The sequence below is a fragment of the Somniosus microcephalus genome, unplaced genomic scaffold (assembly GCF_052327205.1).
Source record: "Somniosus microcephalus isolate GS21.2 unplaced genomic scaffold, FLI_Smic_1.0 unresolved_chr2, whole genome shotgun sequence".
Lineage (NCBI taxonomy): Eukaryota > Metazoa > Chordata > Chondrichthyes > Squaliformes > Somniosidae > Somniosus > Somniosus microcephalus.
Genome location: NW_028225180.1, coordinates 73,023,139 through 73,095,227, shown reverse-complemented (window position 1 = coordinate 73,095,227; position 72,089 = coordinate 73,023,139).

Here is a 72,089-nt window from a genome sequence, read left to right as displayed (position 1 = left end):
CCACACTCTGTCAAATGTTGCCTTGATGTCAAGGGCAGTCACTCTCACCTCACCTCTGGAATTCAGTTCCTTTGTCCATGTTTGGACCAAGGCTGTAATGAGGTCGGGAGTCGAGTGGTCTTGGCGGAACCCAAACTAGGCATCAATGAGCTGGTTATTGGTAAGTGCCGCTTGATAGCACTGTCGATGACACCTTCCATCACTTTGCTGATGATTGAGAGTAGACTGATGGGGCGGTAATCGGCCGGATTGGATTTGTCCTGCTTTTTGTGGACAGGACATACCTGGGCAATTTTCCACATTGTCGGATAGATGCCAGTGTTGTAGCTGCACTGGAACAGCTTGGCTAGATGCGCAGCTAGTTCTGGAGCACAAGTCTTCAGCACGATAGCCGGGATGTTGTCGGGGCCCATAGCCTTTGCTGTATCCAGTGCGCTCAGCCGTTTCTTGATATCACATAGAGTGAATCGAATGACTTCTTTGATGGTGGCAACCTCGGGAGTAGGTCGATATGAATCATCCACTTGGCACTTCTGGCTGAAGATGGTTGCAAACGCTTCAGCTTTGTCTTTTGCACTCACGTGCTGGGCTCCACCATCATTGAGGATGGGGATATTCATGGAGCCTCCTCCTCCCGTTAGTTGTTTAATGGTCCACCACCATTCACGACTGCAGAGCTTTGATCTGATCCGTTGATTGTGGGATCACTTAGCTCTGTCTATAGCATGCTGCTTCCGCTGTTTAGCATGCATGTAGTCCTGTGTTGCAGCTTCCCCAGGTTGGCACCTCATTTTTAGGTACGCCTGGTGCTGCTCCCGGCATGCTCTTAATACACTCCTTATTGAACCAGGGTTGATCCCCTGGCTTGGTGGTAATGGTAGAGTGAAGGATATGCCGGGCCATGAGGTTACAGATTGTGGTGGAATACAATTCTGCTGCTGCTGATGGCCCACAGCGCCTCATGGATGCCCAGTTTTGAGCTGCTAGATCTGTTCTGAATCTATCCCATTTCGCACGGTGGTAGTGCCACACTACACAATGGAGGGTGTCCTCAGTGTGAAGACGGGACTTTGTCTCCACAATGACTGTGCGGTGGTCACTGCTACCAATGCTGTCATGGACAGATGCATCTGCGACAGGTAGATTGGTGAGGAGAAGGTCAAGTAGGTTTTTCCCTCCTGTCACAGGCCCAGACTGGCAGTTATGTCCTTCAGGTCTCGGCGAGCTCGGTCAGTAGTGGTGCTACTGAGCCACTCTTGGTGATGGACATTGAAGTCCCCCACCCAGAGTACATTCTGTGCCCTTGCTACTCTCAGTGCTTCTCAACATGGAGGAGTACTGATTCATCAGCTGAGGGAGGGCGGCATTCAGCAGGAGGTTTCCTTGCCCATGCTTGACCTGAAGCCATGAGACTTCATGGGGTCCGGAGTCAATGTTGAGGACTCTCAGGGCCACTCCTTCCCGACTGTGTACCACTGTGCCACCACCCCTGGTGGGTCTGCCCTGCCGGTGGGACAGGACATACCCAGGGTGTTATGTTCATTAATAACTAGACATTCTTATTATGAACACTGCTAGCTTTTGCTAGACCTTTTATTGAGCACATGTGGACTAGGTACTGCATCTGTGGAGGCTTCCATCTTGACTGCTGCCTTGTGGGTAGCCTAGTGCCTCATGGGCAATGTAGTCTTAATATCATACAGCTGGGTAGTGTAGTCTTATACATACAGCTATATACAGCTCTACGGCTCCACCTAGTGTCCACTATAGAATGACATGTTATTGACCGTTACACAGGGGTGGTGATAGAGGAGTTTGGGATATTGGCTGAAAGGTATGATTCTGTGAGTATGATGATGTCAGGCTGTTGCTTGACTAGTCTGTGGGACAGCTCTCCCAATTTTGGCACAAGTCTCCAGATGTTGGTGAGGAGGACTTTGCAGGGTTGACTGGGCTGGGTGTGCCGTTGCCGTGTCCGTAGCCAGTGCCAAGGTTGATGCTGGGTGGTCCATCCGGTTTCATTCTTATTATTTTGTTTTGTAGTGGTTTGTTACAACTGAGTGTAAGAGTCAGAGGGCAGTTAAGAGTCAACCACATTGCTGTGGGTCTGTAGTCACATATAGGCCAGACCAGGTAAGGATGCCAGATTTCCTTCCCTAAAGGACATTAGTGAACCAGGTAGGTTTACAACAATCCGGTAGTTTCATGGTCACGTCACCATTACTGATACAGTACTAGCTTTTTATTCCAAATTTATTTAATTAACTGAATTTAAATTCCCCAGCTACCATCAGCCAGATCATTAGTCCAGGCCTCTGGATTACTAGCCCAGTGACATTACCACTACATGATGAAGTAAATAGAGTGGGAGGAGGCTCATGTGGAGCATAAACTGGCTGAATGGCCTGTTTCTGTGCTGTAAAGACTATGTAATTTAATTCCAAGGAGAGCCCAGGCTTCATAGAATGAACATAACTGTACAGTACTTAATAAATCTGTTGAGGTGATAGTTGTGTTGCAGTCTCGATTGTTGGTTTCTGATAGGCTATTGGCATATATCCTTACCCTTAATACAAGTTCAAGGACTTGGAAATACTGAGACGTCTGATTAATATCTTTAATTCATCAAATCAACGATACAATCCATTACATGCAGTGCCCATGAGACTGGTACCGATAGTAACTCACGTGCAACGGACTCATTGGGTGTTGTAAGCGTGTTGTCTTGCCTGCCCACCCCAGCCTAAGCAAGACCAGCTCGAAGTGTGTTGTATCTTTTATAGGGTGAATTACGCCCTCCTAACGTGCTGCTATCACGTCGACGCGTCCTACCTGCGTCTAGGTAATACGCGATTACGTTAACGTATTACATCATAACGGCAAGTGACATTCTTTACATTTCTCCCTTCAATGCGTCTGCGCAACGCTGTCCATCCTCTGTTCATTGTTCTCTTTACATGGACGTCGGTCATGGCCTTTGTGTCCTTATCTCTATTCAGTCTTTGTAGTCGCGGCCTGTCTCCTGACTCTCTGGCCTTATGCCCAGTACATTTCTCATCTCTTCCCACAAACTGTTAGTGAGGACTCTGTTTCTCTCTCCACGGATGTTGCCTGGCCTGCTCAGTTTTTCCAGTGTTTTCTGTTGTTATTTCGGATTTCCAGCATCCGCAGTATTTTGCTATCGTATTAGTGTTTGGTTCACTGCCACCCCTCTTCTAGGAATGTCCACCTTGAAGAAGTTCTGCTCTTCTCTTCGACGGGATCGCCATTTGGCTCTTCAACCTTGTTCATCTTCATTGCTTTCAGTTTATCTCAATGTCTCTTCTTTCATCCCCTCCCCCATTTCCCAGCCCCCAAACTGCCTTTTAATCTCTTTCATTTCCTGTCTTTTTTTCTCAGTTCTGTAGAAGGGTTTCGACTCGAAACATTGACTCCGTTTCTCTCTCCACGGATGTTGCCTGGCCTGCTGAGTTTTTCCAGCGTTTTCTGTTGTTATTTCGGATTTCCAGCATCTGCAGTATTTTGCTATCGTGTTAGTGAGGAATGTCCGTTATGCACCAAGCCCCTTGATCTCGTCCTGCGTGCGACCTCCAAAAGCTACATACTCTGTAGAACGTGTTTAGTGCCGTGCTGGCATGTTTTACATTAGGAAATGCTTGTTAGGGATATTCTTCCTGGCCGACATATTCTTACATCAGTCACCAAATGATTAGTTGGACTGATGCACAAACAATTACACACAGTCGACTCAATTTATTAGCGTACTGCAGGAGCTGAATGCATAGTCCTTAAAAAGGCAAAGCCTTACTGGAACAGGGTGACAATCAGGATTGTTAAACCACAGGATCTACAGGCAACTGCTGGGGCATGAGATACACATAAACAAATCTGATTATTCAGAGAATTTGGATCAACTCCGTTCCGCCTTTAACAAAAAAACACTGGTGGAGTACCTGTGGCACTGCTCAGTGGTAGACGATGTGCTGTTTCACAAGGACAGGAGTGTTACACTGGCTGATTACATCGAATTTACAGCACAGAAGCAGACCATTCGATCCATCTGGTCAACGCTGGTGTTTATGGTCCACACCAGCCTCCTCCCACCCCTCTTCATCTCACCCTATCAACATAACCTTCTGTTCCTTTCTCCCTCGTGCTTATCTGGCTTCCCCTTAAATGCATCTGTGCTAATCGCCTCAACCACTCCCTGTGGTAGCACAGAAACATAGAAGATAGGAGCAGGAGTAGGCCATTCGGCCCCTCGAGCCTGCTCCGCCATTCAATGCTATCATGGCTGATCATCCAAATTCAGTACCCGGTCCCTGCTTTCTTCCCATACCCCTTGATCCCTTTTGCCTTAAGAAATATATCCAACTCCTTCTTGAATATATTTAATGAATTGGCCTCTACTGCCTTCTGTGGTAGAGAATTCCACAGGTTCACCACTCTCTGGGTGAAGAAATTCCTCCTCATTTCTGTCCTAAATGGCCTACCCCTTATCCTTAGACTGTGACCCCTGGTTCTGGACTCCCCGACCATCGGGAACATCCTTCTTGCATCTAGTCTGTCCAGTCCTGTCAGAATTTTATAAGTTTCAATGAGACCCCCTCTCAGTCTTCTAAACTCCAGCGAGTACAAGCCCAATCGACCCAATCTCTCATCATACGTCATTCCTGCCATCCCAGGTATCAGCCTGGTGAATCTTCGCTGAACTCCTTCCATAGCAAGAACATCCTTCCTCAGATAAGGTGACCAAAACTGCACACAATACTCAAGATGTGGTCTCACCAAGGCCCTGTACAACTGCAGCAAGACATCCTTGTTCCTGTACTCAAACCCTCTCGCTACGAAGGCCAACATACCATTTACCTTCTTAACCGCCTGCTGCACCTGCATGCTTACCTTCAGCGACTGGTGCACAAGGACACCCAGGTCTCGTTGCACTTCCCCTTCTCCCAATCTATTGCCATTCAGATAATAATCTGCCTTCCTGTTTTTGACACCAAAGTGGATAACCTTGCATTTATCCACGCTATATTGCATCTACCATGCTTCTGCCCAATCACCCAACCTGTCCAAATCATCCTGGAGTTTCTCGGCATCCTCCTCACAGCACACACGCCCACCCAGCTTTGTGTCATCTGCAAATTTGGAGATATTACATCTAGTTCCCTTGTCTAGATCATTAATATATATTGTGAATAGCTGTGGTCCAAGGACTGATCCCTGCGGTACCCCACTAGTCACTGCCTGCCACTCGGAAAAAGACCCGTTTATTCCAACTCTTTGCTTTCTGTCTGCCAACCAGTTCTCTATCCAAGTCAATACCTTGCCCCCAATCCCATGTGCTTTAACTTTACACACTAATCTCTTATGCGGGACCTTATCGAAAGCCTTCTGAAAGTCCAAATACACCACATCCACTGGTTCTCCCTTATCTATTTTACCAGTTACATCCTCAAAAAATTCCAGTAGATTAGTCAAGCACGACTTACCTTTTGTAAATCCATGTTGACTTTGTCCGATCCTGTCACTGTTGTCCAAGTGCTCTGCTATTACATCTTTTATAATGGACTCCATTAGCGAGTTCCACATTCTCACCACTCTCTGGGTAAAGAAGTTTCTCCTGAATTCCCGATTGGATTTATTAGTGACTATCTTATATTGATGGCCCCTAGTTCTGGTCTCCTCCACAACTGGTAACGTCTTCTTTACATCTACCCAATCAAATCTAGAGAAGCTGGGATTGTTCTCCTTAGAGCAGAGAAGGTTAAGGAGAGATTTAATAGATGTGTTCAAAATCATGGTGTGGAGATGCCGGTGTTGAACTGGGGTGGACAAATGTAAGAAGTCACACAACACCAGGTTATAGTCCAACAGTTTTATTTGAAATCACAAGCTTTCGGAGCGCTGCTCCTTCGTCAGGTGAAGTGGAGAGATGCATAAAGACACAGCTTATATAGTCAGAGAATAATGCCAGATGATTACCCCACCACCACCAAAATGGACCCCATCGGTCTCGCGGCAGACACAGAGGAATTCATCAGGAGAATGAGGCTCCGGGAATTCTTCCACAAATCCCAAGATGTCAGCAGCGAACCCAATGAGACAACCAATGATCCGGAACAGCAGACAGAGGGATCTGCAGTGCAGCAACCGAAGAAGAAAGAGTCAAATTGGACCCCTCCGGAGGGTCGCTGCCCTAAGCTTGACATGTATGCTCAAGCTGTCAGGAGATGCATCAACGCCAGATTCATCAGCCGCACTCACAAGACAGTCCAGAATGTCACCCGAGCACAACGCAACGCCATCCATGCTCTCAAGACCAACCGCAACATTGTCATCAAACCAGAAGACAAAGGAGGAGCCATCGTCATACAGAACAGAACGGACTATTGCAAAGAAGCATACCGACAACTGGACAACCAGGAACACTACAGACAGTTACCCGCAGATCCGACCAAAGAACACACCCGCCAACTCAACAGACTGATCAAGACCTTCGATCCAGACCTTCAAAGCATCCTACGCGCTCTCATCCCACGTACTCCCTGCGTGGGAGACTTCTACTGCCTCCCAAAGATACACAAAGCCAACACACCCGGACGTCCTATCGTATCAGGCAACGGAACCCTGTGTGAGAACCTCTCTGGATATGTCGAGGGCATCCTGAAACCCATCGTACACAGAACCCCCAGCTTCTGTCGCGACACTACAGACTTCTTACAGAAACTCAGCACCCACGGACCAGTTGAACCAGGAACACTCCTCGCCACGATGGATGTCTCGGCACGCTACACCAGTATCCCCCACGATGACGGCATCGCTGCAACAGCCTCAGTACTCAACACCAACAACAGCCAATCTCCAGACGCCATCCTACAACTCATCCGCTTCATCCTTGACCACAATGTCTTCACCTTCGACAACCAGTTCTTTACCCAAACACACGGAACAGCCATGGGGACCAAATTCGCACCCCAATACGCCAACATCTTCATGCACAAGTTCGAGCAAGACTTCTTCGCTGCACAGGACCTCCAACCAACGCTATACACCAGATACATCAACGACATTTTCTTCCTATGGACCCACGGCGAAGAATCACTGAAAAGACTACACGATAACATCAACAAGTTCCATCCCACCATCAAACTCACCATGGACTACTCCTCAGAATCGGTTTCATTCTTGGACACACGAATCTCCATCAAAGACGGACACCTCAGCACTTCACTCTACCGCAAGCCCACGGACAACCTCAGGATGCTCCACTTCTCCAGCTTCCACCCTAACCACGTTAAAGAAGCCATCCCCTATGGATAAGCCCTGCGAATACACAGGATCTGCTCAGACGAGGAGGAACGTGATGGACACCTACAGACGCTGAAAGATGCCCTCGTAAGAACGGGATATGACGCTCGACTCGTCGATGGACAGTTCCGACGGGCCACAGCAAAAAATCGCATAGACCTCCTCAGAAGACAAACATGGGACACAACCAACAGAGTACCCTTCGTCGTCCAGTACTTCCCCGGAGCGGAGAAACGACGCCATGTTCTTCGCAGCCTTCAACATGTCTTCGATGACGACGAACACCTCGCTAAGGCCATCCCCACGCCTCCACTACTCGCCTTCAAACAGCCGCCTAACCTCAAACAGACCATCGTTCACAGCAAATTACCCAGCTTTCAGGAGAACAGCGACCACGACACCACACAACCCTGCCACGGCAACCTCTGCAAGACATGCCAGATCATCAACACAGATACCATCATCACACGTGAGGACACCACCCACCAGGTACATGGTACATACTCATGTGACTCGGCCAACGTTGTCTACCTCATACGTTGCAGGAAAGGATGCCCCGGAGCATGGTACATTGGCGAGACCATGCAGACACTGCGACAACGGATGAACGGACACCGCGCAACAATCGCCAGGCAGGAGTGTTCCCTCCCAGTCGGGGAACACTTCAGCAGTCAAGGACATTCAGCCTCCGATCTTCGGGTAAGCATTCTCCAAGGCGGCCTTCGAGACACACGACAATGCAAAATCATCGAGCAGAAACTGATAGCCAAGTTCCGCACACATGAGGACGGCCTCAACCGGGATCTTGGGTTCATGTCACGCTACATGTAACCCCACCTGACTTAGGGTCACCCAGACTCGAGTCATCATTGGCTTGTTCTCTCTACACAGATGCGGCCAGACCTGCTGTGATTTCCAGCAAAAAAATGTTTTTTTTGTCTGTTTTTTGTTTTTCATACAGACCCCAGCATCTGCAACATTTGACCCCTTGTGACCCCACCTCATTGTTCTTTGATGTAATGTTTTCCTGACTAACCTGTTTGGACACCATTCACACCTTTGATTGCTGTAATTATCTCTCTGCCGAGGTGCGACAAATGGCAGTTAGAAAGATTACCTGTAAACATCTGACATTATTCTCTGACTATATAAGCTGTGTCTTTATGCATCTCTCCACTTCACCTGACGAAGGAGCAGCGCTCCGAAAGCTTGCGATTTCAAATAAAACTGTTGGACTATAACCTGGTGTTGTGTGACTTCTTACAAAATCATGAAGGGTGTTGATAGAGTGAATAAGGAGAAACTGTTTCCACTGGCAGGAGGGTCAGTAACCAGAGGACACAGATTGAAGATAATTGGCAGAAGAACCAAGGCGAGATGAGGAGAATGTTTTACGCAGCGAGTTGTTGTGATCTGGAATGCGCTGCCTGAAAGGGCGGTGGGAGCAGATTCAACAGTAACTTTCAAAAGGGAATTGGATAAATACTTGAAGGGGAAAGATTTGCAAGGCTATGGGGAAAGAGCAGGGGGGAGTGGGACGCATTGGAGAGCTCTTTCAAAGAGCCGGCACAGGCACGACGGGCCGAATGGCCTCCTTCTGTGCTGTAAGATTCTGTAATACGTTGCAGCAGGTCTCATCTTTCTACAGGCACAACTGGGGACACGTGTCGGTAGGACGAAGGATGATGGGCACACGCTGCAGCTCCATTTTACCACCCTAGTGACGTTTAAAGCAGACTCGACAAAATATCTCAACTGGGCCAAAATTCAGCTGCTGGCTGCTTCGGATCTTCTTTCTTTGCACTTTGAAAGAACTTGCATTTCTACCGCGCCTTTCACAACCTCAGGACATCCCAAAGCGCCTGACAACCAATGAAACGCTCAAGTGTGGTCACTGTTGCTGCACAATGTATCATTCTGCTGCTAAGGTGGAGTGGTGTCCTTTTGTAAAAAGTCTCAGGTCAGACGAATTGGAGGCTCTGTTCACTGAACCGCGAGAGTGGGCTTGGTGAGGGAACCGGGCAAACTGGAAAAACGCTGGCATGTTTCAGTCTTCGGGTCAGCAGCAAACAGCATTAAGTGACACTAGGTGATTTGACAGCGGTGTACAAGATTATGGTGGGTTTGGATAGGCTAGATGGGGAAAGGCTGTTCCCACTAGTTGTTGGTACAAGGACTAGGGGACACAGATTTAAGGTTTTGGGCAAAAGATACAGGGGGGATGTGAGGAAAAACTTTTTTACGCAGCGAGTGGCGAGGCCTAGCATTTATTGCCTGTCCCTAGTTGCCCTTGAGAAGGTGGTGGTGAGCCGCCTTCTTGAACCGCTGCAGTCCGTGTGGTGAAGGTACTCCTACAGTGCTGTTAGGGGGGGGCGGAGGGGAGTATCAGGATTTTGACCCAGCGACGATGCAGGATCGGCCGTTATACTTCCAAGTCAGGATGGTGTGTGACTTGGAGGGGAACTTGGAGGTGGTGGTGTTCCCATGCGCCTGCTGCCCTTGTCCTTCTAGGTGGAAGAGGTCGCGGGTTTGGGAGGTGCTGCCGAAGAAGCCTTGGCGAGTTGCTGCAGTGCATCTTGTAGATGGTACACACTGCAGCCACGGTGCGCCGGTGGTGGAGGGAGTGAATGTTTAAGGTGGTGGACGGGGTGCCAATTGTTAAGTCCGTGAATGATTGAGACACGGACCAGCAGGAGTGAAAACAAACAAGTCTTTACTGGTGGAAGTCAATAGCGAAACTAACAAACAGAGGCTCTCTAGCGCCTTTTATACAGGGGCGGTCACTGCCGGTACTGCAGTCTGAGACCAGTTATTCTCTTAAAGGTACATACACAACAATTCCTCCCCTTTTAGATAAACAGTACATAACATTCATTTAACAACTAAATGATAACTAATTACAATCACAATCACGGTTGCTAGATACATTGGTTAAGTTTAAGCAATTATAAGTTCAATCTTTGAGGAGGCTTCCTGATTCTGTCTGGATAACGCCTCTTTGGGGTATCAGGTTCTTCTGGCAATGTTGAGTCGAGATCAATGTCGTTGTTTGGTTCATCTGCTTCCAATATCACCGATTCTGCGGTAGCTGCAATTGGTACGTCGATTTCATTGCCAGGTGTATCAGATCGTGGTGTGGAGTTGACGTTTTCCAGTGACTCTAGAATCTGGTCAGCATGGCGTCTTACAATGCTCTCTCCAACGTCCACGGTATACATGAGAGGTCCTTGCCGTGTACAAATCGTTCCTGGCTGCCATTTCTCAGTGCGGTAGTCCCGGGCCAAAACTGGTTGACCTATCTTAAAACTCCTGGTCGGCCTTTCATTCATATTCTGAAACTGCCTGTTCTCCACATCTCTTCGGACGTTTGGCTTAACCAAATCCAAGCGACATCATAGTCTTTGATTGAAGAACATCATGGCTGGGGTTTGGTTGGTAACCGCATGTGTTGCATTCCGGTAGGCAAACAAAAAGTTGTCCACCTTGTGTTGTAGGGGTATATCTTCATTACACATTGCCTTGATAGCCTTCTTGAATGTTTGGACAAACCTCTCGGCCAATCCATTAGTGGCTGGATGATATGGGGCAGATGTGTAATGCTTAACGCCATTGTTCTTTAAGAACCTCCGGAACTCTTCAGACACAAACTGTGGTCCATTGTCAGAGCAAATCTGTTCAGGCAGCCCATTCCTGGCGAATATGGTTCGCAAAACTGTGATAGTTTTTTCCGTGGTGGTTGAGGACATTTTCATTACCTCTGGCCACTTTGAATGTGCATCCACCGCAATTAAAAACATCGAGTCCATGAAGGGACCAGCAAAATCAATGTGCACCCGTTGCCATGGAGATGAGGGCCACTCCCATGGATGCAGAGGAGCTTGTGGTGGGGCGTTTTGGACCTTCTGGCATCCTGCACAGCTCTTGGTCATCTCTTCGATTTCTCTATCGATTCCCGGCCGCCACACAAACGCTCTGGCTAAGTTCTTCATTTTTACCCCACCCAGATGACCCTCATGAAGCTCATTGAGTACTCTATCCGTCAACTTAGGTGGAATTACTACTCTGGATCCACACATCAAGGTTCCTCTGCACACTGACAGCTGTTCTCTTCTCGGCGAGAATGCTGGCAGCAGTGGTTCGCCATGTGCTGGCCATCCCTTCACCGTTAAATCATAGACCCGTGATAGTGTCGGGTCATTCCGTGTTTCCTTTTCTATGTTTGCATTCATCACAGGGAGACATTCGACTATGGTCGAGTGGAATAACTCCATTGGATCCACTGCAAGGTCTTCTTCCACCGTCGGCAACGGTAGGCGTGACAATCCATCAGCATTTCCATGCTGTTTAGTTCCTTTGTACTCGATGTCATATTGGTGTGCCCCTAGGAAAAGGGACCATCTCTGCAGCCGTTGTGCCGTCATTATCGGTACACCCTTCTGAGGGTTGAAAATGGAGACAAGAGGTTGGTGATCGGTTAGTAGAGTAAATTTTTGACCGTGCAGATAGTGATTGAACTTCTTCACCCCCCACACTAGGCTGAGGGCCTCTCTGTCAATCTGGGCGTAGTTACGCTCGGCAGAAGTTAACGAGCGTGACGCAAAAGCTATCGGCCTCTCTAAACCATCAAGGAATTTATGTGACAGTACCGCCCCAATGCCGTAGGGAGACGCATCACACGCCAGCCTGATTGGCAGTGCTGGGTTGTAGTGAGCCAATAGTTCCCTTGAAGTGATTAAGTCCTTACTCTTCTGAAAAGCACGCTTACAATCATCGCTCCATTTCCATGCTACCCCCGTTCGTAGCAGGGCGTTCAGTGGGTGCAAAATTGTCGACAAATTCGGCAAAAACTTATGATAGTAATTCACCAACCCGAGGAACGACCTCAGTTGCGACACATTTTCAGGTGCTGGGGCCTTAACAACCGCTTCAATTTTGTCAGGGGACTTATGTAACCCCTCTTCATCAATCACGTGGCCACAATACGATATCTGTTTCTTTAAAAATTCGCACTTGGGGCGGTTGGCTCGCAGCCCATGTTCCCGTAGTCTAGTGAGCACCTGTTCTAGGTTGTTAAGGTGTTCACTGTCATCTTCACCTGTTACAAGGATGTCGTCCAAGTAACACTGAGTCCCCGGAATCCCTTGCAGGACTTGTTCCATCGCTCTTTGCCATATCGCCGGAGCCGATGCTACTCTGAATACCCATCGATGATACTGGTAAAGACCTTTGTGAGTGTTTATCGTGAGATACTTCCTAGAGGGCTCTTCAACCTCCATCTGCAAATATGCTTGTGTTAGGTCAATTTTTGTAAAACGCTTCCCTCCAGACAGTGAGGCAAAGATGTCTTCTATCGTTGGAAGAGGATATTGTACTGTGTGAAGGACAGGGTTCACCATCACCTTGAAATCCCCACAGATGCGAATCTTCCTTGGCTCTCCGGGCTTATTGCTTAACGTTTTCTTCATGACAGGAACGATGGGTGTCGCCCACTCGCTCCAGTCGACCTTAGACAACACGCCCGCCTTCTCCAGATTCTCCAGCTCTGCCTCGATGGCTGGGCGAATTGCATATGGTACCGGTCTTGCTTTGAAAAACTTGGGAACTGCATTCTCTTCTATTTTTATCGAGGCGGTTACGCCTTTAAGCGTGCCCAGTTCTTGTTGAAATACCTCTTTGGCGTTAGCTAAGATTGTTGACAATCGTCCAGGAGTGACGTCTTCATCTTTTTTACCGTCCACCGTCATTGCATGAATGGAATGCCAATCTAAGTTTATCTTCCTGATCCATTCCCGTCCCAATAACGGTGGTCCACCATTTGGCAGTTGTAGAGATACAATTTCCGTATTTTCTTGCCATTGTATTCGACAGGCACCCGTATTTTTCCTCTGGGGTATACTTTTTGCCCCGTATACGTTGTCAAGACGATGGATGTCTCTCTCAAGGGTATGTGTGAAAATAGCCGCTCGTAGTCTCGTCGATTCATGATGGTTAGCGCTGATCCTGTATCCAATTCCATTTTAACTTGGGACCCTGCTATCGTGGGGGTGACCCAAATGGTTTGGTGATCCTCTTTTGCGATTACATTGTGAAGTTTGAGACACCTTTGTCTCCTGTTTCCGGATTCACTATCGCTCATCTGATCTTCGGAACTACTGTCCGTCATCTTTTGTACTTTCATGTACGGTTCCTTAGTAGCCTTTTTGTTGTCGCTGGTCTTCTTCCCAGACCTGCAAACTCGTGCAATGTGTCCAATCTTCCCGCATTGTCTGCATATTTTGTCTTTGGACCAGCAGTCCTTCTGGTCATGGTTAGTTCTGCCGCAGCGATAACATAAGAACATAAGAACATAAGAAATAGGAGCAGGAGTAGGCCAATCGGCCCCTCGAGCCTGCTCCACCATTCAATAAGATCATGGCTGATCTGATCCTAACCTCAAATCTTCTATCACTCTGCATCCAACCTAACCCATGTGATCTCCCGGGAGAGGCGAAAAACCAGATAACGACCCAATGGCCAATTTGGGAGAAAAAAATCTGGGAAATTCCTCTCCGACCCATCTAGGCGATCGAAATTCTTCCAGGAGATCACTCTGTCCCTATATTTTCTACAGTACTTACCTTCTGTAAAGGCAATCTCCACCCCAGCCAGGAACAGGAATAAAACCATCTCCTGAAATCTAACAGAATTAGAACACAGTAGGAGCAGAACAAGGCTACACGGCCCCTGGGCCCACTACACGACCCACAGGGCCATGACCATTCCGAACCTAGACTCATGTCCAATTTCCTGCCCGCTCCCCGTAACCCTTAATTCCCTTTACTTCTAGGAAACTATCTATTTCTGTTTTAAATTTATTTAATGATGTAGCTTCCACAGCTTTCTGGGGCAGCAAATTCCACAAACCTACCACCCTCTGAGTGAAGAAGTTTCTCCTCATCTCAGTTTTGAAAGAGCAGCCCCTTATTTTAAGATGATGCCCCCTAGTTCTAGTTTCACCCATCATTGGGAACATCCTCACCGCATCCACCCGATCAAGCCCCTTCACAATCTTATATGTTTCAATAAGATCGCCTCTCATTCTTCTGAACTCCAATGAGTAGAGTCCCAATCTACTCAACCTCTCCTCATATGACCACCCCCTCATCCCCGGGATTAACCGAGTGAACCTTCTTTGTACTGACTCGAGAGCAAGTATGTCTTTTCTTAAGTATGGACACCAAAACTGTATGCAGTATTCCAGGTGCGGTCTCACCAATACCTTGTACAACTGCAGCAATACCTCCCTGTTTTTATATTCTATTCCCCTAGCAATAAAAGCCAACATTCCATTGGCCTTCTTGATCACTTGCTGCACCTGCATACTAACTTTTTGTGTTTCGTGCACCAGGACCCCCAGATCCCTTTGTACTACAGTACTTTCCAGTTTCTTGCCATTAAGATAATAACTTGCTCTATGATTTTTCCTGCCAAAGTGCATAACCTCACACTTTCCAGTATTGTATTCCATCTGCCAAATCTCTGCCCACTTATTTAGCCTGTCTATGTCCCTTTGCAGGTTTTTTATGTCCTCCTCACTCACTACTTTCCGTCCCATCTTTGTATCATCTGCAAACTTTAATATGTTACACTCGGTCCCCTCCTCCAAATCGTTAATATAGATTGTAAAGAGTTGGGGACCCAGCACTGACCCCTGCGGAACACCACTAGTTACTGGTTGCCAATCTGAGAACGAACCATTTATCCCAACTCTCTGCTTTCTGTTAGAGAGCCAATCCTCCACCCACGCCAGAATATTACCCCCAATCCCGTGATTTTTTATCTTGAGCAATAATCTTTTGTGTGGCACCTTGTCAAATGCCTTTTGGAAGTCTAAATACACTACGTCCACTGGTTCCCCTTTATCCACCCTGTATGTTACTTCCTCAAAAAACTCAAGCAAATTTGTCAAACATGACTTCCCCTTCATGAAACCATGCTGAGTTTCTCCTATTAAATTATGTTTATCCAAATGTCCCGTTACTGTCTCCTTAATAATGGACTCTAACATTTTACCAACCACAGATGTTAGGCTAACAGGTCTATAGTTTCCAGCCTTCTGCCTACTACCCTTTTTAAATAAGGGTGTTACATTGGCAGTTTTCCAATCTGCCGGGACCTTTGCTGAGTCCAGTGAGTTTTGGAAAATTATTACCAATGCATCCACAATCCCTACTGCTACTTCCCTCAAGACCCTAGGATGCAAGCCATCAGGTCCAGGGGATTTATCCGCCTTGAGTCCCATTATTTTACCAAGTACCACTTCCTTAGTGATTTTAATTGTATTTAGTTCCTCCCCCCCTAGAGCCCCCTGTTTGTCCAGTGTTGGGATATTCTTAGTGTCCTCTACTGTAAAGACTGATACAAAATAATTGTTCAGTGTTTTTGCCATCTCCATGTTTCCCACCATTAATTTCCCGGTCTCATCCTCTAAGGGACCAACATTTACTTTAGCCACCCTTTTTCTTTTTATATAACTATAGAAACTTTTACTGTCTGTTTTTATATTTTTTGCTAATTTACTTTCATAATCTATCTTCCCTTTCTTAATCAATCTTTTTGTTATTTTTTGCTGTCTTTTAAAGACTTCCCAATCTTCCATCCTCCCACTAGATTTGGCTACCTTATATGCCCTTGTTTTTAGTCGGATACTATCCTTAATTACTTTACTTAGCCATGGATGGCTATCTTTTCTTTTACACCCTTTTTTCCTCAGTGGAATATATTTTTTTTGGAAGTTGTAAAATAACTCCTTAAATGTACACCACTGGTCATGTACCGTCTTACCCTTTAATCTATTTTCCCAGTCCACTCTAATTAATTCCGCTCTCATACTTTCATAGTCTCCTTTATTCAAGCTCAGCACGCTTGTTTGAGATCCAACCTTCTCACCCTCTAATTGAATATGGAACTCAACCATGTTATGGTCACTCATTCCAAGGGGATCCTTTACTAGGACATTTTTAATTAATCCTGTCTCATTACACAGGACCAAATCTAAGGTTGCTTGCCCCCTGGTCGGTTCAGTTACATACTGCTCAAGAAACCCATCCCTAATACACTCAATGAACTCTTCCGCAAGGCTGCTCTGCCCAATTTGATTTGTCCAGTTAATATGATAATTAAAATCCCCCATAATTATAGCTGTTCCCTTATTACAAGCCTCAACTATTTCCTGATTAATACTCCGTCCAACAGAGTTGCAACTGTTCAGAGGCCTATAGACTACACCCACTAGTGTTTTTTTCCCCTTATTATTCCTTATCTCCACCCAAACTGTTTCACTATCCTGCTCCTTTGACCCAATATCATTTCTCTGTATTATAGTGATTCCTTCCTTTATTAACATAGCCACCCCACCTCCTCTCCCTTCCTGCCTGTCCTTCCTGATTGTTAAATAACCTGGTATGTTTAATTCCCAGTCATGGTCACCCTGCAGCCATGTTTCTGTAATGGCCACAAGATCATACCCATATGTCATTATTTGTGCCGTTAACTCATTCATTTTGTTACGAATGCTACGTGCATTCAGATAAAGAACTTTCAAATATGTTTTGTAACACTTAGTTCCTGTTTTTTCCCTTTTTAGTACTTTACTTTTTACTCCATACCTTCTGTCCCTTCCTGACACATTCTGTTTTTTAATTTCCCCACTGCTACCTAAGTCTATGACCTTCTCTGTTGTCATTTCTATTATTTGCTCTCTAGAAACCTCCCCCCCACTAATTAGTTTAAAGCCCTCTCTACAGCCCTAGTTATATGATTCGCCAGGACTCCAGTCCCAGCACTGGCCAAGTGGAGTCCGTCCCAACAGAACAGCTCCCTCCTGTCCCAGTACTGGTGCCAGTGTCCCAAGAAGCAAAACCCATTTCTCCCACACCAGTCTTTGAGCCACGCATTTAACTCTTGAATTTTATTTATCCTAGCCAAATTCGCTCGTGGCTCAGGTAATAACCCAGAGATTATTACCCTTGAGGTTCTGTTTTTTAATTTGACCCCTAGCTGCTCATACTCCTTTAACAGAACCGTCTTCCTTGTCCTATCTACGTCGTTTGTACCAACATGGACCACGACAACGGGATCCTCCCCCTCCCACTCCAAGTTTCTTTCCAGCCCAGAAGAGATGTCCTTAACCCTGGCACCAGGCAGGCAACACAGCCTTCGGGACTCCCGCTCTTGACTGCAGAGAACCCTATCTATCCCCCTAATGATACTATCCCCTACCACTACAACATTTCGTTTTACTCCCTCCACTTGAATGGCCCCCTGTACCACGGTGCTGTGGCCAGGTTGCTCATCCTCCCTGCAGTCCCCGCTCCCGCCCTCACAGGGAGTAAGAACCTCGATCCTGCTGGACAAGAACAAGGGCTGCGTCTCCTTCAACACTACATCCTGGATCCCTGTACCTTCCTCACTCGTAGTCACACCGTCCTGTCCCTGACCACGGACTACATCTGCAGTAATTAACTTCATAGGTGTGACCATCTCCTGAAACATAGAGTCCAGGAACTTCTCCCCCTCCCTGATGTGTCGCAGTGTCCGAAGCTCAGTCTCAAGCTCCATAACATGGAACTTGAGTTCCTCTAGCAGCAAACACTTGTCGCAGATGTAATCACCGTGAGCCTTAATGGGGTTCACCAGCTCCCACATCTCGCAACAGTAACACATCACCTGCTCCATTCTATATAATTAATTTAATTTCTTATTATTAGTTATGAAGACCCTGCCCAGATATATATGATAATATCACACCACTATTCAATAGGACTTACCAACTTAAAGGTATGAAAGAGAAGAGAAGGAAGAAAACCAACCAACCAGCTGATCACCAACCTCCTCCTTGAATACTGTCTGTGGAGCCTGTTTGGTTGACTCGTCTCGCTGCTCCACCTCCGCAGTGCTGTCTAAGCCTGGGAGTGGGGAATAAAACAGAGCAAAAAACATACCCTCACCTCCCACTTATCCGAACTCTCCCACTTAGCAAAACTCCAACAGCACTCAATGCACAAAGCACTCCGTGCACTGCACTAGCCCCTCCCCTTTTATACCCAGATTCTACTTCCTGTTTAAACTGCCCAAGAGTTTAAAAAACCCTTAAAAAATTAAACTTACTTCAAATAATTGACTTCTTAACACACTAAAATTCACAAAATACACTTAAATGATTTTTCTCCCACTTAGCAAAACTCCAACAGCACTCAATGCACAAAGCACTCCGTGCACTGCACTAGCCCCTCCCCTTTTATACCCAGATTCTACTTCCTGTTTAAACTGCCCAAGAGTTTAAAAAACCCTTAAAAAATTAAACTTACTTCAAATAATTGACTTCTTAACACACTAAAATTCACAAAATACACTTAAATGATTTTTCTCCCACTTAGCAAAACTCCAACAGCACTCAATGCACAAAGCACTCCGTGCACTGCACTAGCCCCTCCCCTTTTATACCCAGATTCTACTTCCTGTTTAAACTGCCCAAGAGTTTAAAAAACCCTTAAAAAATTAAACTTACTTCAAATAATTGACTTCTTAACACACTAAAATTCACAAAATACACTTAAATGATTTTTCTCCCACTTAGCAAAACTCCAACAGCACTCAATGCACAAAACATTTTGCAAATCCCTGTGTCATTTCGTGGGTGCCGTATTCCTGTGGTTTTTGTTGAATTTCTGCAGCTCCCCTGGCTGCTGCTTCATACGATACTGCCACGCTGAAAGCCTTATCTAGCATCAGCTCTTTTTCTGAGAGTAACTTCTTCTGTGTTCTTTCACTCAGGAGTCCACAGACAAATTTGTCCCGTAGGGTATCTGCCAGTCCTGCTCCGAACTGGCAGTGCTTTGATAGCTTGCGTAGTTCCATAAGATACTCAGCATTGCTCTCATCTTTGTGCTGAGTTCTCCTGTGGAATTTAAATCTTTCTGCTATCAACAGCGGTGCAGGGTTTAAGTGTTCCTGTAGGACAGCAACAATTTCGTTAAACCTCTTCGCCTTCGGTTTGGCTGGAGTAATCAGGTCCCGCAATAGGCCGTACGTTCTAGCGCCCATTAAGTTTAGCAATATCGATGCCTTTTTCCCCTCCGCTATTTCGTTTGCCTCGAAATATACCTCGACTCTTTCCACATACGTGGTCCAGTCCTCTAATGTATTATCAAAAGCAGTGATACAGCCAGTCTTCGGCATCTTGCAAATCTAAAATGGTGCCTCCCGCGCTTCGCCTTCTTCCCCGATTTAACAAAATGGCGCCTCCCGCGCTTTGCCTTCTTCCCCGCTGTTGTTAGCGCTGCTTTCCACGGTTTCTTGCGCGTTACATATTGATTCTTTTTCTTTTATTATTTTCCCGTCGTGGAGCGGACCCTCTGGGACACTTCCCTCCCTCTTCTTAGGTCCGAACGCTGCCCAGCTTCGAAGCACCGGCCGCGCCCTGTGTGCTCCACCCTCTCTCTCTCTCTCTTTGCTTCCCGACTCGCTGCCCGGCCCCGTTGAAAAGCCACCCGATCGAGCTTCAGCCCACCGCAGCCCAGGAAGGATCAGAGCACTACCTGCCACCAGCCCGATTAGCTGGGAAACCACAGACCGAGGAACCCAGCCTGGCTCTGAACAGTCTCTCCTGCAAGTTTTCAAACCAATGATTGACGGTCGACGCCAGTTTCCCGAGTTTCTTTGGACTCTATTTTTTTTTCTTTCTTCTGGCTCCGACCTTCAACAACGTCGTCTGAGGTGCTGCCAAGTTGCAGGTAAGTTTGTTTCTTATTCATCACCAGTGTTAAGTCCGTGAATGATTGAGACACGGACCAGCAGGAGTGAAAACAAACAAGTCTTTACTGGTGGAAGTCAATAGCGAAACTAACAAACAGAGGCTCTCTAGCGCCTTTTATACAGGGGTGGTCACTGCCGGTACTGCAGTCTGAGACCAGTTATTCTCTTAAAAGTACATACACAACACCAATCAAGCAGGCTGCTTTGTCCTGCATGGTGTCGAGCTTCTTGAATGTTCTTGGAGCTGCACTCATCCAGGCAAGTGGAGAGTATTCCATCACACTCCTGACTTGTGCCTTGTAGATGGTGGAAAGGCTTTGGGGAGTCAGGAGGTGAGACACTCGCCACAGAATACCAAGCCTCTGACCTGCTCTTGTTGCCACAGTATTTATGTGGCTGGTCCAGCTAAGTTTCTGGTCAATGGTGACCCCCAGGATGTTGATGTTGGGGGATTCGGCGATGGTAATGCCGTTGAATGTCAAGGGGAGGTGGTTAGACTCTCGCTTGTTAGAGATAGTCATTGCCTGGCACTTCTGTGGCGCGAATGTTACCTGCCACCTATCACCCCAAGCCTGATCGTCATCCAGGTCTTGTTGCATGTGGGCATGGACTGCTTCATTCTCTGAGGTCTACCAGTCCGCAAGTACGTGGAGTCTAATTCTTTGGATTGCCTGGGTTTAAGTCAGTTTGGTTTTAGCCGGTGTGCAAGCCGTTAAACAGTGTGGTCCTCGCTACACTTGGAGGTGGCGAGCACATGGTGGCAATCCTGCATATTCTCCAGGGAGCAGTTTACTACGAGCGGGCGTGACACCTGGGCTACGCTAACCCAAAGATGGCAGAGATAAACAGGTTTCAGCTCCTTATGGAAACTGTCTCAATGTTTGCACACGTAAAGGTGCTTTGCGGAGAGGGCCTGAACTAAGACATCTACAGCCAGAACACTCCCACAGTTCATGCCCAAGGAGGGAAAGCTGTAACATTCACTGAAGCTCAGGGAGCGATAACCTGCAACAGTTCGCAAGCTGTATGAAACTGCAGTGATTGAGGATTCGAACAGCAGGGCAAAGCATGGATCAAAAACAGACCAAAAATGCTAGATGGGCAGTCAGCGCACAGACTGAAAATATAGGTTATTGTTTCAAGTAATCCCTTTGAACTGTTTATACACAGCTGTCTGACTCCTGAGATTAGAGTCTTGCTATCACCCCCGGGACCTGACTCCTGAGATTAGAGTCTTGGTATCACCCCCGGGACCTGACTCCTGAGATTGCAGTCTTGGTATCACTCCTGGGACCTGACTCCTGAGATTAGAGTCTTGCTATCACTCCTGGGACCTGACTCCTGAGATTAGAGTTTTGCTATCACTCCTGGGACCTGACTCCTGAGATTAGAGTCTTGCTATCACTCCTGGGACCTGACTCCTGAGATTAGAGTTTTGCTATCACTCCTGGGACCTGACTCCTGAGATTAGAGTCTTGCTATCACTCCTGGGACCTGACTCCTGAGATTAGAGTCTTGGTATCACTCCCGGGACCTGACTCCTGAGATTAGACTAGGACAAATAAAATTAGAGAGTTAAATGCGTGGCTCAAAGACTGGTGTGGGAGAAATGGGTTTTGCTTCCTGGGACAGTAGCACCAGTACTGGGGCAGGAGGGAGCTGTTCCGTTGGGATGGGCTTCACTTGGCCAGTGCTGGGACTAGAGTCCTGGCGGATCATATAACTAGGGCTGTAGAGAGGGCTTTAAACTAACTAGTGGGGGGAAGGTTCCTAGAGAGCAAATAATAAAAATGACAACAGAGAAGGTCATAGACTTAGGTAGCAGTGGGGAAATTAAAAACCAGAGCGTGTCAGGAAGGGGCAGAAGGTATGGAGTAAAAGGTAAAGTAATAAAAAGGGCAAAAGCAGGAACTAAGTGTCACAAAACATCTTTGAAAGTTCTCTATCTGAATGCACGTAGCATTCGTAACAAAATAGACGAGTTAATGGCACAAATAACTACATATGGGTATGATCTTGTGGCCATTACAGAAACATGGCTGCAGGGTGACAATGCCTGGGAATTAAACATACCAGGTTATTTAACGATCAGGAAGGACAGGCAGGAAGGAAGGGGAGGTGGGGTGGCTATGTTAATAAAGGAAGGAATCACTGTAATACAGAGAAATTATATTGGGTCAAAAGATCAGGATAATGAAACAGTTTAGGTGGAGGTAAGGAATAATAAGGGGAAAAAACACTAGTGGGCGTAGTCTATAGGCCTCCGAACTGTGGTAACTCTGTTGGATGGAGTATCAATCAGGAAATAGTTGAGGCTTGTAATAAGGGAACATCTATAATTATGGGGGATTTTAACTATCATATTAATTGGACAAATCAAATTGGGCAGGGCTGCCTTGAGGATGAGTTCATTGAGTGTATTAGGGATGGGTTTCTTGAGCAGTATGTAACTGAACCGACCAGGGGGCAAGCAACCTTAGATCTGGCCCTGTGTAACGAGACAGGATTAATTAAAAATGTCCTAGTAAAGGATCCCCTTGGAATGAGTGACCATAACATGGTTGAATTCCATATTCAATTAGAGGGTGAGAAGGTTGGATCTCAAACAAGCGTGCTAAGCTTGAATAAAGGAGACTATGAAGGTATGAGAGCGGAATTGAGTAGAGTGGATTGGGAAAATAGATTAAAGGGTAAGACGATACATGATCAGCGGTGTACATTCAAGGAGTTATTTTACAACTTCCAAAAAATATATATTCCACTGAGAAGAAAAGGGTGTAAAAGAAAAGACAGCCATCCGTGGCTAAGTAAAGAAATTAAGGATAGTATTCAACTAAAAACAAGGGCATATAAGGTAGCCAAATCTAGTGGGAGGATAGAGGATTGGGAAAACTTTAAAAGACAGCAAAAAATAACAAAAAGATTGATTAAGAAAGGGAAGATAGATTATGAAAGTAAATTAGCAAAAAATATAAAAACAGATAGTAAGAGTTTTTATAGTTATATAAAAAGAAAAAGGGTGGCTAAAGTAAATGTTGGTCCCTTAGAGGATGAGACCGGGAAATTAATGGTGGGAAATATGGAGATGGCAAAAACACTGAATGAATATTTTATATCAGTCTTTACAGTAGAAGACACTAAGAATATCCCAACACTGGACAAACAGGGGGCTAAAGGGGGGAGGAGCTAAACACGATCAAAATCACTAAGGAAGTGGTACTCGGTAAAATAATGGGACTCAAGGCGGATAAATCACCTGGACCTGATGGCTTACATCTTAGGGTCTTGAGGGAAGTGGCGGTAGGGATTGTGGATGCATTGGTAATAATTTTCCAAAACTCCCTGGACTCGGCAATGGTCCCGGCAGACTGGAAAACTGCTAATGTAACACCCTTATTTAAAAAGGGCAGTAGACAGAAGGCTGGAAACTATAGACCGGTTAGTCTAACATCTGTGATAGGTAAAATTTTGGAGTCCATTATTAAGGAGACAGTAACAGGACATTTGGATAATCATAATTTAATAGGACAAAGTCAGCATGGTTTTATGAAGGGGAAGTCATGTTTGACAAATTTGCTGGAGTTCTTTGAGGAAGTAACATATAGGGTGGATAAAGGGGAACCAGTGGACGTAGTGTATTTAGACTTCCAAAAGGCATTTGACAAGGTGCCACACAAAAGATTATTGCTTAAGATAAAAAATCACGGGATTGGGGGTAATATTCTGGCATGGATAGAGGTTTGGCTATCTAACAGAAGGCAGAGAGTTGGGATAAATGGTTCATTCTCAGACTGGCAATCAGTAACTAGTGGTGTTCCGCAGGGGTCAGTGCTGGGTCCCCAACTCTTTACAATCTATATTAACGATTTGGAGGAGGGGACCGAGTGTAACATATCAAAGTTTGCAGATGATACTAAGATGGGAGGGAAAGTAGTGAGTGAGGAGGACATAAAAAACCTGCAAGGGGACATAGGCAGGCTAAATAAGTGGGCAGAGATTTGGCAGATGGAGTACAATACTGGAAAGTGTGAGGTTATGCACTTTGGCAGGAAAAATCGTAGAGCAAGTTATTATCTTAATGGCAAGAAACTGGAAAGTACTGAAGTACAAAGGGATCTGGGGGTTCTGGTGCACGAAACTCAAAAGGTTAGTATGCAGGTGCAGCAAGTGATTAAGAAGGCCAATGGAATGTTGGCTTTCATTGCTAGGGGGATAGAATATAAAAATAGGGAGGTATTGCTTCAGTTGTACAAGGTATTGGTGAGACCGCACCTGGAATACTGCGTACAGTTTTGGTGTCCATACTTAAGAAAGGACATACTTGCTCTCGAGTCAGTACAAAGAAGGTTCACTCGGTTAATCCCAGGGATGAGGGGATGGACATATGAGGAGAGGTTGAGTAGATTGGGACTCTACTCATTGGAGTTCAGAAGAATGAGAGGCGATCTTATTGAAACATATAAGATTGTGAAGGGGTTGGATCGGGTGGGTGCGGGGAGGATGTTCCCGATGATGGGTGAAACTAGAACTAGGGGGCATAGTCTTAGAATAAGGGGCTGCTCTTTCAAAACTGAGATGAGGAGGAACTACTTCACTCAGAGGGTGGTCGGTCCATGGAATATGCTGCCCCAAAAAGCTGTAGAAGCTACATCATTACATAAATTTAAAACAGAAATAGACAGTTTCCTAGAAGTAAAGGGAATTAAGGGTTACGGGGAGCGGGCAGGAATTTGGACATGAGTCTAGGTCCGGATCGGTCATGGCCCTGTGGGTAGCGGAGCGGGCCCAGGGGCCGTGTAGCCTGATCCTGCTCCTATTTCATGTGTCTAATTCTGTTAGATTCAGGAGATGGTTCTGTGATAGTGGATTGGCGGTTAGGATCAGATCAGCCATGATCTTATTGAATGGCAGAGCAGGCTCGAGGGGCCGATTGGCCTACTCCTGCTCCTATTTCTTATGTTCTTATGTTCTTATTATGTTCTTATGTAGAGTCTTGCTATCACTCCAGGGACCTGACTCCTGAGATTAGAGTCTTGCTATCACTCCTGGGACCTGACTCCTGAGATTAGAGTCTTGGTATCACTCCCGAGACCTGACTCCTGAGATTACAGTCTTGGTATCACTCCTGGGACCTGACTCCTGAAATTACAGTCTTGGTATCACTCCTGGGACCTGACTCCTGAAATTACAGTCTTGGTATCACTCCTGGGACCTGACTCCTGAGATTACAGTCTTGGTATCACTCCTCGGACCTGACTCCTGAAATTACAGTCTTGGTATCACTCCTGGGACCTGACTCCTGAGATTAGAGTCTTGCTATCACTCCCGGGACCTGACTCCTGAGATTAGAGTCTTGGTATCACTCCCAGGACCTGACTCCTGAGATTACAGTCTTGGTATCACTCCTGGGACCTGACTCCTGAGATTAGAGTCTTGGTATCACTCCTGGGACCTGACTCCTGAGGTTAGAGTCTTGGTATCACTCCTGGGACCTGACTCCTGAGATTAGAGTCTTGGTATCACTCCTGGGACCTGACTCCTGAGATTAGAGTCTTGCTATCACTCCTGGGACCTGACTCCTGAGATTAGAGTCTTGGTATCACTCCTGGGACCTGACTCCTGAGATTACAGTCTTGGTATCACTCCTCGGACCTGACTCCTGAGATTAGAGTCTTGCTATCACTCCCGGGACCTCACTCCTGAGATTAGAGTCTTGCTATCACTCCTGGGACCTGACTCCTGAGATTAGAGTCTTGGTATCACTCCCGGGACCTGACTCCTGAGATTAGAGTCTTGGTATCACTCCTGGGACCTGACTCCTGAGATTAGAGTCTTGGTATCACTCCCGGGACCTCACTCCTGAGATTAGAGTCTTGCTATCACTCCTGGGACCTGACTCCTGAGATTACAGTCTTGGTATCACTCCTGGGACCTGACTCCTGAGATTAGAGTCTTGGTATCACTCCTGGGACCTGACTCCTGAGATTACAGTCTTGATATCACTCCTCGGACCTGACTCCTGAGATTAGAGTCTTGGTATCGCTCCTGGGACCTGACTCCTGAGATTAGAGTCTTGCTATCACTCCCAGGACCTGACTCCTGAGATTAGAGTCTTGGTATCATTCCTGGGACCTGACTCCTGAGATTAGAGTCTTGCTATCACTCCCAGGACCTGACTCCTGAGATTAGAGTCTTGGTATCACCCCTGGGACCTGACGACTGAGATTAGAGTCTTGGGCCTAGAAATTCAGTTGCGTTTGCGCCCACTTATTGGCTATAAAGTGGTTTGCGCCTGAAGTTTTTTATCGCCCGAAATTCAGATGGACCCTAACATCGGCGTTAGCCGGTAGCGCCGCGCCGGCACCGATGACGTCATCGGTGTGCGCAGCGCCCCGGTTGCAATGCTATTCCGGCCCGATGGCCAAATTCAGTTGCGGCCGCCTCGCCCGTGGCAGCCGCAAACAGCGTTTGTGAAACGGGGTCTTGCAGCTCCGAAAGGCCGGCGCATAAAGGTGGAGCGGCGGCCGGCCGCTTTCCCGGCAGCCGCCTGCCCGCACCTCCCTCCCCGGACTCCTGCACCACCCCCCCGCGGCATTGATGTCTGAGTCCCGCGAGCCCGGCACTTCTCCGTGGTGCCGGGCTCATTTGCCGGGGGAATCCACCGGCGATCTGACGGCTGCAGGCAGCTCCTCCTTAAGAGAAGGAGGAGGCCTGCAGTACCCCAGCCTGCCGCACCGCATCGGGTGCCGCAGCGGCAGCTGGACGCCTGAAAGTGACATTCATCGCCCCTAGCGAGGCGGCCAAACCCTGCAATAGCGCCTGCCGCCGTCTTGGCCCGTCGCAACTGAATTTTAGGCGGGCGCTACGGGAATCCTGGCGAGCGCAAAATTTCGGGCGCAAAAGACCTGGCGGGGCCATACCGAATTTCTAGGCCTTGGTATCACCCCTGGGACCCGACTCCTGAGATTAGAGTCTTGACATCACTCCTGGGACCTGATTCCTGAGATTAGAAAGAGGGGCAGACTCAAACACTGCATTGCTGGTACCTGGGAACCGGCCCACACTCGCTCTCGGGTGCTTTATGCCCTGTTGCGTGAGATTGATTAACGCTCAGTTAGTTTACAGTTAAGACTGAATTGCAGGCTTGTAAAATCTGAAACTCCATCGCCCTGCAGTATCTGGGAACAGTTACTCACCAGAGGCCAGCCAGCCAGCCAGCCATTGGGCTTACATCAGTGTCCACCAGCACCAACTCAATCAGCTGCTTAATACTTGCCAGGGGACTCTGGGGGAAAGAAGGGGAGGGATGAGAGAAAAGCAAACCTCAGAACACCGTAAGCCACAGCACAATAACGTGAATAAAATCCTTTCAGACAGAGAAAGAGAGCAAAACTAAACTCCGAGCAGCAACCTCCTGACTGACCTGTACAGGAGCAGCATTTGGAAGTGTCCCCGAGAAAGCAGTTTTTAATATCCATTATCCTTCCCAAACTGCAGACTTGTGTCACCGAATGACCCCACTTGCTTGCCTTAGAACAGCTCGTTTTCTCTGGGTTATCAAAGTTCTATTGCAATTGTTATTCATTGTCAAAAACAAAATACTGCGGATGCTGGAAATCGGAAATAAAAACAGAAAATACTGGAAACACTCAGCAGGCCAGGCAGCGTCTGACGAAAGGTCATCGACCTGACATGTTGGGGGTGATTTTGCCAACCCTGGGGAGGCGGGTTTGGAGGCGGGACAGCCGGGCAAATGGCAGAATTTGGGGGCGGGTACCCATCCCGCCCCCAACCTGCCTCCGTGCCATCTTCCCAGAAGGCGGGTACCTGACCCGCACCGGGTCCCGTCTCCTGGAGGCAGGAAGGGGATTAGTGCCAATTAACAGGTAGTTAACAGGCAGTTTTTTGGCTAATCCCTATTTTGAGCCCTGAAATGTGGGCTTCCCGACAGCTCCGAACCTCCCCAGGGTTAGCGAGGCGGGACATCGGTCTGCGGGAGTCGGAGGGGCCGAGATGTCCGGTGTGCAGGTGAGTGATGGGTGCATGTGTGCAGAGGTAAGTGTGTGAGGTGTGTGTAAAGTGTTTTAATAAGTTTTATTTACCTTTACTTCTTCCTGCAGGCTTCCTCCCTTCAGGTCTCGGGAGTCCCTCAGCTCACAGGCACAGAAAGCAGAATGGCCGCTGAACTGTCAAAAGCTGCAGCCTTCTGCTTTCTGCTCAGGAAGGCTTTCTAATGGAGTCTTGTGTAAAGACTCAACTTAGAAGACAGATTGTCAGTGTTTGACAGCTTCACAGAGCTGTCAAACGATGACATTTCAGCTGTCAAAAGCTCTTGACAGATGAAACGTCACTCGCTGACGTCACCTGTAACCGACTTAAGGTCAATCAAGGGAAAATAGCATGGGTTGGCCAGAAGTCGATGGAGGCGGGACTAAAACCCGACAAGTGGGAGTCCCGCCTCCAAAAGCTCCCCATTGACAAAATCCAGCCCGTTAACTCAGTTTCTCTCTCCACAGATGCTGCCTGACCTGCTGAGTATTCCCAGCATTTTCTGTTTTTATTCATTGCCATATTGGCCACGAAACGAATTTTCACAAGTTACTTTTAGGGGTTGTGTTTTACAGCAAAGCGTATTCACAAGTTTAAAAAATGCACTGAGACCAACGGTGGCTAAAATGCCAATGAGCTAAGCTTTGTCGTTTCCCCTCCCCAAAAAATAAACGATAAACAATTTGTTAGCCTGTCTCAGCAATCGATGAACACTTCACAACCATTATGTTGGGAGGTCTCTGGTCCCAAGAGTGCTCAACAGGGGTCGTCTGCCCTGGGCCCTCCTCTTGGGCTATGAACAAATAAAAATCATCAGGTTTTCAAACAAAGCTGCAAAGGCAACCTTTCACCAAGCTCAGAAATTTTAGCAAGCAGGGGATAGTTAGGAATTATTTATTTAACTTGTGTTTGGGGTGTGGACAACACTGGCATGGTCGTATTTATTCCCCATGCCTAGTTGCTCCAAGGGCATTAAGAGTCTGTGATAAATCCATGTAGTGGAACAAGAACTCGAAGAGGCGATATCTTGGAACTAGTATGAGTATTTTATTAAACAAACAGTAACAAACATCATGCCTGCATCCTGGCATTCCACCTTTGCTGACCTTGACAGGAAGCAAACCTCTGACCTTAACAGGAAGCAAACCTCTGACCTTAGCAGCAGCATTGGCTACAGCACCACCTGGTGGATAACCTTAACCATAACATTCCAGATTACTATATCCCTCCCCCCTTAAGATGTCAGTATGAATTTCTTAACAGACAACCATTCCTGAGGGTCACATAAGGAGTCTCCATTCATCATGTTCCATACTTGACGAATCTAACAGTTCAGTATCAATCTCTCTGGTGGCTTGCGAGCCCTTTGTGAACGTCTGACAGTAAAGTCCCTGCTTGTTTGTGGTGAAGCCACCAGCTGCTCCTGAGCAGTGCTCAGAGTATCTGACTCTGCAACGATGGTTTCCTCTTGACGAATAGGTTCCTGTGGAACTGTCTCTGTCCCTGGGGGTGGCACCACAGATGCACTTGGATAACTGGGGGTAACCCTGTCTTCAGTCATTGCATCTGGAACCTTCATTTCAATTTCCCCTTGTCTGGGAAGTATCTGATCTACATGTCTGCGTACTACCCTACCATCTCCCAACATGACCTTGTATGATACTGGACCTGTCATTGAGTCTATGAAGCCAGGAATCCATTTTGGTCCATAACTGAAATTCCTGGTAAGGACCGCATCTCCTTCTCCAAAACTTCGGCTCTTTGTTCTTTTGTCATAGTTCTCTTTTTGTTTGTTTTGTCTGTTTTCCATTTTCCTTTTTAGGTCTGGGTGGACATGGTCAAGAGTGGAGCGTAGTCTACGACCTAATAACACCTCAGCCGGAGAGAGTCCTGTGGTGGATTGAGGTGTTATTCTGCAGCTGAACAGAACCCGTGACACTTTGGCTGCTAACTCCCTTCTGCACTTTTTTTCGTCATCTCCTTAAATGTTTGTACGGCTCTCTCCGCAAGTCCATTCGAGGACGGATGATATGGAGCCGAGGTCACCTGCACTATGCCATTTTTTCTCAAGAACCCTTTTGTCTCTGTACTCACAAAACAAGTGGCATTGTCACTCACCACGATCTCCGGTAGCCCTTGATTACTGAAGCTCCGGTGCAGGCAGTCTATAGTAGTAGTGGCGGAAGCAGAATTTACAGGATAAACATCCATCCATTTGGAATGTGCATCAATGATTATGAGGAACATCTTCCCCATGAATGGACCCGCATAATCTAAGTGCAATCTTCTCCATGGTTTATCCGGCCACTCCCAGGGGTGGAGAGGAGCCGCTGCTGGTGCCTTCCGGTGTTCCTGACAAGTGCTGCATGTCTTGACTAGATTTTCTATCTCCTCATCTAGCTTTGGCCACCACAAGTAACTCCTAGCGGCTTTCATACGCGAGACCCCAGGATGACACTGATGTAGTTGCTCTAGGATAGATTGTCATGCTGGCTGTGGAATAATCACTCGTGCTCCCCACAACATGCAACCATCCTGCACACTCAGCTCTGTTTTCCTGATGTGAAGTCAGCCCCTTCCGGATGCTGTGGCCATCCCCTCACCACATATTCTCGAACTCTAGACAGTACTGGATCTTTACCTGTCCATGTTCTTACTTGCTCTGCAGTCACAAGTGCCGTGTCAGTGTCCTCCAACATCAAAACTCTGTCCTCTGGAGCTGCACGGATAGGTGTGCCTGGCAGTGGAAGACGGCTCAAGGCATCTGCGTTCCCATGGTACTTGCCCGCTGTGATAATAATAATAACTTCCGGGAAGTTATGTCATCACTTCCTGTGAACTGTGAACTATGAACGGTGTACATACCTCACTTCCTGTCATATGTCACTTCCTGTTGGACTGGTATCAATACTGGACTGTTCAGTATTGTAAGAGGCTTCTACCAGAGGCATGGTAAAGACCTCTCTTGTATATAGTGTGTATGTAAGTTGCTTAAAGCTTACCTTAAAGTTACTTGATGTGTAAGACTCCTTTTCTTACATCAATTTAAGCAACTTAGTATTTACACTCACAAATACTAGACCTTCGGACAAACTCGGAGTTAAGGATCCAGGGAACCACCCATCATGGAGAGAATCCTTAGACCTATTCGTCTGGACTTGGACCCGAATACACCAGCAGCTGGCAGGGTATGGAAGCATTGGTACCGTACTTTTGAGAATTTTCTGGATGAATGTGAAGCGGATGCTCCTACTAGATTGAGGATACTTATCAACTATGTGACCCCAAAAGTGTTTGAATATGTTGATGAATGGGATAATTACGATGAGGTGATTCGGGCACTTAAGAAACTGTATGCCAAGACTCCAAATGAGGTCTATGCTAGACATCTACTGGCCACAGCCCAACAAGGGCCAGGGGAATCGATTAACGAATTCCTCCAAGAACTTCGCAGGCTCAGCATAGATTGTAACTTTCAGGCAGCCTCAGCTGAGCTGTACCGCGAAGAAATGATTCGTGATGCTTTCATCTGCGGGATTGCCTCTCCATTTATACGCCAGCGTCTACTAGAAAGTAAAATACTTGAGCTACAAAAAGCTTTTGACCTAGCTTGTTCTCTGGATTTGGCAAAGAGAAATGCAGACCTCTATCAGCTGCCCAGATCTCGATCTGCTGCTGTAACTGCAACCAGACAATTCAAGCGGTCTCAGGTGAACCCTATCATGGGGGAATCTAATTCTGATAATTCTGATGAAGAAGAGGAGGATGACCCCACTTTAGCAGCCTCTTGGCAATCTAGGAGGGAATGCTTCTTTTGTGGAGATGCTTTTCACCCTAGGAAAACCTGCCCTGCTCGCAATGCAATCTGCAGTTATTGCAAAAAAAAAGGACACTTTGCTAAAGTTTGCCTATCAAGGGCCTCTATGAGGGCCAATCCAGCTAAGGCCTACCGAACTGCCCCAATTAGGGCCTATCAGGATGCTCCAGCTAGGACCTATCAAGCTTCCTCTCGAGCTCTCTCCCGAAGAAGCACACCGAGAGTTTTAGCCACTCTCTGTGCAACGACACCAATTACAGCTGCTTGCCCACAGAACCTGTCTCATGCAGCTACAAAAGTTTCAATTAAAGGGCATACCTTAGATGCCTTAATTGACTCAGGAAGTACTGATAGTTTCATTAAGGAACAGATTGTTGCGAAATTGAAACTACATGTCTTCCCATCAGACCAGGCAATTGCGATGGCTCAGTCATCACTGAATACCAGAATCTCCGGCTTTTGTATTGTTGATATGACACTTAATGGTCGCATGTATCCCTCCACCTGACTTTCGGTACTCAAGGACTTATGTAGTGATCTCCTCTTAGGGCTGGATTTCCAGAAACAGCATAAGAAACTCACTATTGAGTTCGGCGGATCCAAACCTGGTCTTACTATTTCGAATATACCGTCTAAATTACCGTTTTGTGCATTATCAGCAGCTTCACTGGATGAACCCTCATTATTTGCCAGTATTCCGCCTCGATGCAAACCAATAATAACGAAATCGCGGCGCTTTAATCAGGAAGACCAATCTTTTATTGAGGCTGAAATCTCTCGACTTCTAGCAGAGGATATCATCGAACCATGTTCATCGCCCTGGCGGGCTCAAGTCGTCATTGTCAAGAACCCTCTAAAACCTCAGAAACAGCGACTATGCATTGATTATTCGCAAACCATCAATCAATATACCGACTTGGACGCCTACCCATTGCCACGCATTGATGATATGGTTAATAAACTGGCCGAATACAAAGTGTTCTCAACTTACGACTTAAAAAGTGCCTATCATCAGGTACCCTTGAAGGTCTCAGATAAGCAGTACACGGCCTTTGAGGCTAATGGACGGCTGTACCAATTTCGTCGCCTCCCATTCGGGGTTACTAATGGAGTGGCTGTCTTCCAACGGGCAATGGATGGCCTCGTTAAACAGGAAAACCTAAGGGATACTTTTCCCTATCTTGATAACATTACCATTGCAGGTCACAATCAACAGGAACACGACGCCAACCTCCAAAAATTTCGGGATGCCCTCCATCACCGTAATTTAACCCTGAATGAATCCAAATCTGTTGAGTCACAGCCGACCATCAACATCCTTGGCTACTGCGTAGGCAATGGTATCATTAAGCCAGACCCAGAAAGACTTCGCCCGCTCCAAGAGCTCCCGTCACCTAAGAATCCGGCTTCTTTACGTCAGGCTCTCGGTCTGTTTGCATACTACGCTAAATGGATTCCTCATTTTTCGGACAAAATCCAACCCTTGCTGCATGCTAGATCATTTCCACTGGGAACAGCAGCTGTTGCAGCCTTTAACCTTCTCAAAAAACAGTTGGAGAAAGCGGCTCTTCACTCCATCGATGAGAATCTCCCTTTCGTGGTTGAATGTGATGCCTCGGAGGTGGCGATCTCGGCTACTCTGAATCAGGAAGGTCGTCCTGTAGCATTTATGTCCAGGACCTTACAAGGTGCTGAGCTACATTATCCTCCGGTTGAGAAGGAAGCCACAGCCATCATAGAGGCAGTACAGAAGTGGAACCATTTTCTAGCTCGCCAGCACTTTTCATTAATCACGGACCAACGATCAGTCGCCTTCATGCTCGATAATCGAAAACGAACCAAAATTAAGAATAATAAAATACAACTTTGGAGGATGGAACTGGCCTCTTTTGGTTATACCATTCTCTATCGGCCAGGCAAGGAGAATGTGGCCCCGGACACCCTCACACGGGCATTCTGCTCCACTATGTCGTCCTCGACTCTCATGGATGTCCACAATGGATTGTGTCATCCTGGCGTTACGCGCATGCTACATTTCGTACGATCACGGAATCTCCCTTTTTCCACTGGAGATGTAAAGAAAATATGCTCAGAATGCCGGCTTTGTGCGGAATTAAAACCTCAGTTCTTCCGCCCCTCAGATGGTATACTCATACATGCAACCCAACCGATGCAACGACTTAGCATCGATTTTAAGGGCCCAGTGCCCTCTTCAACTCGGAACACATATTTGCTCACCATGATCGACGAATATTCACGTTTTCCGTTTGCCTTCCCCTGCTCCAATATGCTGGCGTCCACAGTAATCTGCTGCCTTGAGCAGGTATTTTCTCTCTGTGGCATGCCGGCTTATATTCACTCAGATCGGGGTCCATCCTTTATGTCAAGGGAACTCAAGGACTACCTCTCAGAACGGGGAATTGCTACAAGCAAAACAACACCATACCATCCCATCGGAAATGGGCAGGTAGAGAGGTATAACGGTATCATCTGGAATTCCGTACATCTCGCTTTAAGATCTCGGGGCCTACCAGACCAGCAATGGGAAACAGTGCTTCCAGATGCATTGCACTCTATACGGTCCCTGCTTTCTACAGCCACAAATACTACACCTCATGAGCGGTTCTTTGGATTCCAGCGTCGCTCATCTCATGGGACATCACTCCCGTCATGGCTAACTACTCCTGGACCTGTATTACTCCGAAGATACGTTCGGATGTCTAAAAATGACCCTCTCGTAGACGAGGTCGAACTAACCGATGCCAACCCCACCTATGCAAACATACGATATTCCGACGGCCGAGAATCTACCGTATCATTACGGGATCTGGCTCCCTGCCCACCAGGACCTAGTGGGACATCGGGTGATGGCATTTCACCAGGAAACTCTTGGGACCTATCGGGTACCCCTCTCCAGGATCCTGACCGGACACCAACTAGCTTGGTGCCGGTCGAACCCCGTACTCAAAGTTGCGACCCTCCCAGTACCGCGCATGAAAGTACTGATCCGCCACAGACCAGCTCTGCACCTCCCTCTGAACAGAGGCAGTCCGACTTTGAACCTATTGGGGCTCGTACACGGAGCCATGATCTCCCCGACCCTTCACAGGGTAATCCAGGCCACACAGACTCTGACCAATGGCCAACCGCATGTAAGCGGACCAGCGACCCTCTACGACGGGAACCCAAACGGGTGCGACTCTTCCTCATTCGGCGGCTGCGGAACAAAAGGTAGACCACAGCCTCCTAATCCTGCAGGAGGGAAGAATGTGATAATAATAATAACTTCCGGGAAGTTATGTCATCACTTCCTGTGAACTGTGAACTATGAACTATGAACTGTGTACATACCTCACTTCCTGTCACATGTCACTTCCTGTTGGACTGGTATAAATACTGGACTGTTCAGTATTGTAAGAGGCTTCTACCAGAGGCATGGTAAAGACCTCTCTTGTATATAGTGTGTTTGTAAGTTGCTTAAAGCTTACCTTAAAGTTACTTGATGTGTAAGACTCCTTTTCTTACATCACCCGCCTTGTAGACGATGACATACTCATATGCCCTCAACGTCACTGCCCACCTCTGGATCCGGGGTGACACTATCTGTGGAACTGCTTTCATTTCATTCAAAAGAGAGAGAAGAGGTTTATGATCAGTGCATATGGTGAACTTCCTGCCATATATGTACTTGTGGAACCTCTGTAACCCAAACATTACTGCTAACCCCTCTTTGTCTAACTGGGAATAGTTTTTTCCGCTGGTGTTAGAGTTCGCGACATAAACCCTATTGGTCTTTCAGTTCCATCTTCGATGCAGTGTGAAAGAACTGCCCCCACCCCATAAGGTGAAGCGTCACAAGAGAGAATGATGTCTTTCTCTGCATTGTAGTGAACCAGCACATCCGACGACAGCATCAGTTTCTTGGACTGTTCAAATGAAACCCCCTGCTCCTCTCCCCACTGCCACTGTGTCTCCTTGCGCAGTAGTTTGTGAAGAGGTGCTAACACAGTTGACAAGTTTGGTAAAAACCTGTTATAGTAGTTCAGCAGTCCCAGGTAAGCTTTAAACTCAGCCACATTTGTAGGAGCAGGGGCGTCCTGCAGTGCTTGTACCTTCTGCTTGAGTGGATGGAGCCCGGTGGCATCCACTCTGTGTCCCAGGAACACTGCCTCATTCCCCAGGAAAGTGCACTTACTCCTCTTGAGCCGGAACCCTGCTCTCTCCAATCTCTGTAGTACTGGACAGGAGACAGGACCCGGCGCGGGACGGCTACCCGCCTCCTAGGAAGATGGGACGGAGGCGGGTTAGTCACCCGCCCCCAAATTCTGCCATTTTCCCGGCAGTCCCGCCTCCTTACCCGCCTCCCCAGGGCTGGCAAAATTGCCCCCATAGACTTCAAACCTGGGAATAATGCTTTTTTTGGATAAAGAGAAATGTTGGGATTGGGAGGGAAGGAGGTGGACAAAAGAAGCTTGCGGTAAAGGTCCCATAAATCCTTGGTATAGAATAAGCATTTATATTGAGGGTTTTCAAGTTATGCCCCCTAGTTCTAGATTCTTCAGCCAGAAGAAACATCCTCTCAGTATCTACCCTATCAATCCCCCTCAGAATCTTGTATGTTTCAATGAGATCACCTCTCATTCTTCTAAACTCCAGAGAGTATCGGCCCATTCTACACAATCTCTCCTCATAGGACCACCCTCTCACCCCAGGGATCAATCTAGTGAACCTTCGGTGCACCCCCTCTAAGGCAAGTATATCCTTCCTTAGATAAGGAGACCAGAACTGTGCGCAGTACTCCAGGTGTGGTCTCACCAAGGCCCTGCACAATTGGAGCAAGACTTCCTTACTCTTATACTCCAACCCCCTAGCAACAAAGGCCAACATGCCATTTGCCTTCCTAATTGCTTGCTGTACCTGCGGGCTAACTCTCCATGTTTCCTGTACTAGGACACCCAAATCTCTGTGAACACCAACATTTAATAGTTTCTCACCAGTTAAAAAATATTCTGTTTTTCTGTTCTTCCTACCCAAGTAAATAACCTCACATTTCCCCACATTATACTCCATCTGCCACCTTATTGCCCACTCACTTAACCTGTCTATATCTCTTTGCAGGCTCTTTGTGTTCTCCTCACATCTTACTTTTCCACCTAGCTTTGTATCGTCAACAAACTTGGATACATTGCACTCGGTCCCTTCATCTAAGTCATTAATATAGATTGTAAATAGCTGAAGGAAGCTCTTCTCGATCTTCCTTGCTGCAATTCTCCATCTCACCTTCAGTAAGCTCCCCGCTGGAGTGGAGCTAATTTACAGAACAAACGGGAAACTGTTCAACCTCCGTCGCCTCCAGTCCAGATCCAAGGTCGTCCCATCCTCTGTCGTCGAATTATAGTATGCAGACGATGCTTGCGTCTGCGCTCACTCGGAGGTCGAACTCCAAACCATCGTCAACACCTTCACCGAAGCATGCGTCCTCTACCAACCTGCCCCCGCCACACAGTACTGCCCCCCCCATTATCAAAATCCATGACAAGGACTTGAACAACGTGGACCACGTTCCATACCTCGGGAAACTACTGTCAACAAGAGCAGACATCGACGACGAAGTCCAACACCGCCTTCAGTGTGCCAGTGCAGCCTTCGGTCGCCTGAGGAAGAGAGTGTTTGAAGACCAGGACCTCAAACCCGGCACTAAGCTCATGGTCTACAGAGCAGCAGTGATACCCGCCCTGCTGTATGCCTCAGAGACATGGACCATGTACAGCAGGCACCTCAAAGCACTGGAGAGGTACCACCAACGCTGCCTCCGCAAGATCCTGCAAATCCACTGGCAGGATAGGAACACCAACGTCAGTGTTCTAGCTCAGGCCAACATCCCCAGCATCAAAGCTTTGACCATGCTCAATCAGCTCCGATGGACGGGTCACATTGTCCGCATGCCCGATACGAGACTCCCAAAACACGCGCTCTACTCGGAGCTCTGGCACGGCAAGAGAGCCCCAGGTGGGCAGAGGAAACGCTTCAAGGACACCCTCAAAACCTCCATGAAAAAGTGTAACATCCCCACTGACACCTGGGAATCCCTGGCCCAAGACCGCATAAAGTGGAGGAGAAGCATCCGGGAAGGCGCCGAACACCTCGAGTCTCTTCGCCCGGAGCTAGCGGAAGCCAAGCGCAGGCAGCGCAAGGAGCGCATGGCAACCCAAGCACCCCACCCCCACCCGCCCCTTCAACCACCGTCTGCCCCACCTGTGACAGAGACTGCAGGTCCCGCATTGGACTCATCAGTCACCTGCAAACTCATTTTTAATGTGGAACCAAGTCATCCTCGGTTCTGAGGGACTGCCTAAGAAGAAGGGGGGGGGGTTTTAAACTAACTTGACAGGGGGATGGGATACAGAGTGGAGCTATAATAGGGGGTGATGTACAGCCAAATATAGAGGAAAAAACAAGTCAGCTTGGAATGCAGAGCAAATATGTAACGGCACAAGGGAGTAGGGCAAGGCTGGATGGCATTTATTTTAATGCAAGGAGTCTTGCGAATAAGGTGGATGAACTGAAGGTGTTGATGAACACATGGGAGTAAGATATTGTTGCTATCACGGAGACATGGTTGAGGGAGGGGCAAGACTGGCAGCTCAATATTCCGGGGTATAGAATCTTCAGGCGAGACAGGGGGGGGGTAAAAGAGGAGGGGGTGTCGCAATATTAATTAAGGAGTCAATTACTGCTGTAAGGAGGGATGATATATTAACAGGTTCCTCTAATGAGGCCATATGGGTAGAACTTAAAAACAAAAAGGGGGCAAGCACTTTGCTGGGAGTGTACTATAGACCCCCAAACAGTCAGGGGGAGATAGAGGAACAGATATGTAGGCAAATCTCAGAGAAATGTGCAAATAATAGGGTAATAATAGTGGGGGATTTCAACTTCCCCAATATTAACTGGGATAGTCAGAGTGTGAAAGGCTTAGAGGGTGCAGAATTCTTAAAGTGCATCCAGGAGAGCTTTTTGAGCCAGCATGTAGAAAGTCCTACAAGAGAGGGGGTGGTACTGGACCTAATTCTAGGGAATGTGGCCGGGCAAGTGGTAGAAGTGTTAGTCGGTGAGCACTTTGGTGACAGTGACCACAATTCGGTGAGATTTAAGGTAGTCATGGAAAAGGAGAGAGATGGACCGGAAATAAAGGTTCTAAATTGGGGGAAGGCCGATTTTAATATGATAAGGCAGGATCTGGCCAAAGTGGACTGGGATCAGCTACTTGTAGGAAAATCCACATCGGAGCAATGGGAGTCTTTCAGAAAGGAAATTGAGAGAGTACAATGGCAACATGTTCCCGTAAAGGTCAAGGGTGGGACCAACAAGCCCAGGGAACCTTGGATGTCAAGGGATATACGAGAATAGATTAGGAAAAAAAGGGGGGCTTTTGGCAGATACAAAGGACTAAAGACAGAGGAAGCCCTGGAGGAGTATAAAAAGTGCAGGGGGATACTTCAAAAAGAAATTAGGAGAGTGAGGAGGGGCCATGAAATAACACTGGCGAGCAAAATAAAGGAAAATCCTAAGGTGTTTTATAAGTATATTAAGGGCAAGAGGATAACTAGGGAAAGAGTAGGGACCAAAGTGGCAATCTGTGTGTGGAGCCAGAAGATGTAGGTGGGGTTTTAAATGAATTTTTTGCATCTGTGTTCACTATGGAGAAGGACGATGTAGACATAGAAATCGGGCAGGGGGACTGTGATATACTTGAACATATTAGCATCGAGAGGGAGGAGGTACTAGCGGTTTTAGCAGGCTTAAAAGTGGATAAATCCCCAGGCCCGGACGAGATGTATCCCAGGCTGCTGTGTGAGGCAAAGGAGGAGATTGCAGGGGCTCTGACACAAATTTTCAGAACCTCTCTGGCCACAGGGGATTTGCCAGAGGACTGGAGAACAGCTAACGTAGTACCATTATTCAAGAAGGGTAGTAGGGATAAACCAGGGAATTACAGGCCAGTGAGCCTAACATCAGTGGTAGGGAAATTATTGGAAAAAATTCTGAGGGACAGAATTAGTCTCCACTTGGAGAGGCAAGGATTAATCAGGGATAGTCAGCATGGCTTCGTCAAGGGAAGATCATGTCTGGCTAATTTGATTGAATTTTTCGAGGGGGTGACTAGGTGTGTGGATGAGGGTAGTGCAGTGGATGTGGTATACATGGATTTCAGTAAGGCTTTCGATAAAGTCCCGCATCGGAGACTGGTCAAGAAGGTAAGAGCCCATGGGATCCAGGGTGCCTTGGCACATTGGATCCAAAACTGGCTTAGTGGCAGAAGGCAGAGGGTGATGGTCGAAGGTTGTTTTTGTGACTGGAAGCCTGTGTCCAGTGGGATACCGCAGGGATAGGTGCTGGGTCCCTTGCTGTTTGTGGTCTACATTAATGATTTGGATGTGAATGTAAAAGGCATGATCAGTAAGTTCGCAGATGACACGAAAATTGGTGGGGTGGTAAATAGCGAGGCGGGAAGCCTCAGGCTACAGGACGATATAGATGGGTTGGTCAGATGGGCGGAACAGTGGCAAATGGAATTTAACCCTGAAAAGTGTGAGGTGATGCATTTTGGAGGGACTAACAAGGCAAGGGAATACACAATGGATGGTAAGACCCTAGGAAAGACAAAGGCTCAGAGGGACCTTGGTGTGCATGTACATAGATCCGTGAAGGCAGCAGAACAGGTGGATAAGGTGGTTAAAAAGGCATATGGGATACTTGCCTTCATTAGCCGAGGCATTGAATATAAGAGCAGGGAGGTTATGATGGAGCTGTACAAAACGCTAGTTAGGCCACAGCTGGAGTACTGTGTGCAGTTCTGGTCGCCACACTATAGAAAGGATGTGATTGCTTTGGAGAGGTTGCAGAGGAGATTCACCAGGATGTTACCTGGGCTGGAGCGCTTCAGCTATGAAGAAAGACTGGACAGGCTGGTGTTGTTTTCCTTGGAGCAGAGAAGGCTGAGGGGGGACCTGATTGAGGTGTACAAAATTATGAGGGGCATAGATAGGGTAGAAAGAAAGGAACTTTTTCCCTTAGTAGAGGGGTCAATAACAAGGGAGCATAGATTCAAGGTAAGGGGCAGGAGGTTTAGAGGGGATTTGAGGAAGAACATTTTCACCCAGAGGGTGGTTGGAATCTGGAACTCACTGCCTGAAAGGGTGGTAGAGGCAGGAACCCTTGTTGTGTATGTACCTTTAAGAGAAGAACTGATTCTATACTGCAGTACCGGCAGTGACCACCCCTGTATATAAAGCCATAGCAGGCTTCTGTACGTCAGTCTTAAGTGACCCTCTGTTCAGGACCTCATTCACAGCATTGCTGGCTGTGCAGCAGCAAGCAGAAGGAGAAGGAGCAGCCAGACTAGGAGAGTGGACTAAAGTGGTGGTCCCCTGACCAGGAAGAGGAGGAGAACGCTGGACCACCACTACCACCAACTCCACCATCATCATAATGTCAACTGAGGTGCCTGGAGAGAGAGGACGGAGGAGGAGAAGGAGAAAGGAGGCCAGCAACAACACCAACCCGGGGAGAGGCCTTTCCCATTACTGCCTCCCCAAATTGGCCTCCATTCCAGGAGAGAGGGGAGAGAAACAACCAACAACCACCAACTGTTTGGAAGGAGGGAAGAACAACATTATCTTTCAGGTGGGTGTTATTTGGTGCACTCTCCCAAAGACTTTGTATTTTAGGTGGGGGGAGAAAAGAAGAAAAATGGGCCGGATCATCAAGGGGTGTGTGAGTGTGTGTGTGTGTGTGTGTGTGTGTGTGTGTGTGGCTCTTGTAAAACACTAGGCCACACACACCACTAATTAAGCACCCCTTCCTATTGCCTGACCTGGGATAGCTGGAGCTGCCTAGGTGAATAGCCCAATTAATACATCGTTAAGACCTGATGTGGGACTGAGCCTGGGGCATCTCCAGCTTTCCCAGGTGAAGACATCTTCTCCCCCTGCTAGAAGACCACCTTCAAAGACTTAAATTTTTCATCGGAGAGTGCACCCCTGCCGACACCCATCCACCCACCATCCTGAGTGGCGACCCTGCCTTTGCGGCCTCCCTCCTTCCCACCCCCTCTCTCTCTCTCTCTCTCTCTCTCTCTTTGTCTTTCTCTGCCTCTCTCTGAGGCACCTCATTTCATCTTTATTTATTAATTGCCTATTGAGCAGAGGGGAGAAGGCCCTTCTCCCAATTTCAATCAATTAGGGGAGAGGTGTGCCTTCAATTTAAACAGCTCCCTCTGCTCAATTGAGGACCAAAAAATTACCTGAGGCCACAATTAACACCTTCAGGCCTGTGACTTGGGGTGAGTGTAGCCCTTTTTAGAAAACACCCCAGAATGGCGACTGCATCTTTGCCGGTGGCGGGGCCAGCCAGGACTTATGCGGGAGTGGCAGCCACAGCCACAGCTGCTCCCGCTGCTTCTGCTGCCCTGTCACCATTCAGATTGGTAACAAAAAAGCTTGGGGTGAAGAGCTACACTCACCCCACTATGACCATTGAGGCCTGCGTTAAAGCCATGGCTGGGGTTGTCGGCCCCTCAGCCATCGTTGCGGCCTCAAAAATGTATGGGAAGGCTGTGTTCTTCCTGGGGTCGGAGCGGGCGGTGTCCCTGGCCATCACCAAGGGACTCACCGTGGGCTGGCGCGGGAGGAGGACACCGACGGGGCGTTCGGCGTCCTCCACGAGGGGACCGCCTATCGCGTCTTTTGGACGTCGGACGGTGTGCGGTGCCACGCCTGCAAGGAGGTGGGGCACATCAGAAAAAACTGCCCCGCCTCCAAGGCCACCGGATCATCTTGTGCGGCCGAGGCTGGCGCCGCCGCCGCTCCTCCCCCCGGATCTGCCCGTGCGTCGAGAACATCTGATGCGCGGTTGATGTCGGGGGCCGACGCCACCAAGGCCTCCGGCGGGGGGGAGGGAGCGCGTCCGGCTGGAAAGAAGGCGCGGATAAAATCAAAACACCTTAGGGCGGGTCCCCCCGTGGAGGGCCAGCCCTTGCCCCTTGAGCCCCTTACACCCGCGCTCCTCGCGGAGTTAATCGGGGCGGACGTGAGTGGGAGGGGCCTCGTGCCCGAGCCTGTGGTCGCAACCACCGTTGCGGAAACGCCAATACCTGCGGCCGGGCTCGGGCCCGAGGAACCCGACAAACCTGCTCCGCTGGAGGGAGCTGAGGAGGAGGCCTCTGCAGACATGGAGGTCTCCCTCGCTCCCTCCGTGCTAAAAAGAAGGTGCGACTCCCTGGAAGAGGAGGAGGACCGGGAGGAGGAAGGTCCCTCCGAGCAGGGGGAGTCGTCGCCCGCTGCGGGTACTGCGCCCCCCCCCCCTGTCGTCATCACCAACGATCGGCAGGGGTCGCCTGTCCCTCGGGAGGCTGAGGCAGATGTGTCTGTCCGGCGCGTGCCTCCCGGGGATGGGGACGAGACCCTGCCCGTGGGGGGGGGGGGGTCGCGGAACAACCCGCGGCTGAAATTGACATTTTATCGGTGCCGTTACCCCTCGCCGGGTCGGGCGGCCTGGGGTCTGGGTCGGGCGAGCTCGAGGAAAATGAACTCGCCCAATGCGACCCGGACATCTCCCAGGGGCTGCTCGACCTGGTAGAGGTTTTAATTCAAAACACCCCATCCACTGGGTTGGAGGTTGGTGGCGGGGAGGAGGATGGCCCCCTGGCTGCGTCTCTGGTACCGGACGTACTGGAGGAGCTGGGAATTGTTCTCTCCCCGGTTTCTCCGGTCGTTCCAGCGTCTGGGGCGGAGGGGAGCTCTGAACCGCCGCCGTCTTCTGGCCCAGCACCCCTAGAGGAGCCCAGGGAGGAATCCTCTGCCGCCGATCCTGGGGGTGGGATCCGGGCAGAGGCGGGGCTGGCTGGTGCGGCCGAGCCGTTCGCTGCGCACTGCGCGACGGACGGGTCGGCCGCTGGTGACGACCCCCTGGAGGAGGATGGGGACTCGGTGATGGGCACGGAGGACGATTCGGACTCCAGCGCCGACGAGGCGATGGATGACCTCGTGCCCCTTGCCGAGTCTCCCCTCATTCCCGTAAGGGAACTCTGGGATTTTATGGCCACATGCCTGGGTCGGCGCAATAAGGTCCGGCTGGCCCTCGATAGGTGGCCGGAGCTGGCGCTGCTCATCGTGTCCATCCACACCGCCGTTAAGATCATGGGCGCGGACGAGGGTGTGAACCCACTCGAGCTGCGTCGGCTCAGGACGTTCCTCACTGGGCTGCTGAGGAAGTGGCGGCTGACCAGCGGCTGCGCTTCCTCCCCCCGTTAGGTGTAGGTAGAGGTTGCACTATGCTTCTGACATGAAGATAACCATAGCCAGCCTCAACATCAACGGCAGCAGGGAGGCGCGCCGCAGACTCAATAACTTCTCGGTCCTTCGGGACGGGAAGTATGCGGTGTGCTTCCTGCAAGAAACCCACACCGTTCCGGGAGACGAAGCCACGTGGCTCCTGGAGTGGCAAGGAGGGGTCAGCATGAGTCACCTCTCCAACAATTCCAGCGGGGTGGCTATCTTGCTGGCCCCGCATTTTCAGCCGGAGATCTTGGGGGTCAAGGAGCACGTGCCGGGCCGCTTGCTCCAGGTCACTGTTCGCCTGGGGGGCGTGCCACTCCATCTCGTGAACGTGTACGCCCCTCAGACTGGTGCGCAGCAAGTGCGCTTCTTCGAAGAAGTGTCCGCTCTTTTGGGCTCCGTCGACGTGGGCGAGTGCGTCATCCTCGGGGGGGATTTTAACTGCACCCTCGAGGCGAGGGACCGTTCAGGTCCCCCACGAAGCCCGGCGGTGATGGAGAGGTTGAGGGACCTGGTCGGGTCCTTCGACTTGGTGGACGTCTGGCGAAATCTCCACCCCGACTCCAGCGCCTTCACTAGCGTGAGGTCTGGGGGAGGAAGGTCCAGAATCGACCGCCTCTACATTTCCCGGGTGTACGCCTCCTGCATTCCGGCGGCTTCCATGCGGCCGGTGCCGTGCATGGACCACCACCTGGTGTGGGCGGAGCTCGCTCCGCTGCGCGCGCTGGGGGGGGTCCGCGTACTGGCATTTTAACAACCTGCTGCTGGAGGACGCGCGGTTCCAGGATTCATTTTGTCGGTTCTGGGCCGACTGGAGAAGGAAGCGGGGGAGCTTCTCCTCCTTGAGGCTATGGTGGGACGTGGGCAAGGCTCACGTCCGTCTCTTCTGTCAGGAGTACGCGAAGGGGTCGACCAAGAGGCGGGAGGCCCGGGTCGGGCGGTTGGAGAAGGAGGTGCTCGACCTGGAGTCCCATCTCGGTCAGGTCGTCGAGGACCCGTCCCTGCGGATGGTGTACGAAGAGAAGAAGGGCACGCTGAAGGACCTGCAGCTCGTCGGGTCCCGAGGCGCGTACGTGAGGTCGCGGATCCAGCTCCTGCGGGACCTGGACCGCGGCTCCCCCTTCTTCTACTCGCTGGAAAAAAGACGGGGGGTCCGTAAGCAGCTCTTGGGGCTGCTGGCCGACGACGGATCTCTGATCTTGGATCCGGAGGGAATCAGCGCGGAGACCCGCGCCTACTACGGGGTTCTGTTCTCTCTGGATCCGTCCAGCGAGGATGCGTGCAGAGTTTTGTGGGAGGACCTGCCGAAGGTCAGCCCGGAGGGCGCCGAAAAATTGGACGCTCCGCTAAGCCTGGCGGAGCTGACCGGCGCCCTCCGCCAGCTCTCTAAGGGAAAGTCCCCGGGGCTGGACGGGCTGACCGTGGAGTTCCACAGGGCGTTCTGGGACGTCTTGGGGGGCGACTACGCGCGGGTCCTGGGGGAAAGTTTGGCGACTGGGGAGATGCCCCTCTCTTGGCGCAGGGCGGTCATTGTCCTGCTGCCTAAGAAGGGCGATCTCCGCCTCCTTAAGAACTGGCGCCCGGTCTCCCTCCTCAGCATGGACTATAAAATCTTTGCCAGGGCCATGTCTGCTCGCCTTGGCACCGTGCTGGCCCACATGATCCATCCCGACCAGTCCTACACGGTCCCGGGCCGGACCATCCACGATAACATCCATCTGGTCCGGGACCTGGTCCACCACTCCCAGAGGGCTGGTCTGTTGGTCGCCTTCCTTTCCCTGGATCAGGAGAAGGCGTTCGACAGGGTGGATCACGAGTATCTCTTCGGGACTCTGCGCGCATTCGGGTTCGGGACGCATTTCGTCGCCCAGATCCGACTTCTGTACGCCGCCGCGGAGTGTCTGATTAAAGTTAACGGGTCCTTGATGGCGCCCCTTCGCTTCGGGAGTCAGGGATGCCCCATGTCCGGTCAGTTATACGCCGTTTGCGTGCAGCCATTCCTGCGCCTCTTGCGGAAGAGGTTGACGGGACTGGCTCTGCAAGGGCCGGGCATGGAGGTGGTCCTCTCGGCTTACGCCGATGATGTGCTCCTCACGGCCACGGATCCCGCTGACTTGCGGAGGATGCGGGAATGCCAGCAGATTTACTCGGACGCATCCTCCGCCAAGATCAACTGGGTGTCAGGGTTGGGGAGCCACGGGGCCGTGTAAGTACGGGGCCATGCTCGCCAGGCATGGTAGGTTCTGGACCCAAGTGCAGAAACCAGGCTAAAGGCAGGTATACAATCTTAAGAAACAATACTTTATTCATTACTTAACAAGATTCACACATAACTAGATTCATACAAGGAACACAACAGCATACGTAAGAACTCGAGACAGGAACCCCACATCAAACATAGAACTCAAGACAAGAACATTATACATAAAACTCAAGACAAATTACAAAATAGCTAGTCAAGAATAGGGACTCAGGACGGCTTCCATGAGGCATCATACTTGTCCATTATGAGCTGGGATAAGCTTACCACAAGCGCAACCAGCTTGCCGAGACGTGACTCAAGACAAGCTATCACGAGGGGCTGCCGCAGGGGTAACAGGCTTCTCAAGAGCTCAAGACAAGCGCCAGCATGGCAACACGCCAGTCCAGACAAGCACCTTATCAAGACTAAAAACAACAAGAACACAAAGTTAGTTACATCTTAAATACAGAACTCGAGAATACATCTTAAATACAAAGCTCGAGAGAACTATGGCAACCAACTAGTTAAAGTCAGGAGCCACAGAGCAAGGGCTAGTCCCCCCGGTTACCCGGCTAGGACTGAGCTCAGAGAGGAGCAACCACAAGACTTATATACCAAGAAAAACAGGTGCAACCCATGAACAGCTAACAGGCCGTTAAGCATTAACACAGGAAGCTAGGAACAATTAACAAGAAGCTAGGAACAATTAACAAAGGGCTGGAAAACAAACAAGTGAAGGTGCCATCTAGAGGTTACAGAAGGAACTGACTGGCACCCTCACACTGGGAGAAATGTTCCGGACTCCTGGTGGGTCAGTGGCGGGTGGACTCCCTGCCGGAGGAGTTCAGGCCTTTCGCCTGGAGCACCACGCACCTCCTCTATTTGGGAGTCTACTTTAGCCCTGCCGAGGACGCCTGGCCGGCGAACTGGCAAGAGCTGGAGGCCAAAGTCACCGCTCGCCTAGGACGCTGGACAGGACTGCTCCGAGTGTTGTCCTACAGGGGTCGAGCGCTGGTCATAAACCAGCTGGTGGCCGCCATGTTGTGGTACCGGTTGATCACTTTGATCCCTCCCCCTGCGTTTGTCGCCAAGATGCAGAAGAAGCTCATCGACTTCTTCTGGGACAAAAGGAAGCACTGGGTCTCTGCCGCGGTTCTATGTCTCCTGCTTAGGGAGGGCGGTCAGGCGCTGGTGTGCCTTCGCACCCAGGCTGCGACTTTCTGTCTTCAGACGCTGCCTGTCTACCTGTACGTCGAGAATCCTCCAAGATGGTGTGCGCTGGCGACGTTTTTCTTCCGCCAGCTGCACGGCCTCAATTACGACACGCAGCTCCTGTTTGCGAAAGTGGGCGGCAGGCGTGCCGGCCTGCGGGAGCTGCCTGTCTTCTACCAGGAACTACTATGGGTTTGGAACTACGTCGCTTCCAGGCGGAGCTCTCCCCCGTCAGGAGCGGCGGCTCTCCTTCGGGAGCCGCTGCTCAGGAATCCGCACCTCCACGAACGCGGGTTCAGGCGGCTGGCGGAGGGCAGGGCTGTGCCTGGCAAGGTGACATGAGTCGGGGACCTGCTCGATGGTGGAGGAGCGGGCTGGATGGCGCCGGAGGAGCTGGCGCGGCGCCTGTCCAGGGCCAACGTCCGGCTCGCGGTCGAAGCCATCGAATCGGTGAAAGCGGCACTGGGCCCCGACTCCACTAGGTGTATCGAGGCGGCTCAAGCACGTGGGGCGATCCCGTCCGAGCTTACCCCCGTTCGGACGGAATTCCTCATTGGCGCCCGGCCCCAAAACTCCCTTTGGGAACCGGCGCCTCACAACTTGAGCTGGCTCGAGGAAATACCCTCCGTGCCTTTTCATTCCGCGCGGAGGGGTTTCCTGTACGGGCTGCTCCTGCACACTCACTTTGCCATCTTCGTCTACCATCCGGACACGCCTTGGCGTGGCGTCTTGCCGACTGGTGGTGGCGGAGGTCCCCAATGGAGGGCTCTCTACGCGGGAGTCCTCCCTTGTTCCATCGGGGACTTGGCCTGGAGGGCGTTGCACGGAGCGATCCCGTGCAATAGGGTTTTAAGTAGGTTCACGGACTCCCAGGCCGCCTGCATTTTTTGCGGCCTGGAGGAGCCCGTGTTTCACGTTTATATGGAGTGTGAGAGGTTGCAGTCCCTCTTTCACTACTTGAAGGGGCTGCTCCTCGATTTTTGGTTGCACTTCAGTCCCACTCTCTTGGTCTACGGTCACCCGGTGCGGAGGGGAGCGGACAGGTTGGAGGACCTCCTTGTGGGCCTGCTCCTGGGCCTGGCTAAAAGAACCATCAATTGGTCCAGGCAGCGGGCGGTCAAGGGGGTCGTCCAGCCGGATTGCCTGCCTCTCTTCCGCGGCCATGTTCGCGCCCGGGTGGCCCTGGAGTTGGAGCACGTGGTGTCCGCCGGCGCGCTTGAGCATTTCCGCGACCGGTGGGCGCCGCGGGGACTGGAGTGCATTATCAACCCGGAAAACCAAATTTTAATTTGATTTGTTAAGTTTTAGTTGAACTTTTGTTTATTTACAGTCCAATTGGTTTTTTTTGGGTCCAAACAAAAGAGTACCCTCTGTTCAGTAAATACCTGTTATTATTGTTCTCCTGCAGTCCGTGTATTATTTATACTCGGACACTACATTGGCGACGAACAGGTTCAAACTCACCTGCAGTACTGCATCACCTCACGGGGATCTTTCCCTGAGAAGAAGCTTTTGGAGGTCGAAGTCAGAACAACAGGCGTCGACCGCGGGCATCCGCCCAAGGATCCATCGGAGTTCGGAGAGTTGCAGGAGAGGCTGTGGAGAGCTGGGCTTGGCTCCCCAGTCAAGGTGTTCCAGCAAATCGTGCTGGTAGCAGGTAGTGCGCTGACCCTTCCGGACTGCGGCGGGCTCGAGCTCGATCGAGCGGCTCTGCAAAGGGGCCGTGCAGCATCGTCGGGAGGAAAAGAGAGAGAGAGAGGGTGGTGCTCAAGAACCGGGCAGCGTAGCAAAAATAAAACAAGGGGAAGGAAAAGTGAGATGCACCAAAGCCGCGGGTCGCCGCCATTACCCTGCAGAGCGCTAGGAGCAGCATGGCAGCAAGGGGAAGAAGGAAAAGCGCAGGAGGCACCATTTTATTCCATTGGGGAAGAAGGAAAAGCGCGGGAGGCGCCATTTTAATCCATTGGTGAAGAAGAAAAAGCACGGGAGGCGCCATTTTAAATCACCCAAGATGCCGAAAAGTGGCAGTATCACTGCTTTTGACAACGAGGTAGAAGACTGGACCAATATGTGGAAAGAATTGAAGTGTACTGCAAGGCAAATGAGGTGGCCGATGGAAAGAAGGCGTCGGTATTATTAAATTTGATGGGCGCGAGAACGTACGGCCTATTGCGGAATTTAATTACCCCAGCTAAACCAATGGAGAAAAGTTTTGAGGAGAACCCTACACCGCTGCTGATAGCAGAAAGATTCAAGTTCCATAAAAGAAACCAGCACAAAGATGAGAGCAATGCTGACTATCTTACGGAACTACGCAAGTTATCGAAGCACTGCCAGTTCGGAGCAGGACTGGCAGGCACCTTACGGGATAAGTTTGTCTGCGGGCTCCAGAGTGAAGGAACCCAGAAACGACTACTTTCGGAAAAGGACCTGACGCTAGAACAGGCTTTCAGCATGGCGGTATCCTACGAAGCAGCAGCACGGGGAGCTGCAGAAACACAAAAGAAACCACAGGAATACAGTGCTAACGAAATGGCGTATGGAGCAGAAAAATGCTATCGCTGCAGCAGAACAACCCATGATCAGAAGGACTGCTGGGTTAAGGACAAAGTATGCAGGCAATGTGGGAAAATGGGACACATAGCAAGAGTCTGCAGGTCGGGAAAGAAAACCAACACTACAAGAACTACTAAGGAAAGTACAAGAAAGTAAAGAAATTGACAGACAGTAGTTCGGAAGATCAGGAGAGTGATAAGGACTCCGGGAGTTGTCTAAAGTTACACAACGTGATCGCAAAGGAGGCTCACCGAACCATTTGGGTCACCCTCATGATAGCAGGGTCCCCAGTAAAGATGGAATTGGACACAGGATCAGTCCTAACTGTCATGAATCGACGAGACTATGAGCGGCTAACAAACAGTATAAAAAGACCATTGCTAGTGCAAGCAAGCACTGAGTGCGAGGTCAGCAGAGAGTGCTGTGAGTTTGGCTAAGTGTGAGAGTTCTTTAATTGTTATTTCTCTTTAAATCATTCTTGATAAGATTACTTAAGCAGTTTAAGTAAAGGGGAAAAGTTAAGTATTTGGGATTCTGTTGGTTTAACAAGAGTAAAACAAGGTTACACTGCAGTAGGAGTAAATTGGCACAGCAGGCAGTGAAAACCAGTTTACTAACCACTCAGCAGGGGTGACTCATTTGGCTGTAAACAAACAAACAGTATAAAAAGACCATTGCTAGTGCAAGCAAGCACTGAGTGCGAGGTCAGCAGAGAGTGCTGTGAGTTTGGGTAAGTGTGAGTTAGGGTAAGTGGGGTGTTAGGTGCTCTTTTTCAAACTTTAACTCTGTGGGTTGCAGTTAATAAGGCCTTTCTGGTGCAGAGTGACTGTTGGTGAACCATTTAACTGGTGTAATTAGAGGGATTGATTTAATTTAAATCCAATAAATTAAAGGGGATACTAGCATCTATAATTGGGCAGAGGGTGTCCAGAACTAACAATAAAAAATTTAATTAATTACATAGAATGGAGCAGGTGATGTGTTACTGTTGCGAGATGTGGGAGCCGGTGAACCCCATTGAGGCTCACGGTGATTACGTCTGTGACAAGTGTCTGCTGCTACAGGAACTCCAGCTCCGTGTTGATGAGCTGGAGTCTGAGCTTCAGGCACTGCGACACATCAGGGAGGGGGAGAAGTTCCTGGACTCTGTGTTTCAGGAGATGGTCACACCTATGAAGTTAATTAATTCAGATGTAGCCCATGGTCAGGGACAGGACGGTGTGACTACGAGTGAGGCAGGTACGGGGATCCAGGAGGTAGTGTTGGAGGAGCCGCAGCCCTTGCTCTTGTCCAACAGGTTTGAGGTTCTTACTCCCTGTGGGGACAGGAGCAGGGACTGCAGGGAGGATGAGCAACCTGGCCACAGCACCGTGGAGCGGGGGGCCATTCAAGAGGGGGGAGTAAATAGAAATGTTGTAGTGGTAGGGGATAGTATTATTAGGGGGATAGATAGAGTTCTCTGCAGCCAAGAGCGAGAGTCCCGTAGGCTGTGTTGGCTACCCGGTGCCAGGGTTAAGGATTTCTCCTCTGGGCTGGAAAGAAACTTGCAGTAGGAGGGGGTGGATCCAGTTGTCGTGGTCCATGTTGGTACAAATGACGTAGATAGGACTAGGAAGCCAGTTTTGTTAAAGGAGTATGAGCAGCTAGGGGTCAAATTAAAAGACAGAACCTCAAGGGTAATAATCTCTGGATTATTACCTGAGCCACGAGCGAATTTGGCTAGGACAAATAAAATTAGAGAGTTAAATGCGTGGCTCAAAGACTGGTGTGGGAGAAATGGGTTTTGCTTCCTGGGACACTGGCACCAGTACTGGGGCAGGAGGGAGCTGTTCCGTTGGGACGGGCTTCACTTGGCCAGTGCTGGGGCTAGAGTCCTGGCGGATCATATAACTAGGGCTGTAGAGAGGGCTTTAAACTAACTAGTGGGGGGGAGGTTCCTAGAGAGCAAATAATAAAAATGACAACAGAGAAGGTCATAAACTTAGGTAGCAGTGGGGAAATTGAAAACCGAGCGTGTCAGGAAGGGGCAGAAGGTATGGAGTAAAAGGTAAAGTAATAAAAGGGGCAAAAGCAGGAACTAAGTGTCACAAAACATATTTGAAAGTTGTCTATCTGAATGCACGTAGCATTCGTAACAAAATAGACGAGCTAATGGCACAAATAACTACATATGGGTATGATCTTGTGGCCATTACAGAAACATGGCTGCAGGGTGACAATGCCTGGGAATTAAACATACCAGGTTATTTAACGATCAGGAAGGACAGGCAGGAAGGAAGGGGAGGTGGGGTGGCTATGTTAATAAAGGAAGGAATCACTGTAATACAGAGAAATTATATTGGGTCAAAAGATCAGGATAATGAAACAGTTTGGGTGGAGATAAGGAATAATAAGGGGAAAAAAACACTAGTGGGCGTAGTCTATAGGCCTCCGAACAGTTGCAACTCTGTTGGACGGAGTATCAATCAGGAAATAGTTGAGGCTTGTAATAAGGGAACATCTATAATTATGGGGGATTTTAACTATCATATTAATTGGACAAATCAAATTGGGCAGGGCTGCCTTGAGGATGAGTTCATTGAGTGTATTAGGGATGGGTTTCTTGAGCAGTATGTAACTGAACCGACCAGGGGGCAAGCAACCTTAGATCTGGTCCTGTGTAACGAGACAGGATTAATTAAAAATGTCCTAGTAAAGGATCCCCTTGGAATGAGTGACCATAACATGGTTGAATTCCATATTCAATTAGAGGGTGAGAAGGTTGGATCTCAAACAAGCGTGCTAAGCTTGAATAAAGGAGACTATGAAGGTATGAGAGCGGAATTGAGTAGAGTGGATTGGGAAAATAGATTAAAGGGTAAGATGGTACATGATCAGTGGTGCACATTTAAGGAGTTATTTTACAACTTCCAAAAAATATATATTCCACTGAGAAGAAAAGGGTGTAAAAGAAAAGACAGCCATCCATGGCTAAGTAAAGAAATTAAGGATAGTATTCGACTAAAAACAAGGGCATATAAGGTAGCCAAATCTAGTGGGAGGATAGAGGATTGGGGAAACTTTAAAAGACAGCAAAAAATAACAAAAAGATTAATTAAGAAAGGGAAGATAGATTATGAAAGTAAATTAGCAAAAAATATAAAAACAGATAGTAAGAGTTTTTATAGTTATATAAAAAGAAAAAGGGTGGCTAAAGTAAATGTTGGTCCCTTAGAGGATGAGACCGGGAAATTAATGGTGGGAAATATGGAGATGGCAAAAACACTGAATGAATATTTTGTATCAGTCTTTACAGTAGAGGACACTAAGAATATCCCAACACTGGACAAACAGGGGGCTATGGGGGGGGGGAGGAGCTAAACACGATCAAAATCACTAAGGAAGTGGTACTCGGTAAAATAATGGGACTCAAGGCGGATAAATCACCTGGACCTGATGGCTTACATCCTAGGGTCTTGAGGGAAGTGGCGGTAGGGATTGTGGATGCATTGTTAATAATTTTCCAAAACTCCCTGGACTCGGCAAAGGTCCCGGCAGACTGGAAAACTGCTAATGTAACACCCCTATTTAAAAAGGGCAGTAGGCAGAAGGCTGGAAACTATAGACCTGTTAGCCTAACATCTGTGGTTGGTAAAATTTTGGAGTCCATTATTAAGGAGACAGTAACAGGACATTTGGATAATCATAATTTAATAGGACAAAGTCAGCATGGTTGTATGAAGAGGAAGTCATGTTTGACAAATTTGCTGGAGTTTTTTGAGGAAGTAACATATAGGGTGGATAAAGGGGAACCAGTGGATGTAGTGTATTTAGACTTCCAAAAGGAATTTGACAAGGTGCCACACAAAAGATTATTGCTTAAGATAAAAAATCACGGGATTGGGGGTAATATTCTGGCATGGATAGAGGATTGGCTATCTAACAGAAGGCAGAGAGTTGGGATAAATGGTTCATTCTCAGACTGGCAATCAGTAACTAGTGGTGTTCCGCAGGGGTCGGTGCTGGGTCCCCAACTCTTTACAATCTATATTAACGATTTGGAGGAGGGGACCGAGTGTAACATATCAAAGTTTGCAGATGATACTAAGATGGGGGGGAAAGTAGTGAGTGAGGAGGACATAAAAAACCTGCAAGGGGACATAGACAGGCTAAGTAAGTGGGCAGAGATTTGGCAGATGGAATACAATACTGGAAAGTGTGAGGTTATGCACTTTGGCAGGAAAAATCGTAGAGCAAGTTATTATCTTAATGGCAAGAAACTGGAAAGTACTGAAGTACAAATTGATCTGGGGGTCCTGGTGCATGAAACTCAATAGGTTAGTATACAGGTGCAGCAAGTGATTAAGAAGGCCAATGGAATGTTGGCTTTCATTGCTAGGGGGATGGAATATAAAAATAGGGAGGTATTGCTTCAGTTGTACAAGGTATTGGTGAGACCGCACCTGGAATACTGCATACAGTTTTGGCAACCATACTTAAGAAAAGACATACTTGCTCTCGAGTCAGTACAAAGAAGGTTCACTCGGTTAATCCCGGGGATGAGGGGATGGACATATGAGGAGAGGTTGAGTAGATTGGGACTCTACTCATTGGAGTTCAGAAGAATGAGAGGTGATCTTATTGAAACAGATAAGATTTTGAAGGGGTTGGATCGGGTGGATGCGGGGAGAATGTTCCCGATGATGGGTGAAACTAGAACTAGGCGGCATAGTCTTAGAATAAGGGGCTGCTCTTTCAAAACTGAGATGAGGAGGAACTCCTTCACTCAGAGGGTGGTAGGTCCATGGAATATGCTGCCCCAAAAAGCTGTAGAAGCTACATCATTACATTAATTTAAAATAGAAATAGACAGTTTCCTAGAAGTAAAGGGAATTAAGGGTTACGGGGAGCGGGCAGGAATTTGGACATGAGTCTCGATTCGGATCGGTCATGGCCCTGTGGGTAGCGGAGCGGGCCATGGGGCCGTGTAGCCTGATCCTGCTCCTATTTCGTGTGTCTAATTCTGTTAGATTCAGGAGATGGTTCTGTGATAGTAGATTGGCGGTTAGGATCAGATCAGCCATGATCTTATTGAATGGCGGAGCAGGCTCGAGGGGCCGATTGGCCTACTCCTGCTCCTATTTCTTATGTTCTTATGTTCTTATGTTCTTATTCTCACACATAACCTTGAAGGACACGTCCATTGTATTGAAGACATACACGGGCAAAAAGTCTACCCCAGAGGAAAAATAAGGGTGCCAGTTGAATACAACGGCAAGGAAACACAGAAACTGTATCTATATATACTACCAGATGGAAGACCACCATTATTGGGACGTGAATGGATCCGAAAAATACAATTGGATTGGCATTCCATTCAGGCGCTAACTGTGACTGATAAAAAGGATGATGACGTCACACCTGGACGACTGTCAAAGATTCTAACTGACGCGAAAGAGGTGTTCCAACAAGGACTTGGGACTCTAAAAGGAGTAACGGCAACGATAAAAATCGAAGATAACGCAAACCCAAAATTTTTTAAGGCCAGACCAGTACCTTACGCAATCCGCCCAGCTGTTGAAGCAGAGCTGGAGAGGAACGAGTGGGCCACACCCATTGTTCCTGTAATGAAGAAATCATTGAGCCGCACGCCTGGGGAACCGAAGAAGGTTCGCATCTGTGGGGACTTCAAGGTAACTGTGAACCCAGTCCTGCACACAGTACAATATCCACTTCCACGGATAGAAGATATTTTCGCCTCACTATCTGGAGGGAAACGCTTTACAAAGATTGATCTGGCCCAAGCGTATCTACAAATGGAGGTGGAAGAAGCATCTAGGAAATACCTCACGATAAACACTCACAAAGGCCTTTACCAGTACAATCGACTGGTATTCGGGGTAGCATCAGCCCCGGCTATTTGGCAGAGGGCGATGGAACAAGTCCTGCAAGGGATCCCGGGGACCCAGTGTTATTTGGACGACATCCTGGTTACGGGTGAAAATGACAGTGAACACCTTGCCAACCTGGAGCAGGTGCTCACGAGATTACAGGAATATGGGCTACGAGCCAACCGCCCCAAATGCGAGTTCTTCAGGAGACAAATCTCGTATTGTGGCCACATGATTGATGAGGAAGGGTTGCATAAGTCGCCGGACAAGATTGAGGCTGTAGTCAAGGCTCCAGCACCGGAAAATGTGTCGCAACTGAGGTCGTTCCTCGGGTTGGTGAACTACTACCATAAGTTCTTGCCAAATTTATCTACAATTCTGCACCCACTGAACGCCCTACTGCAAACTGGAGTAACATGGAAATGGAGTGATGAGTGTAAGCGTGCCTTTCAGAAATGTAAATGCCTAATCACTTCAAAAGAAGTATTGGCCCACTACAATCCAACACTACCGATTCGGTTAGCATGTGATGCGTCTCCCTATGGCATCGGAGCGGTGCTGTCACACAAATTACTTGACGGTTCAGAGAGGCCAATAGCCTTTGCGTCGCGCTCGTTAACCTCAGCCGAGCGTAACTACGCCCAGATTGACAGGGAGGCCCTCAGCCTGGTGTGGGGGGTGAAGAAGTTCAATCACTATCTGCACGGGCATAAATTCACCCTACTGACTGATCATCAGCCCCTGGTCTCCATTTTTAACCCAAAGAAGGGCGTTCCGGTGATGACGGCGCAACGGCTGCAAAGATGGTCACTTTTTCTAGGGGCACATCAGTACGACACAGAGTACAAGGGTACGAAACAGCATGGAAACGCTGATGGGCTGTCGCGCCTACCGTTGCCTACGGTAGAGGAAGCACCTGCAGTGGACCCTGTTGAGATATTCCATGCGACCATAGTCGAATGTCTACCTGTTACAAACTCAAGTATAGAGAAGGAAACCCAAAATGACCCGACACTCTCTCGGGTCTATGATTTGACGGTGAAGGGATGGCCAGCACATGGCGACTCACTGTTGCCAGCATTCTCGCCAAGGAGAGAACAGCTGTCAGTGTGCCGGGGGACCTTGATGTGTGGATCCCGAGTGGTAATTCCACCCAAGTTGAGAGATAGCGTGCTCAATGAGCTTCATGAGGGTCATCTGGGAGGGGTAAAAATGAAGAGCCTAGCCAGGGCATTTGTGTGGTGGCCGGGAATCGATCAAGAAATTGAGGATATGACCAAGAGATGCACAGGATGCCAGAAGGTCCAAAACGCTCCACCACAGGCCCCGCTACATCCATGGGAGTGGCCCTCATCTCCATGGCAACGGGTACACATTGATTTTGCTGGTCCATTTATGGACTCAATGGCCTAGAAATTCAGTATAGCCAGTTTTGGGGCGCTAAAGTCGGGCGGGCGCTAAAGTTTGCGCCTGGTGCAAAGTTGCGCCCCCTTAGCCGATATTCAGTAGCTTCGCCCTGAGGTTGCTGGAACGCTAAAACTGGTGATGCACGACTATCTTTAGGCGCTAAGCCGGCGGTGCAGAGGGATAGGGCCAAGGCGGGGCGCAGCGCGGGTGCGGTAATTTTTTGATTGACAGCAGACACCGTGGCGCCGGCCAGCTCTTAAAGGGGTAAGGGTCGACTTGCTCTGCTGCCACGCCCTGCACACTGCAGCTTTCCAGCTAGGCCTGAACACTGCTGCTGACCACAAGGAGCCATGGCAACGGTTCAAAGGGCCCGTGAGCGTGCCCTGCGCTTCTCAGCCCATGATTTGGGTGTCATGGTGAGGGCCTTGGAGAGGAGACAGCACATCTTGTTCCCGGACACTGGCAGGAAGCCTACCACCAGCGTCTACACCAAAGCCTGGAGGGAGGTCGCCACCAGGGTGTCGGCCAGCGGCGATGTCCCCAGGGACAAGATCCAATGCCGCAAGAAGTACAATGACCTGACCAGGATTGTCAGGGTGAGTACCCTTTCCAGTCTCCTCCTCATCCTTGCATGTACACCTGACATGATGGGCAAAGGGACCTGAAAGGCCTAATGGCCAGCCCTCAGCCAGCAGCTATGGGACATTCATGAGCATCAATTGCACATTCTGCACTTTACACACTGGCCAAGCTATTCCACCATGGGAGGCAGTGCACACCACATCAGGGCTACACACTGGCCAAGCTATTCCACCATGGGAGCCAGTGCACACCACGTCACGGCTACACACCGTACTTAGAGGCCATCCTTTCTCTTGCAGGCCAAACTTGCCAACAATCGGAAGCACCACGAGCAGACCGGGGGAGGGCGCCCCCAGATCCAGGAGCTCACTCCCCTGGAGGAGCGCGTGAGTCGCCTCATGGGAGCCCGGGTGATTGTGCCCATAGCGTGTGGAGAAGCCGACCCTCTTCCGGGCGACAATGGTAAGGACATCGCCTTTTGGCCCTCTCTCGTCGCACTTGCGCATCCGATCTACCTCCCTTGCCACTGTCTGACCAATGCGCTGAATGCCACCAGTCATGCCTCCCTGGCTGACGCCCTCTCCTCACTCTGAAGCTACTCTTGTGCCTTCCTGCTTTCAGCTGGGAACGAGGAGCTCCCTGAAGCTGCCAGTGACAGCCCCTCCGAAGAGGAGGAGGAGGAGGAGGAGGAGGAAGAGGAAGGCGGACCATCAGGGCAGCACTCAGGTCCGGCAGCAGATCAAGAAGTGGTGGACACGTCTTCCCTGGAGGAGAGCCTGGAGGAAGTGTCGGAGGGGAGTGGAGCTGCTGGGACCAGTGGCGTCCAGCAACCCAGGAGGGCTGCGGTTGGTCCGCGGCCTTCCCCCCAGAGGGGGGAAGGATCGGAGGGGAGTGCAGTTGCTGGGGCCAGTCGCCGCCAGCAACGTGGGAAGGGTCGGGCAGCTCGGACCCCTGCCCCCCAGCTGGAGAGTCCGGCCTCCAGTCCGGCCACCTTCACCTCTGAGGAGGTGCGCCAGCTCGACCAAATGGCCCAGGATTCGGACCGCCGCCACACCGAGCTGATGGAGGTAGTGGCACGGATGCCTGAGGCGATCGAGTCGCTGGCGACCAGTGTGCGCGAGTTCGGGGCCTCAAATGCCGCGAGTGGCCGGCTGCTCACTGATGCCGTCCAGACAGTGGCTGCTCTGTTGCGGTCGCAGACCAGGGCAACAGGGGCACTCACTGCTGCCACACGCGCGGCCTCAGCCAGGCATCGCCAGGACACCCGCCACGCTGCAGCAGCACAGCGGTCTGCCCTTCGGCAGATTGGTGCGCATGCTGTAGTGCGGGCCCGGGCGAGTGCCAGAGTGCCACATCACCAGCCAGCACCTCCCATGCGCCAGCTTGCCCAAATTTCCCCATCCGTCACCGCCACTCCCCCAGTGGAGCCTCAACGGCAAGCGGCTGGAGATGATGTTGGCCAGGCACATCTGGCCAATCAGCAGGCTGCCCCTCGAGGGCCAAACCCCGTCTAGGCCGGCCCCCAATGGCATCTGCCGGAAGGACATCTGACCGCCTGGAGCCTTCCCCCAGCCTCGCAGCAGCCACTGGGCAGAGCTTGCGGAGGAGCAGCAGGCCGGGCAGGGGCCCCAAAAGGCTGGACAAGGTCTCGCCCTCGCGGGCCACTAAGTAGAGGGTGTGGCCAACTTTTATTTTATATGGCGATGGCCATGTTTCTTTTGCCCATGTTTGTTTTGTTTCTGGGGATGTTTTTTGTGTTAAGGCCGAGGATGAAGGCCAGTTTTGTCCAAATGTGGAGTTATTCCTCCCCAGGTTGTGGGAGTGAGTCGTTTGTTGAACTTTTTGTTGGGGCCGTTGATTGTTTTTGGGTTTCATGTGGGAAGGGGTTTCATTTGTGTCAAATAAAGATTTCTCTTTATTCAGAGAGTGTCCATGTTTGTTGTTGTAAGTGTTTGTTGGCTTCGCCGGCTGAGGGCTTGCAGAGCGGCTGCGTTCATGTTCCTTCATGGCCACAAGGCATTCCCTGACAGGGGGCTTAGAAGTGACGTGCAATAAGCTGCCGACGGACGGCCCTTGGACCTTGTCGCTCCCTCCTGGGAAGGTACTCCTCCTCCTCCTCCTCCTCCTCCTCATGCCCCTCCTGCTCCTCCTCCTGAGGTGGTGGTCCAACGTGAGGTGGCAGTGCCTGAGTCCTGCGGAGAGCCAGGTTGTGCAGCATGCAGCAAACTACGACGAATTGGGAGACCCGATCCGGCGAATACTGCAGAGATCCGCCGGAACGATCAAGGCAGCGGAACCGCTGCTTGAGGACCCCAATAGTTTGCTCGATGATGTTCCTGCTCGCTTGATGACTCTCGTTGTATGCCTCTTCAGCAGGGGTCCTGGGCGCGCGGAGCGGGGTCATGAGCCAGGTACACAAAGGATAGCCTTTGTCCCCGAGAAGTCATCCTCTTGGGGGAGGCTGTGCCTCGAACATGTCACGCACAGTAGTCTGCCGCAGGATAAAGGCATCGTGGCTGCTGCCTGGAAAGCGGGCATTGACAGCCAGGATGCGCTGCTTGTGGTCACACACCAGCTGCACATTGAGGGAATGGTAGCCCTTCCGGTTGCGGTAATGCTCGGCATGCTCCAGAGGTGCCCGCAAAGCCACATGCATACAGTCAATGGCGCCCTGCACCGAGGGGAAGGCCGCGAATCTTGCAAATCCCACTGCACGCTGATGCTGGCTCTCCAGGGCCATGGGGAAGGAGATGAATTTGCGTCTCCTTCTGAAAAGGGCATCGGTCACCTGGCGGATGCAGCAATGCACGGCGAACTGGGATATGTTAGCTATGTCCCCAGCAGCGGATTGGAAGGAGCCGGTGGCATAGAAGTTCAAGGCCACCGTCACCTTCACTTCCACCGACAGAGACGTCCTGCACCTGAGCTTTGGACGCAGATCTCTGCGAAGCAGCTGGCAGATCTCTGCAACCACCTCCTTTTGGAATCTCAGCCTTCTTACACATCGCGCGCCACTCATGTTGAGGTAGGAGCGCTGCTGGCGGTATGCCCTGACTGGGTAAGGCCTATGTTGCCGACACCTGTTGCCCCCTCTGCGTCTAGCCAGGGCTGCCCCTCTCACACCGCGTCTGCGAGCCCTACGGACATGACGCTGAAACTCAGCGTTGGCACCCCATGCAGCCCCCATCAAATGCTGCCAAACAGTCAAATATCCAAGAGGCCACTTGCAACGCTCTGGCCTGATGCCAAAAATACCTGAGCTGTTGTTAGGCCAAACCAGTTAGCTCTCTTCCTTGTTGTGTCTCCAGAAATCCGTTGCACAAGAGTGTTTCCTGCAAAATGGCTGGCCTTTATACTGCAGGGTAAGTGCCCTTTAATTTGCGCTCCCCGGGGCCCGCGTCGGCTCTGTCGCGTTCCATTTAACAAGCGTTCGGGCCGCCAGCCGCACAATGGGGCGGTACCACTGAAGTTCGGGATCGGGGCGCGCAAAGGGCGTTGCACGAGGATGTGACGTCATTTTCTGCGCGCGCAGGTGAGCGCGCGCAAAGACTTTGCGCCAGCGCTAAAGGTCTACTTAATTTGGGGCGAGGCGCAAACTGCGCTGCGCCCGGGTGCTACACGCATAGCGCCCAAAATTCACTTCTCTTAAGGCGCTAACGGCTGGTGCAACCAACTGAATTTCTAGGCCAATGTTTCTAATCGCCGTGGATGCCCATTCGAAATGGCCAGAGGTCATCAAAATGTCCTCCACCACCACGGAGAAAACTATTGCAGTCCTACGGACCATCTTCGCCAGGAATGGCTTGCCAGAACAGATTTGCTCCGACAATGGGCCACAGTTTGTGTCCGAGGATTTCCGGAGGTTTCTGAGGAATAATGGGGTGAAACATTACACATCTGCCCCATATCATCCAGCCACAAATGGATTGGCTGAGAGGTTTGTTCAGACCTTTAAAAAGGCCATAAAGGCAATGTATAATGACGACATACCACTACAACACAAGGTGGATAATTTCTTGTTTGCTTACCGGAATGCGACACATGCAGTCACCAACCAAGCTCCAACCGTAATGTTCTTCAACCGAAGGCTAAGATGTCGCCTGGATTTGCTCAAACCAAACATAAGACGAGATGTTGAGGATAAGCAATTCCAGCACATAAATGAGAAGCCAACCAGGAGCTTCAAGATAGGGCAACCAGTCTTGGCCCACGACTACCGAACAGAAAAATGGCAGCCAGGAACGATATGCACACAGCAGGGACCACTAATGTACACAGTGGACGTTGGAGAGAGCATCGTGAGATGCCATGCTGACCAGATTCTAGAGTCACAGGAACAAGCCAAACCCATACCACAAGCAGGTGCACCTGGTAATCAACCCGAAGTACAGATTGCGTCTACCTCAGAAGCAGTGGTATTGGAAGCTGGCGAACCAACCAATGACAATGAGCCAGAATCAACTCCACCGCAAGAACTGGATACTCGAGAAAGGCACTATCCAGTCAGGATCAGGAAGCCTCCTCAAAGACTGAACTTATAAATGATTATTTCAGTTGATGTATATAGTACAGAGAAAATTGTAATTGTAATTAGTTATTATTTAGTTGTTAAATGATTGTTACGTACTGTTTATCTAAAAGGGGAGGAATTGTTGTGTATGTACCTTTAAGAGAAGAACTGATTCTATACTGCAGTACCGGCAGTGACCACCCCTGCATATAAAGCCATAGCAGGCTTCTGTACGTCAGTCTTAAGTTACCCTCTGTTCAGTAAATACCTGTTATTATTGTTCTCCTGCAGTCCGTGTATTATTTATACTCGGACACTACAACCCTCACAACATTCAAGAAGCATTTGGATGTGCACTTGAAATGCCATAGCATACAAGGCTACGGACCAAATGCTGGAAAATGGGATTAGATTAGAGGGCTTGATGGCCGGCGCGGACGCGATGGGCCGAAGGGCCTCTTTCTGTGCTGTATAACTCTATGACTCTATGACTCTAAATAGCTGAGGCCCAAGCACTGATCCTTGTGGCACTCCACTAATTACAGCCTGCCAATCTGAAAATGACCCATTTATCCCAACCTTCTGTTTCTGTCTGTTTACCAATCCTTTATCCGTGCTAATATCTTACCCCCAACCCCATGTGCCCTTATCTTACTTAACAACCTTTTATGTGGCACCTTATTGAATGCCTTTTGTTAATCCAAATATATTACATCCACTGGTTCCCCTTTATCTACCCTGCTAGTTACATCCTCAAAAAACACTAATAAATTTGTCAAACATGATTTACCTTTCATAAAACCATATTGACTCTGCCTAATCATATTATGATTTTCTAAGTCCCTGTTACAACTTTCTTAATAATGGATTCCAGCATTTTCCCGGCGACTGATGTCAGGCTAACCGGCCTTTAGTTCCCGATTTTCTCTCTCTCTCCCTCCCTTCTTGAATAGTGGGGTTACATTTGCTACCTTCCAATCTGCTGGGACCTTTCCTGAATCTAGGGAATTTTGGAAGATCACAACCAATGCATCCAATATCTCTGCAGCCACCTCTTTTAGAACCCTAGGATGTAGGCCATCAGATCCAGGGGATTTGTCGGCTTTTACTCCCATGAGTTTCCCAAGTACAGGAAACTTTCTTTTATCCGGCACGGACGGGACCGACGTGGTGCCGGTTCATCAAAAATTCCGGATAACCGAACGCTATAGTAAGCAACAAACCCTGTTGCTTAGCAACAGGTTCAAAACAATAGCCACAAGTTGCAAGCGTCTCTGTAGCTTAGCAACAGCTGCAGCCACACCCTTGCACAGCAACACATGGAGCAAGGCAAGTAATAAAAGTTACCTGAACCTACTCCTGAATTTTGCCGGTTAACCGACATTTCCGGTTAGTTAGGGGCCGGTTAATCGAAAGTTTCCTGTACTTTTTCTCTACTGATATTAATTACTTTAAGTTCCTCACTCTCATTAGCCTCTTGGTTCCCCACTACTTTTGGTGTACTTGTTGTGTCTTCTACTGCGAAGACAGATACAAATATTTGTTTAGAGCCTCTGCCATTTCCTTGTTCCCCAATATAATTTCTCCTACCAGGAGAAAAGAAAGACTTGCATTTATATATAGCGCCTTTCATGACCATCGGACGTCCCAATGCACTTTACAGCCAATGAAGTACTTTTTGAAGTGTGGTCACTGTTGTAATGTAGGAAACGCGGCAGCCAATTTGCGCATAGCAAGCTCCCACAAACAGCAATGTGATAATGACCAGATCATCTGTTTTAGTGACCTTGATTGAGGGATAAATATTGGCCCAGGACACCGGGGAGAACTCCCCTGCTCTTCTTCCAATAGTGGCCGTGGGCCTCTGTGTTAACATCTCATCCGAAAGACGGCACCGCCAACAGTGCAGCACTCCCTCAGCATTGCAGTGGAGTGCCAGCCTAGATTTTTTTTTCTGTCCACAATCTTCTGATTCTTCTTCTTCCTGGCATTTGCCAATTTAAAGTTCAGCCAATAAGGACGATACCTTCAAAACAAATGAAAAGAAAACTTAACAAATTAAATTAAAAGTCTATCCCTGCTGGTGATAATGCACTCCAGTCCCTCTAGAAACATAGAAACATAGAAGATAGGAGCAGGAGTAGGCCATTTTGGCCCCTCGAGCCTGCTCCACCATTTAATGAGATCATGGCTGATCATCCAAATTCAGTACCCTGTCCCTGCTTTCTCCCCATATCCCTTGATCCCTTTAGCCTCAAGAAATATATCCAACTCCTTCTTGAATATATTTAATGAATTGGCCTCTACTGCCTTCTGTGGTAGAGAATTCCACAGGTTCACCATTCTCTGGGTGAAGAAATTCCTCCTAATTTCTGTCCTAAATGGCTTACCTCTTATCCTTAGACTGTGACCCTTGGTTCTGGACTCCCCGACCATCGGGAACATCCTTCCTGCATCTAGTCTGTCCAGTCCTGTCAGAATTTTATAAGTTTCAATGAGATCCCCTCTCATTCTTCTAAACTCCAGTGAGTATAAGCCCAATCGACCCAATCTCTCCTCATACGTCATTCCTGCCATCCCAGGTATCAGCCTGGTGAACCTTCGCTGAACTCCTTCCATGGCAAGAACATCCTTCCTCAGATAAGGCGACCAAAACTGCACACAATACTCAAGATGTGGTCTCATCAAGGCCCTGTACAACTGCAGCAAGACATCCTTGTTCCTGTACTCAAACCCTCTCGCTACGAAGGCCAACATACCATTTGCCTTCTTAACCGCCTACTGCACCTACGACTGGTGTACAAGGACACCCAGGTCTCGTTGCACTTCCCCTTCTCCCAATCTATTGCCATTCAGATAATAATCTGCTTTCCTGTTTTTGCCACCAAAGTGGATAACCTCGCATTTATCCACATTATATTGCATCTGCCAATCACCCAACCTGTCCAAATCATCCTGGAGTTTCTCGGCATCCTCCTCACAGCACACACGCCCACCCAACTTTGTGTCGTCTGAAAATTTGGAGATATTACATCTAGTTCCATCATCTAGATCATTAATATATATTGTGAATAGCTGGGGTCCAAGGACCAATCCCTGCGGTACCCCACTAGTCACTGCCTGCCACTCGGAAAAAGACCCGTTTATTCCAACTCTGCTTTCTGTCTGCCAACCAGTTCTCTATCCAAGTCAATACCTTGCCCCCAATCCCATGTGCCTTAACTTTACACGCTAATCTCTTATGTGGGACCTCGAGCGTGCCGGTGGACACCGCGTGCTCCATCTCCAGGGACCTATTTCCTGTTAATGTCAATGTTGATTGAGAGCTCGCAAGCGCGGCCTTTTTAAAGGGGCACAACCAACAAATTATACCAATTTTGTCGGAAACTGATCAAATTGAAATAAAATTTGGTTGCCGGGGGTGTTGATGATGCACTCCGGTCCCTTTGATGCCAAAAGGTAAATCATGCTTGACTAATCTACTGGAATTTTTTGAGGATGTAACTGGTAAAATAGATAAGGGAGAACCAGTGGATGTGGTGTATTTGGACTTTCAGAAGGCTTTCGATAAGGTCCCACATAAGAGATTAGCATGCAAAATTAAGGCACATGGGATTGGGGGCAAGGTATTGACTTGGATAGAGAACTGGTTGGCGGACAGAAAGCAAAGAGTTGGAATAAACGGGTCGTTTTCCGAGTGGCAGGCAGTGACTAGTGGGGTACCGCAAGGATCGGTCCTAGGACCCCAGCTGTTCACAATATATATTAATGATCTGGACGAGGGAATTGGATGTAATATCTCCAAATTTGCAGACGACACAAAGCTGGGTGGGAGGGTAAGCTGTGAGGAGGATGTCGTGAAACTCCAGTACGATTTGGACAAGTTGGGTGATTGGGCAGGAACATGGCAAATGCACTATAATGTGGATAAATGTGAGGTTATCCACTTTGGTGGCAAAAACAGGAAGGCAGATTATTATTTGAATGGCAATAGATTGGGAGAAAGGGAAGTGCAAAGAGACCTGGGTGTTATTGTGCACCAGTCGCTGAAGGTAAGCATGCAGGTGCAGCAGGCGGTTAAGAAGGCAAATGGTATGTTGGCCTTCGTAGCAAGAGGGTTCGAGTACAGGAACAAGGATGTCTTGCTACAGTTGTACAGGGCCTTGGTGAGACCGCACCTTGAGTATTGTGTGCAGTTTTGGTCACCTTACCTGAGGAAGGACGTTCTTGCCATGGAGGGAGTGCAGCGAAGATTCACCAGGCTGATACCTGGGATGGCAGGAATGACGTATGAGGAGAGATTGTGTCGATTGGGCTTATACTCACTGGAGTTTAGAAGATTGAGAGGGGATCTCATCGAAACCTATAAAATTCTGTCAGGTCTGGACAGACTAGATGCAGGAAGGATGTTTATGATGGCCGGGGAGTCCAGAACCAGGGGTCATAGTCTAAGGATAAGGGGTAAGCCATTTAGGACTGAAATGAGGAGGAACTTCTTCACCCAGAGAGTGGTAAACCTGTGGAATTCTCTGCCACAGAGGGTGGTGGAGGCCAGTTCATTAAATATATTCAAGAAGGAGTTGGATATATTTCTTAAGGCTGAAGGGATCAAGGGATATGGGGAGAAGGCAGGGACAGGGTACTGAATTGGATGATCAGCCATGATCTCATTGAATGGCGGAGCAGGCTTGAAGGGCCGAATGGCCTACTCCTGCTCCTATCTTCTATGTTTCTATGTTTCTAAATGCACGTCCTCTTTTGGGTACAAACAATATACAAAGAAACTGGAAATTAACAAAAATACATTAAAGAAAGAAAGACTTGCATTTATATAGCGCCATTCACGACCACCGGACGTCTCAAAGCGCTTTACAATCAATGAAGTACTTTTGAAGTGGAGTCACTGTTGTAATGTGGGAAACGCGGCAGCCAATTTGCACACAGCAAGCTCCCACAATGTGATAATGACCAGATTATCTGTTTTAGTGATGTTGGTTGAGGGATAAATATTGGCTAGGACACCGGGGGGGGGGGGGGGGAACTCCCCCTGCTCTTCTTCCAATAGTGGCCATGGGATCTCTTACGTCCACCGGAGAGAGCATATGGGGCCTCGGTTTAACGTCTCATCTGAAAGACGGCACCTCCGACAGTGCGGCGCTCCCTCAGTACTGCCCCTCCGTCAGTGCGGTGCTCCCTCAGTACTGCCCCTCCGACGGTGTGGCGCTCCCACAGTACTGCCCCTCCGACAGTGCAGTGCTCCCTCAGTACTACCCCTCCGACAGTGCGGCGCTCCCTCGGTACTGCCCCTCCGACAGTGCGGCGCTCCCTCAGTACTGCCCCTCCGTCAGTGCGGTGCTCCCTCAGTACTGCCCCTCCGACGGTGTGGCGCTCCCACAGTACTGCCCCTCCGACAGTGCAGTGCTCCCTCAGTACTACCCCTCCGACAGTGCGGCGCTCCCTCGGTACTGCCCCTCCGACAGTGCGGCGCTCCCTCCGTACTGCCCCTCCGACAGTGCGGCGCTCCCTCAGTACAGTCCCTCTGACAGAGCGGCGCTCCCTCCGTACTGCCCCTCCGACAGTGCGGCGCTCCCTCAGTGCTGCCCCTCCGACAGTGCGGCGCTCACTCAGTACTGCCCCTCCGACAGTGCGGCGCTCCCTCAGTGCTGCCCCTCCGACAGTGCAGCGCTCCCTCAGTACTGCCCCTCCGACAGTGCGGCGCTCACTCAGTACTGCCCCTCCAACAGTGCGGCGCTCCCTCTGTACTGCCCCTCCGACAGTGCAGCGCTCCCTCAGTACTGCCCCTCCGACAGTGCGGCGCTCACTCAGTACTGCCCCTCCGACAGTGCGGCGCTCACTCAGTACTGCCCCTCCGACAGTGCGGCGCTCCCTCAGTACTGCCCCTCCGACAGTGCGGCGCTCCCACAGCACTGCCCCTCCGACAGTGCGGCGCTCCCTCAGTACTGCCCCTCCGACAGTGCGGCGCTCCCTCAGTACTGCCCCTCCGACAGTGCGGCGCTCCCACAGCACTGCCCCTCCGACAGTGCAGCGCTCCCTCAGTACTGCCCCTCCGACAGTGCGGCGCTCCCTCAGTACAGTCCCTCCGACAGTGCGGCGCTCCCTCCGTACTGCCCCTCCGACAGTGCGGCGCTCCCTCAGTGCTGCCCCTCCGACAGTGCGGCGCTCACTCAGTACTGCCCCTCCGACAGTGCGGCGCTCACTCAGTACTGCCCCTCCAACAGTGCGGCGCTCCCTTTGTACTGCCCCTCCGACAGTGCGGCGCTCCCTCAGTACTGCCCCTCCGACAGTGCGGCGCTCCCTCAGTACTGCCCCTCCGACAGTGCGGCGCTCACTCAGTACTTGCCCTCCGACAGTGCGGCGCTCCCTCAGTACTGCCCCTCCGACAGTGCGGCGCTCACTCAGTGCTGCCCCTCCGACAGTGCGGCGCTCCCTCAGTACTGCCCCTCCGACAGTGCGGCGTTCACTCAGTACTGCCCCTCCAACAGTGCGGCGCTCCCTCAGTGTTGCCCCTCCGACAGTGCGGCGCTCACTCAGTACTGCCCCTCCGACAGTGCGGCGCTCACTCAGTACTGCCCCTCCGACAGTGCGGCGCTCACTCAGTACTGCCCCTCCGACAGTGCGGCGCTCACTCAGTACTGCCCCTCCGACAGTGCGGCGCTCCCTCAGTACTGCCCCTCCGACAGTGCGGCGCTCACTCAGTACTGCTCCTCCGACAGTGCGGCGCTCCCTCAGTACTGCCCCTCCGACAGTGCGGCGCTCACTCAGTACTGCCCCTCCGACAGTGCGGCGCTCCCTCAGCACTGCCCCTCCGACAGTGCGGCGCTCACTCAGTACTGCACCGGGGGTGTCAGCCTGGAATTTTATGCTCAAGTCTCTGGAGTGGGACTTAAACCCACAACCTTCTGACTCCGAGGCCAAAGTGCAACCCACTGAGCCACAGTTGACACTGTGGAAACTTAACAAATTAAACTAAAACTTGGTTGCCGAGGGTGAAGATGCACTTTGATGCCTCTTTTTGCACACAGGTTTCTCAGCACAGAGAATTAACTCTGCAGGAACTGTACATCTAATCATCCTGGAAGAAAGTGAATTAGCCACACTGAAGAAAATAGGAGGACAAAAAAATGAAAAATGCTTTTTTGTACCTCATGTTGGCTGGCTGGAGGTTAGCCTGCACGTGACGTCACGAGAGGCCCAACTCAAAAGAGTGGACAGAATTTGGTTTAACATCAGGGTTTTAGTCACCAAGGGAAAGGTTTTAATTTGCGAGCGAACCGATTAAAAAAATATAGCTTGGCTTTTTTTGTGTGCTGGGGTTGGAGGGTCAAATTTGAAGCTTTGCCATGCCGACGAGCGGGCGTGCTGATGTCAGAGGTGCGGTGCTATATAAAGCGGCCATTTTAGGAGGAATGCTTAGTCCGACGCTGCTGCCGGTGGTGTTAAATCTGTGAGTTATCTAGTTAATTAAGACACAGACTAATTAATAACAATCAAAAACAGGTCTTTACTGGTTGGAGGTAGGGACTATACTGAATACAAGATTACTGCACAGTGCTTATATACCGGTGTGTTCACCCCCGGTATTACGTCTACAGCAGCCTGAGAAAGTAGTACATCTCTTAAGGTGGAACAGGCTTAAGCTCTCTTAAGGTGGAACAGGTTACATACACAACACTCCTCCCTTCTTAGCTTTATAGTCATCCCCCCCATTTAACATAACGTAATAACATATATACATATATAACTTCATGTTTAACGTAACATATCACAGATTCAGTCTCTGCGGAAAACAGTTCACAGATTCAATCTCTGTGGTGTAGTCGGTTCACGTTACTCATTCAATAGTCCTTTCATGGATTTAACAGCTTGAACTTCCAAACTGATTTGGCTCCGTTCGGAGGGACCACGTGTGTGATCTGGTAGAGGTGATAATGGTTCAGATGGGTCATCTTCTGTTTTTACTTTTCCTTTTCTGCTTCTTGGAGACTCTCTGGGCTCCATTGTCAGCTGCCACAGCTGCCAGCTGCATGCGCAGTCCCTCCTTCTCTTCCTCCTGTTTCCGTCGTAGAGCCAGCTTCTCCCGATGTTCCGTAGACTTTTGGTGCTCCTCCATGATTTCTGCACTTTGGGAGTCGAAGTTACAAGCTGGGCAGGACAGGACATCGTAATATTCGGTGTCGTCCACCAGGTCATGGTAATATTCGGTGTCGTCCTGAGCTAGACCAGTGAGAGGGTCGTCTATTTCCTCCATACCCAGCTGGACGTTAGCCAGCTCTTGTTCCAAATCCAGACATCTTTCCTGAAGAGACTTCTTCATGTGTACCTCTGCATCCAGCTTTTTCTGGGCTTTCAGCAAGTCATTTACTAGTGACCTCATTTGTGATTTTAATACTTCAACTTCCTTTGGAGATTGATTGATCGGACTATGCAATCCCTCTACCGGAGCAGCTGTTTCAGCGGTCTGTTGTTCTACATTGACGTGAGTCAGCGTACTTTTGGCATCCAATGGCTGCTCTGTTGCAGTCGTTTCAGTCTGTGTCGTCACATCAGCCATCTCAATGACTTTTGAGAGCTCCGAACCCTTTTCCTTTGAAGATCGCAGCTCGTGTTCAAGTTTTTCCCATTTCAGAGTCTTGTCCCTCAGCATATGAAGGAGTTGGCTGACCGTTAACTCTTCTGACACCAGATTATGGCACGCACCTTCAGAACCTGAATCAGCTTTGATTAGTTCGGCCTCCTCGCGCAGATGGTTGGTGTGCTCCTGCTCCATTTTCTCCATCAGTTGCTTCTGTTGCCTTTCCAGATTCTCCCACTCTGTAACAAAGAACTTTTTTATTTCATTCATCTCTTGCTCAAAACGGCGAATCATTTGTTCTAATTGCTGTTGTAGTTTGAAATGGAGTTGAGTTCGAGCCCAGTGTCCCTCAAAAATGTGCATATCAGTAGACTTGACAGACTCAGAATTCTCTGTTAAACTATGTTGTTGTTGCTCAGTGGAATTCTGTGCTGAAACTTTGTCTTTTGCACATGGGTTGGTCTTACCATCATCAGTTCTAGAGTCTGGGCTGATTATCTGCACCGAGTTCTCACTCTTTATGGCTTTTAGCGAATGCCAGTCCATATTTATGTTTCTAAACCACTCCCGGCCTAGTAGTGGTGGACCTCCCTCCGGTAGCACATATAAGTCCATTATTTGACTTCCTTCGCCCTTGTTGGCCACTGCAACCTTTATTGTCCCGATGGGGTACACTCTCTGCCCCGTGTAGGTTGTCAATATAATCTCCGTATCCTGTAGGGGAATATGTTGGAATAACCTTCTGTAATCTTTCTTATTCATGACCGACAATGCCGATCCAGTGTCCAATTCCATTTTTACTTG